The sequence below is a fragment of the Oncorhynchus tshawytscha genome, linkage group LG08, assembly GCF_018296145.1.
Source record: "Oncorhynchus tshawytscha isolate Ot180627B linkage group LG08, Otsh_v2.0, whole genome shotgun sequence".
In the NCBI taxonomy this organism is placed as follows: Eukaryota; Metazoa; Chordata; class Actinopteri; order Salmoniformes; family Salmonidae; genus Oncorhynchus; species Oncorhynchus tshawytscha.
This window is the reverse complement of record NC_056436.1, coordinates 56457367-56518314: the sequence shown is the minus strand read 5'-3', so window position 1 is coordinate 56518314 and position 60948 is coordinate 56457367. Positions and strand designations below refer to the sequence as shown.

Genomic DNA, 60948 nt, shown 5'->3' with positions numbered 1-60948 from the left:
AGCTTGGGTAAGTCAAATAGAGTTGAGTGTTCAGAATAGATAGCCTACCAAGATTTATTGAATTTCAAGCCATTTCATTGGGATTAAACACTACATTATTTATTTGTTTTGGAAATGCAGCAAAGGAATAGCAGTGCCTCCATCCAGAGCCGTCATGCCTATAGGAGGCACAGGAGCACTTGACCCCTCAATTTGTCCTTTAAAAAAACAAGTGTGTTTGTTTGTTCTTTGTAATACTACTTGCCACTTGGCAATTTTATGACGTTGGCTTTAGCTAGCCCAGTTAGACTACCTATTTTGTTTAACTATTTTAGCTGGCATGCCTGCTGGCAAGGTTGGTAGAAAAGCAAGCAATAATTAAATTTACTGAATAAGAAGCATTCCTTTCCATCTTCAAATCAAATGCTATTAGTCACATGCACCGACTCTGAGGCCATTACAGATGCTCTTTAGACCTTACAGTGAAATGCTTACTTACGAGCCCCCAACCAATAGTGCAGTTTAAAAAATATGGACAAGAATAAGAGATTAAAGTAACAAGTAATTAAAGAGCAGCAGTAAAACATATTTTACAACAGCTCTCTGCTTACATCTTTTACTCAGATGTAAGCAGAGATTCAGAGAAGCAGTCTGGTGGGTACAGACCACTCGATGCTTAGATATGCAGAAAAATATACTTTTTTAAAACCTACAATTAAACATAATGATTATGGCTCTAGATTGCAGGAGAACTTACTGGTGTTTCAGGGGAAAATTGCAAAATTCTCCAACTAGCCCCCCTCACGTACTTTGTGCCCCCTCAGATTTTTGGGGTGCATGACGCCCTTGCCTCCATCTGTGTGACAGTAGGTATTGTTGTGCTTGGCCAGCAGAATAAGTAATAGTAAGACTCAACTCGGTCCCTACCCTGGGGCCTAGAGCGGTAGCCTATATTGGCCCCATCTTGACATCACAATGAATAAAGCTGCCCAATTGCGTAAGACATCCTGCCTTCGCACTGTTTAAAACAGAGCCACTCCACCCTTATACACATCTTCTTCATTGGCCAGCTTACTAAGACCACAGGAAGTTGCTTCCTGCCATTTGCACAAAGTCTGGCTTCCCAGCATGACGATTTATTGCAGCCTTCTTTAGTGCTTCCTCCATGAAGGAGCTGAGTGTGCCACCAGCGAGAGCAGACCAAACGGGCACGCTCCAATGCTTCTCGCTCTGTCCCCAGCCCAACACTCCTCCATAATTCAGCAGCCTCGTTTCCTCCACCAGGTCCAGGCGAATTTGATTCCTCATTTCCAGATGTTTATTTTTCTGGAGGGGGAGGCACGAGGGAAGTGGTAGGGTAGAACCGGACTACGATACTGTCATGTAAGGCCCATGTGATACGGCCCCGGCCTCCTTAAATAACTGACTTGTGCAGGAGCTCCTTCCAGAGTGACTCGGAGGCCATTACCGATGCTCTTTAATGGAAACAAGATGTTTGGCTCAGGGGGTTAAAGCCAGGGGGAGACGAGCTCTGTTTTCTCAATCTCCCGGAGGCCTTAGATTTAGTAGTGGTATGGCCTACTACATGTCAGTCCATCTACAGATTTATTGTTGTTTTATTTTTGCATACTTGTACGAACATATTTCCTTTTCTGGAAATAGAGTTGGGTGTTTGTTTTAGACTTCCTTTATTATTATTTGGGTATCTTTCCTTATTCATCCTCCTGTTGTAGAAGGGTGGTCGTAAGGATGTGCGATAGGGACAGTGTGGATAGTTGAACATCCTGTTTTGCTTTTCTTATTTTTGTCCAATTTATTTAGAGACAACAATACATCCCTAAACCAATCTAGTGTAAGTGTTGGTATGCAGTAAAAAAAAAAAATATGTAGATGACTCAAGAGACCTTTCAACATTGGGCTGTCATAACAGTAGATTAGTGTCTGATGCAACAAATCTCTGTAGTGACTCGTGACAGTCCTACTATAACTATGTCATAGGACTGCTATGAGAGTAAATTATTGAATCATTCACTCATCAACAGTAAGTCTAACAGCTGGTAGTAGTTGTCATGGAATGTTATGACACAAGCATTGTTTTTCTTACCACAACATTATTATGTGTATCATGTCAGAGTCAAACCGTACAGCGTGTTAGTTACCAAACATGGTAACATAGTTGTGTCGCGTGACATCACCCTCTCATTCACTAGTAAATACCCAAAACTATACCAAGGGGTTATCCCGTCTCAATCATGTCTATGTCCTCCGCGATGGGTGATTGTCTTAGGAATTTGCCACCCTAATTATGTTTCAAAACAACCCCTTACCTCTGACCTGCATGTAGCAATAGTCTCGCTTTCAAGTCATAAAGACATGACTCTGGTCCCGGTAGAAGACGGTAATGTGTGATTATGAGTTACTCGACCTCTGTACGTCTACTAAGCACAATCACAGGATCAAGCTCATGTTATCCATTCCACTTAAATTTGCTTTTGATATTCATTTGATAGGATTATTTTGGTCTCAGTTAATCATTTTCGTTATGACATGTCATTTAATTTAGTGGAATGTAATTGAATTTGAGAAAATAGAGGGCATTGTTGTGTAAGTCAGGAGAGGATATGCTGATTAGTCACACGCACACAACTCATTCTACTGGCAGGGAGGTCCTAACCCCTGATATATTTAGACAGGCCTCATATCCATTTTGAACTCCAAAGCAATTACCATATCTTTGCATATCTACAGTAGGCCTACTGAAGTGGACAAACTGCTTGTGGGGCTGGGTACATTGGTGTTCCTGAATTCAACAAAGCTCAGTTCAATATTGTTGCCTATCAAAATGCATGGTGGTTATTTCTATTTGAATTGTTCAACATAATGTTTATGAACATAGTCCATTCATAATCGGTTCAAAATGTTTGCACCAGGTGCCAACCGATGTGTCTCTTATCAGTTGCTATTTGCTGAATTCTGGATTGACCATGCGGGTACTACAAGTCTTATCAGTGATTGTGGCTTGTACTACCTGTCAAACAGGCTAGTGAGTAATACAAATCAAATGGAACTCTCTCTTTCACTACTTGAAACAAATATGGATCTTTGCCTTGTGATATAATAGTCCTAAATTGAAAGGTTGATGTCATTATAACATTTATATCTGTCTGTACTAAGGCAAAGATTTTAGTTTGCCAATCAATATTGCTGCTCATGGGTTTAATCGGTAATAACTTCAAGGCATTTTAGTTACACTACATAATATGACATAACAGGTGCAGAGTACTGCCAACACTAAAGATATGGGCAACATAAATAATCTATTTAGCACCTATATACAGGCAAGGCTGAGCCTTATCAATGGGTTTGTGTCCCTCTTTTCCAGCTGTTCATTGAGAGTAACTTAAAACGATGAGCCAAATCTGAATCTAAAAATAGCATTTAAAAGGAACCTGCTTTTGAAACGGGTGAACATTTGTGTATATCACAGTATTGACTGTTTTCCCCTGAGAAAATCAACAACTCCACAAGGTCATTTCTGTTGTAATTTCAATTATAGCCAAGTCACCACTACAAAGGGAAACTTAGGAAAGAATAAATAAATGAAGCCTCCATTGTAATGATTGAATGGTTTGTTACATGGTCCTCCTGGTTTATGGTGTCCTGAGATAGTACACACATCGTTAACTTAGGCTATACAGTTCCTTTGGAAAGTATTCAGACCCCCTTGACTTTTTCCACATTTTGTTACGTTACAGCTTCATTCTAAAATTGATCAATGTACACACAGTAACCCCTAATGACAAAGCAAAAACAGGTTTATAGAAATGTCTGCTAACTTATTACAAATAGAAAACTGAAATGTCACATTTACATAAGTATTCACACCCTTTACTCAGGACTTTGTTGAAGCACTTTTGGCAGCGATTTCAGCATCAAGTCCTCTTGGGTATGACGCTACAAGCTTGGCACACCTGTATTTGGGGAATTCCATTCTCCCATTCTTCTCTGCAGATCCTCTCAAGCTCTGTCAGGTTGGATGGGGAGTGTCATTGCACAGCTATTTTCAGGTCTTTCAAGTCTGGGCTCTGGCTGGGCCACTCAAGGACATTCAGAGACTTGGCCCGAAGCCACTCCTGGGTTATCCTATTGGAAGGTGAACCTTTGCCCCAGTCTGAGGTCCTGAGTGCTCTGGAGCAGGTTTTCATCAAGGATTTCTCTGTACTTTGCTCCGTTCATCTTTTGCTCGATCCTGACTAGTCTCCCTGTCCCTGCCCTTGAAAAACATCCTCACAGCATGATGCTGCCACCACCATACTTCACCGTAGAGATGCTGCCAGGTTTCCTCCAGATGTGACACTTGGCATTCAGGTCAAAGAGTTCAATCTTGGTTTCATTTGATCAGAGAATCTTGTTTTTCATGGTCTGAGAGTCTTTAGGTGCCTTTTGGCAAACTCCAAGTGGGCTGTCATGTGCCTTCTACTGAGGAGTGGCTTCCATCTGGCCACTCACCCATAAAGGCCTGATTGGTGGAGTGCTGCAGAGACAGTTGTCCTTCTGAAAGGTTCTCCCATCAAATCAAATCAAGTTTATTTATATAGCCCTTCGTACATCAGCTGATATCTCAAAGTGCTGTACAGAAACCCAGCCTAAAACAGCAAGCAATGCAGGTGTAGAAGCACAGTGGCTAGGAAGAACTCCCTAGAAAGGCCAAAACCTAGGAAGAAACCTAGAGAGGAACCAGGCTATGTGGGGTGGCCAGTCCTCTGCTGGCTGTGCCGGGTGGAGATTATAACAGAACATGGCCAAGATATTCAAATGTTCATAAATGACCAGCATGGTCCAATAATAATAAGGCAGAACAGTGGAAACTGGAGCAACAGCACGGCCAGGTGGACTGGGGACAGCAAGGCGTCATCATGTCAGGTAGTTTTTTAGTCCTGAGGCATGGTCCTAGGGCTCAGGTCCTCCGAGAGAGAGAAAGAAAGAGAGAATTAGAGAGAGCACACTTAAATTCACACAGGACACCGAATAGGACAGGAGAAGTACTCCAGATATAACAAACTGACCCTAGCCCCCCGACACATAAACTACTGCAGCATAACTACTGGAGGCTGAGACAGGAGGGGTCAGGAGACACTGTGGCCCCATCTGAGGACACCCCCGGACAGGGCCAAACAGGAAGGATATAACCCCACCCACTTTGCCAAACCACCCCCACACCACTAGAGGGATATCTTCAACCACCAACTTACCATCCTGAGACAAGGCTGAGTATAGCCCACAAAGATCTCCGCCACGGCTCTTTCATACCGTCCCTGGGAGGGGGGCGCCAACCCAGACAGGATGATCACATCAGTGACTCAACCCACTCAGGTGACGCACCCCTCCCAGGGACGGTATGAAAGAGCCCCAGTAAGCCAGTGACTCAGCCCCTGTAATAGGGTTAGAGGCAGAGAATCCCGTTGGAAAGAGGGGAACCTCCCATCCTTACAGAGGAACTCTAGAGCTCTGTTAAAGTGACCATCGGGTTCCTGGTCACCTCGCTGACCATGGCCCTTCTCCCCCGATTGCGAAGTTAGGCTGTGCGGCCAGCTCTAGGAAGGGTCTTGGTGGTTCCAAACTTCTTCCGTTTAAGATTGATGGAGGCCACTGTGTTCTTTTGTTGTTTATGTATTTTTTGTCTCTTGGGCCCCCCACGGGCCTGGGCACAGGGGCTTCAGCCCCGGTAATCCCATGCATTAAGCAGGCCCTTTAGATAGGTTACAGGTGCAGCTGGGGCAGCAGCTCCAGCACACAGCATCATGTATTCCTGACATCATCAAGTATATGTTGCATATAATGAGGAGAGACAAGGCTTATCAGCAGTTGAGTTGAGAGAAATAAGCTAAAGGAAGCACTGTGGAAATATCTAAACTTCTGTATGTGTATTCATATATGAGTATGTCAATTTTAAACTTGTTCATACTCCGTGGGGTCAAACTTTCATTGAATTTCATATAGAAGGGGAGTGTTCTGTTAAACGCTCTGAGAGAGCCACTGTTGACAGTAGTAGAGCTTTCACACGGTCGACATTCAGTCAGTGTGACATGCGTTTTTGTTGTTAGTTTTTCAGGGGCTATAATTGCTAAGCGATTGCTGTTGGTCGTTATCTCCAGCATTATTTCCTAGTTGCCACTGGTATTTACTGGCAAACGGACGTCATTTGGATTGGAGCTTATACCACGAAGTGCTATAATTTTGAGCCTATATCATAAAAACGACTTCTGTGGCTGAGAGCTTTTTTGGAGAGGGAACATGGCTTCAAATGGAATGGAAAGTATGCAGTTAGCGGAGGACCAGATTAAAATTCTGGAGGAGAATTTCAACAGAGTCAGCAAGCATCCCGACGAATCGACGCTCATGTTGATCGCAGCTGAAAGCGGACTAACCGAGGAAGAGACAGCGGTGAGTGTTCAATTATGTTCTCGATGTTGTTTCAACAATGAAAATGTTACGCTCTATGGAGAGATTCGTTTTGTATGATGAAAACAATGTTGCGAGGAAATAAACTTTGCTGAGGATGGGGTGAATTGGCTAGAAACGGCCTAAAATGATCCACACGCATTTATTGTCAAAACTCAAATTAGGTTCATGTGTAATGTGTCTGTCTTTTCAATGTGTAATATAATGTCAACAATCAAATGAATGCCTTGTTTATCTTGAAAATGAGCATAATTTAGAGAGTTACACATATTTGGGAACCTATAGGCTATTGGCTACAATGTTGTTGTACATATAACTTAGTATTGATACATATCTGCGCTGGCGCATGCTACCCCAGTGTACTTTTTTCTTATTTTTTCCCACGCACCATTGAACAAATACTATGTAGAAATTTCCAAAGAGAGGCAATTGGTATTTCACTGAATAGGCGTAATGGCGCGCAGATGAGTGGCCAGAAGAAAGATCGTTGTTTTGATGAGATATTATCGACCTCTATTAGGCTACCCAAATGTGTAGCCTAACTATATTTTGTGTTCAGTGGCAACGATGTCAAAAGAGAATAGCGTGATTCGGACAGTGCTGACAGCGCGCGCGTCCAGTGACGGCTCTTTGGTTCGCATGCCATGTCACTGTCCCCAAAATAACGCGAGGCTGATAGTTTTAAAGAGATTATTTACTCATTCCAGAAATTCCAAACATTCTAATAATACATCTGAACACCTGTGGTCCTTACATAACAACGTTGCCAGTTGTTAGTTTTGGATACAGTCACAACATACATTTAATTGAGTCAACGTTTGTTGTTGGACATGACTCTTGACTATGCAATAACCAAGCCCTTGAGTAACCATATAGTATGACATAAACATATGCAAAGTTTCGGGGTAGGGCCTATTCTTTGCTTGAAGGCTGGGTCAGTGATACTCCAAGGTGTTGAGAACATGGTGAAGTTATGCAGACACCTCTATCTGATAGCATTCCACTTATGCAGAGGCTAGTTCTTCTAATTCCGTATTTAGGATGCTTGTTGCAATGCACTCTGTTGTTTGTTTCTCCGTCGACTATGCTAAAGGGACAATAATGTTGAGTTTCAGGGTTCACATACATTCATTTGCTGTTGTTTTGGAGGAAGACGTGAGCTGGGATCATTTTTATACGCACGTTTCAGATACAGTGGTGTGTGGTGACAGAGAAGAACGTAACCAAACCATTGCCTTGAGCAGATTTTGTCCGGCACATTATTTGCATGATCTCTCCTCTGCAAACCGGTTTGGCCTGCTCTCTCCGCTGGTGACTGAGTATTTCCATTGTCTTTCCATTGAGTGCACGAAGTTGGAAGAAGCCCAGCCAACTTGACTAGGCAAATGCGGTTCTGGGTGAGGTTGAGTACTTGGCCCTCTGACTTCATTGACAGCGGATGTTTTGAACCACCTTCTGTTGTCTCATTCAGTTTGAACAAAGCACTGGGATGTTTGATAGGTCTCACAGTACACCTAAGGTAAAGGGCACACCCTGTTACCACTCCCTCTCGTGCATAAAGAGCATTTGCAACATGTTTCTACCTCTTTACAAGGTGTTTCATACAGTACCTCATTATTAGACCTTCTGTGCTTTCTAAAGCACACGGAGGCAATGGGGTCATGTGGAGTTTCTTGCAGTGATTTCTCTGTGTAATCCATCTGGGAGAACAAAAATGAAGCACAATTTAGCTATACAGTGTCAATTAATACTTCTAGCTATCTGTGAATAAACACCCATGACAGGTTTGATATAGGCTATTCTGACCACTTTAGGGCATGGACATTTCAAATGAGAATCATATGTAGTTTTCATTTGGATACCAATTATTCTCAACTGGGGGAATTGCTAAAAAACATTTTTTATATTGGCCCACAATAACAATTTTCACCATCCACGATTTTGCTTAATGATTTGACCATCCATGAAATTCTGTCATTGTTTGGAATTCCAAGTTGTCAAGAGAATCCACAGCAATGATGGCATCATTCAGATAGAGTGGGGAAATCACAGTTGAGAACGCATTTCACAGTCGATGACACAGCCAAACCCTGTTTCCAGACACAACTAATTGTCTTCAACGTTGTCTGCGTGTAGTTGACTTCTCCCCCAATTGCCTAGCTGGAAAAATACTGCTACAGAAATTCCCTCCTAAAAATCAGAGTTTATTTGTTTCAGTTGAACATTTAGATGTAAGCAGCCCTGGGTGTTGCTTTAGGAACCTCATCGCCCTGCATAAATCAAATCAAATTTTATTTGTCACATACACATGGTTAGCAGATGTTAATGCGAGTGTAGCGAAATGCTTGTGCTTCTAGTTCCGACAATGCAGTAATAACCAACAAGTAATCTAACTAACAATTCCAAAACTACTACCTTATAGACACAAGTGTAAGGGGATAAAGAATATGTACATAAAGATATATGAATTAGTGATGGTACAGAGCAGCATAGGCAAGATACAGTAGATGGTATTGAGTACAGTATATACATATGAGATGAGTATGTAAACAAAATGGCATAGTTAAAGTGGCTAGTGATACATGTATTACATAAAGATGCAGTAGATGATATAGAGTACAGTATATATGTATACATATGAGATGAATAATGTAGGGTATGGAAACATTATATTAGGTAGCATTGTTTAAAGTGGCTAGTGATATATTTTACATCATTTCCCATCAATTCCCATTATTAAAGTGGCTGGAGTTGAGTCAGTGTGTTGGCAGCAGCCACTGGCAGTGGCTGTTTAACAGTCTGATGGCCTTAAGGAAAAACTCCTAGGGGAAGAATGTCATTTCTCAGGAATATTCATGTCACAATGACTTAATTGAGTTTGTAACCCGCCATTACCTCACCCAGGTCAGTTCAGGTTTTAAACAAATTGACCAATAATACATGGTATTTGGAACTAATACCCGGTTGAACAATAGTAACAATGCCGTGGTGTGCCGTCATCTGTCTCTGACACCCCCCTTGGGCTCTTTTTGTTTGTTTCAGAAATGGTTTAGGCTACGCAACGCACAGTGGAGACAGGCCGAGGGCCTTCCAGCTCAACTGGGATCAGTGAAAGACTGAGATTGGAATGGCGTAGGAAACCTCCCCCTCATCCCGTTGCTCCTCCGACCCACCCACCACGCCCTTACTGACCAATCCCCACTTCCTTGAATCACTCTCTCTCTTTTGTATCTAAGCTATTTTCATTTACTGAATGTAAAGTGAGTCATTGTTTTTTTGCCAATATAACCGCCATGTTTACATATAATAAATAAACATATATTATATTATACATTATGGTAGCCTGCTTTCATACTTCATGTCATCTGTATAAGGGGGCTGCTGAATGCAATGAGGAAGTAGGGTACAATGACGGGAAGAGTTGGCGGGGGGGGACTTGGTTGTGAGGCTTTGTTTTGTGTGTCTCTCAGCAGGGAGCTGGATGATAACATTAGGCTTTCATGGGACTATAAAAGATGTGAGGCAGCACTCATTTTACGACAGATTCTACAGAATCGGCTAGCCATGTAACAGGGAAGATGGCAAATTTGGAGGGAAAGGCTTTCGACAAGTAAGCTGAGGTTAAGAGCAAACAACCACCAGCAGGTGATGCCACCTACTTGTCGGTTCAGTTGTCCCAGGGAAATAACGTGAAGTAAAGAGAGAAGGGAGTGATATCCTGCCAACAAACTTAGGGTAATGATGGACTGATTGTGGGAACCGCCTACAACAAAAATATGTACTAACTCAGGTACTTCTGGTCTTAATAAAACTCTCCTCTCTGTTTTACAGTGTGTTATAAGAGATAGCTGTGTGGCCTGGCTGCACATACTGCACACACACAGTGGTATATACTGTTCTTCCTGTCCCGGTCTGTTTTGTTTCCCCTGTTCAGCTGACTGTGTAAAAAAAGAGTCACACCCAAAGACGGAAAAACAAGTGTGTTTGTTAAGAGTTGAGCAGCTAACTCACCAATTGCTGAACATTCATCAAGCTCCAGCTGAACGCATATTGTCCCTTCTTGCATGGCACTCTTAAATCATTGCATGCCATCTTATGACTTGTGTTGCAGCTGCAAAACAACTCAAATAAGTAAACAAACCAATAAAGAAATGGATATTTGAAGATCAGAGAAAAAAAGTATACCCCACCTTTATTGATATGTGCTGATACCTGGCAAAGTATATCAGGAAGATAATACCATATCGCTTGTTATGTCATTTCCGAACCACAATTCAGTGGAACGAAAGGCCGTTAGTGCTCTATAAGAGGCCAATGTGGTGTGTATGGAATTTGAATGGGCCCTGCATTGTCTGTTGCTAAGAGGACTTAGCAGGCTTGTGTGGAATCTGTCACCCCAAGACTGGTGAGCGTCAGAGCCTGGTCCAGCTGGCCCCAGGAACTGACTCCAGAAGTGTCCAAACTGCACTCTGTCCAAGACGCACTTTCCAGGACTCAAGAAGCTGCTAGACTAAGAGGATTCAAATGTGCTTCGATGTATGAGCGACAACAGTTCACACAAGGATGACAGTTTCTTGTCGGTTTTCACTTTATTTAAAGTTCAACCAAAAGGGGCAAGTGAGGATGTCTTGGTTTGTTGTTATCCCTGCATTAGGAGGAAGTGCATGTGTGTGGGGGTTGAAGATGTAGGCCGACCACATATTTTAGATTTAATTTGATCAAAGGGTATTTGAGTGCAGCCTTGAATAGTCAAGGATAATATGAGAAGATCAATCAAGGCCGATAAGACACAAAATGGACCATGACATTTGTTTGCATACTTAACTATTTAGGCAGTGAAGAGTTGATAGGAAATAGATGTGTGCAGACAGCTCTTCATAGGGTTTAAGTGGCTAAATGTGAAAGTAGCTAGTTTCACCCAGTAGTTAAAAATGTGATCTTCATTCAGGTGTTTAAAGAGGGGATATATTTACACAAACAGTTTATTACCAATTACTACATCCATAATGAACTGTCTATAAACTAATTACGGACCGTTTAGAAGCCCTTTATAAAAAGTGTAGTTTAATATAGCATTGCAGTTCTCTGCCAAAACCAGATCAGTCTCACTAATACTCTGCAAGCGTCAACATCTCATGTAACTGGCGGGATCCAGACAGTGAGACAGCCACCCCACTCAGAGCCTATCAGTGTCAGCTGGAGCTTGATGAACGTGTCAGAGCTGGCTGCCACACACAGACAGTTAACCAGCAGCATAGATCAGAGCTCCTCTGTAGGAACAGGTGCCCCATGGGAAGTGAGTCAACCAGTGGGAGGCACCAACGGTCATGACACTCCTCCTTCCTCCTCGCCCTCCTCCACCTTCCACTCTATCCCTCTTTATCCTGCAGTCCAAGGTCACGATCATTGCTGGCTTATCCAAGATTAGGTCCCAGTTGGACACTTGGATCTGATTTGAAGTCCAGCCTCCGAGGTCTGTTCGCCTGTCCGCTCGGGCCCTACACTCATGGCGGCTCCACCAAACCTCCCGCACCACTCTAAATCCACAGAGCCCCATTGAAAGCTATTGTGTCCACTTTTAGGTAATGCTCACATGTGCCTGTAGTGTAACCGGGATTACGGTGTATTTCAAACAGAGGTCACGGTGCCTTTTGTAAATTAAACAGTGGTCATATAGACTGGGAGGCTGACATTTAAAGCTCCTGGGGCGAGAATATGGTTTTTGAATCAATCTATGAGATTTCACTATCTCAAGGAAAACACGCGAGGAATCTTTACAACAGGTGGTTTTGATATAAACAGAGAACCCAGAATGATTGAAATGTCGAAACACATGTGGATCCTTTTATCATACCGTTGCTCTCATTTCAAAAGATGAAAACACATTCTTCTGGAAAGAGAGCCTACTGGAGCAAAGCAACAGTTTGGTTTGGCTGTTTGCTAAACACAAATGTAATGTATTGCTTCGATGTCGTCAAAAAGAGCTCCAAGCAACACATCTCAATGCACATGATTGCAAAACCAGTGGGGGACAAAAGCGCCCGGTTTTCCCATCTCGGCTCTGGCGCCAAACAGATTTTTAAAAAGCACAGACGTTGTTTTATGAGAGACCCTTTGAGTACTCTGTACCCATTTATTTTTCTCAGTGGCCATTTTCCTAGTACATTGTGCACCAACATGGACCTTGACGGAGAAGCAAGCTCATAAAGGTGGCAGGTCTCTCAGAGGGATGTAGTCCTTATTAAGTCCCTTAGGAGCTGATAGAGTTTGAAGTCGTGAAGTTGCTGTGGCCTGACGGGCTCTCCTTGACACCTGTTGAGAATGCATGTTTCAGTGAGTTCTCTCCAAGGATCTAAAAAACTTAATTGAAAGCATACTCTTTCTCACGGCGCATCTTTCTTCAAATTATAGAAAAAAAAAAAAAAGTGCACATCACAACAACATTGAGACAATGTTACACATTGGTGCAGAGCATTATTCTAGGTCTATGAATTTAACTGTTTTCCAGCGTGTTGTGTGGGTGACAGTAAAGGCGATGAGCTCACTGGCCAAATGGAGTCCTCTGGATGTCCTCGCTCAAAGAACATTTTACTGTCCCTCAACTTGGGCAGCGAGAGCTGGTCCAGCCTGGGAGTGGTCTGGGCTGTTTTGGCAGCATAGGAAATGTATGTCTCCACTTTCTTCAAAAAAGAAAAAGAAGTAAAAGATGAATCACTGACTTATGTATGGTTTCCCAATCAAACATGCAATTGTGAAAACGACCTCAAGCCTTGAAGGCAACCCCCCCCCCTCCAGTTCTGAATAAGTTATCCAAATGTTATCCAAAAGGTACAGCAAATGTAAACCTTTGATATACACCTTTGGCAACACTTTCAATTACACTGAACTGAATAAATAACTTACCTTTCTTTCTAGGCACTTACCTCCCTGTTGCTTTTGAAGTTGAGGTGGTTCGCTTTGGGATTGGCTAGCTGTAGTAGCCGTGGAGTGGTCTCAGCAGTTTTCACTCTGGGGTCTATGTGCCAGATGGGGCAGCTGTACTCACAACACGACGTGTGAGGAGGACTGTGGAACCACAGAGATTCTAATAGTTCTATATGCAAGATCACCATAAAACAAACACAAACACCCCAACATAGCCCTCTGCCCTGAACTAAAACCTCATCTTTTCAGACCATTCCCAAGGGAGTGTGCTCCACAGAGGCATGAATACAAAGAGGCATATTGTTTTTTACATTCGCTCCAGTGTGCAGGCCTGAGAGTCCTTTCTAGAAGGCTTGAGGCCAAATGTGCGCTGCTGCGCTTTAAGATTTATAAAAGGACTTCCGTGGCCGTCTCTGAATGTCCCAGGGGCCTGACCTTTGGACAATAACCCCTATTATCTCATCATCGTCTCCTCTCTCTCCCAGAGCCACAACTCGCAACTGAAATAACACATGTCAAAATATCAGCTTCTTAGGCCAAGGAGGATCTGGGCCAAGTGGCATGCTTGCGTATACTCTAGTATTTAACAATGTGGACTGGGCACATTTTGTTATAGTCACGTTTTCTTGGGGATTTTACCCCATTTCTTGGGAGCTTCGGGACCTGGTCTTGGGTGTTGACAGGCGGACAACGAGCTCGTACTGGGCTGTCTTGGAGGAAGAACGTAATGTCTTCCTGGAGGAGATCACCTCCTCGTCTTTCCTGCAGGAAAATACAAGCAATTACCGTCCATTTCTTTGGACTAAAAGAAGTCTCATCATGCCAGAGGGTAAGAAACTTAACCTCCTGTCTCAATGGACAATTGAAAGGATTAAATGCATCACTAATGATGCAACGTTTTAGAGGGGTGAATAGACAGATCGGACTGTGTTGAACCTGAACAATTTCATTTCACATTTATGCGAGATATAGATCATGACACATTGTGTGGGTGACATACCACCTCTGTTGCCTGCAGGCAGCACCCAGGCAGCTAAATTCACTTTTCTGTAATCTCATTAGACTTAATGGTTTAGTCATAAACTGAACATTTGAAGAATGCCAAATATCTGTCTCCTATTTCTAGTAGGTTGGTGAGGTTATGTGGTCAAACTACAACCACTTCGAACACTTGGGCATTGTTTCTCTGTCAAAACCACACAAAAAACAAACTGCAGCACATTAAAACATAAATTCAATGAGCACAGAAACAATGATGGCAGCTTGCCTGTGGCCAAACTGGCCATTCATTCTCACTTACTGGCAAATGCTGCCTTCTTCAATTCAACAAATAGCTTACAAGGCAGGGCTTCCTAGGAATAATTTTGATTGAATGATTTGTCTAATGTTGCTTGCACGTTTAGCTTGGCAGCTGAATGATAACCTACTTTCTTTTTTTTGTATTATCTAATACATGTCTGTCTAAATCTGACGAACAGACATTTCTCGATTTCAAATTGACATCTCTGTAGCAGTCACCTCCAATGAGGATGCAGGAAATTGGCAAGTAGCCTTAACATCCCTTTTAACTCTGGAGGACCATTTCCTGCGCTTGAGCTCAGAGCCAAATGCACTGTATATTACGCAAGCTTATGGAGCAGACCAATATAAGACTTAGCAAACATTTTCACTGTTTTGTGGTGACACTGCACAATAAAATGGTAATGTATCGAGTATACCTACTTACAGTGCTTTTTTAGTCAAACTGTTGGCTCATACTTTTTTGAGAGTCATCAATAATGTTCAGCCTGGGTGTAATTATTTTACATACATTACCTCAGGTGGTCCTCCCATGCTGAGAAGTCTCTTTTGTGCTTAGCTAGGTATTGGATTCTCTCTGTTGGAACTGCACCCAGCGCTGAGTAAGACAGAGGCCATATTGACTCCTGATTGCCCCAGGTAAGCTTTGGACTAGATCAATGAGGAAATCAAATAAACATCTCCACTATGAATGCTAACGTATAAACAAAAAAAGTACTTGCTTTAATGTTTTCTTTTTTCAACTGATAGACTTGTCATAGAAACATGTAAAATGTAATGAGCATATAATTATTTGCAAATACCAATACTCAAAAAGTAGCCTACTTACCAAGGTGTTGTGACCCACACTGTTTTGTTTTCTTTGTGTTGTGCAAGTTCCAGAATCCTACAAGAATGTTTCATTTCATTATTCCCTGTTAAAATGTATCTTGACAATACAAAGACAACCAACAACTGGACAGTAGTTGTAGTACCTTACTTTTTTTCGCACATCAGTTTGATCTGAAAGCAAGGAATTCATAAAGAAAAGATGTGCACCTGTTTGATGGACATGATCTGGATTCAAGTCCTACAAAAGAGAGGATTGTTCAGAGAATAATTCGCAATTGGGTTTAGCCCCTTATGATAAAAATGGAAATTCTATTTTTTTTTTAAAAAGACAAAAATTTAAGGATAACATTAAAATGGTGTTCAACATAAGCATTCGGACAACATGGTCCCCACCATATACGTACCTTTTTTCCCAGATACCATATCTGCCTGATGGAAAGTCATTATAAATGTACCCAGTTGAATTCACCTGCTGGGTCACAATGGTCTGTGTTGTTGCTATGGCATTGGGAGTCCCTAGCAACTTATCACATGACAGGAGTGGACTACTTGAGTGTGGCGGGTTGAAACCGGAGTGTACAAGCCCCTTTTGGGAGTGCGTCTATCTTCTTTCTTAAGAGTTCCGATACAGGATTTCAAATGAAAAGTGATATCGGAGGTCAACAATGACATAAATATTTATGGTTAGATGTATTTTAACTCCAAAAATAAACATATAGATATTTATATTGGAGGAGTGAGAACTAAATGTCAGCATAAGCCTATAGAGAACAATTTGAGCCACGCAGGTATTTATAACCAGGTTTTTATTTACATCACCAGGTGAAACAAAACAGAAAAAAGAGTGGGGGAAAAATTAGGTATTTTATGCATAAATGACAGAAACAGTTTGGAGGTCTGTTATAGTCATGCCATAAATAATTGTTCCATTGGTTTTTGAAATTCTGTAGTGCACTTCATACCGGCTTATTACTCAAGATTATACCGGTAGTTTTACAAGTGGTGAACATGAAAATGAGTAGCACATGTTGTGCTCACATGTAGATTTATTCCTTAGTGCATGTAAACACTTCAACCTACTCCAAGGCAAAACATTGTTAGCCAAATGCCCAGACACAAGTGAAAAATGATACTTTGGAATTGTTCAGTTTGCTTTGTTTAATTAAATATCACATCGGTTTTAAGAAAATATAACTATGTAGCAAGGTCCCTTTAAGACAATATAGTCAATACATCACTTTCCTATGCAATATAAACAAAAATAATCCTATGTACAACAAAAGGGTCTTCAACATACTACCTAACAGCCATTTGTCTAAAATGAACCTGCATTATGCTCTGCAAGTTGTACATAACTCTACGAGAATAATATTTGATAACAACAAAGCATTATCAATTCAATCCCTATAGGTAAGGATGTTGAGCCCATCCTTGAATTATTGTGTCTGAAAGTGAAAAACTACAGAGGCAAGTAAATGATAAAACTCTGTGCTATTGTTCATTTGTGCTAATACAATTGCCAGTGAATGAGTTTGACCATAAGAACCTTGTCAGCTTATGGCTTCTTTGGATGTGAATGAGGCCTTTCACTATCATGCAGTCTGTCAGTAGAGATTTTAGCTAGTGCTATCAACAACAAATGAAGGCAAGCCAGGGCGGGGTGAAACTAAACTAACCTATCACCTCTCAGCCAGTGGGACATTCATAGCTGATGACTAGATGGTGAGTCTATCTACCATCCTGCACCATTTGAATGATCAGGTCCCGTGCGTCCTGCACAGCAGAATTCACCTCGGTGTCCCACTTCCTTACATGGGTGCCGATGAGGAAGAGCTTGCGCTGGTCCCCCACCTCCTCCAGGGACAGAGCTTCATGGAGTGTTGTGATACTGCAGGCCCCCTGGTTATCCTGGAGATAAGGGGAATAACGGGAACAAACCAAAGGTGAGACACTGGAGCAGGTGCAGTATCTCACAAGGATGAAAAAGAGGCGACGAGGAAAGGAAACGCCACAAGACTTTTGAAATGCAACTCTTGGCTCGGTCTCACGTCTGTCCTGGGTTCCTCACGTCCTTCCTCATCTCATTCTTAAAATTCTTGAAAAAGATCCAAGGTTACTCCCCTCTGACACTCCCCTTCAACGCGTTTTGAGAAGGAGGCGAGGAGAGAAGACGTGAGGAATCAAGGAAAGACAATTGAGATGCAAGCCCTAAATCAGTATGTCAGTCTCACCTGCTTGTTGGCTAGTACCACTAAGGGAAGGTAGAGGTCGGTTTCGAGCAGCTCGTGGAGATGCTTCTTAGCCAAAGGGAACTGGGCGGCGTTGGAAGAGTCCACCACAAATACGAGCACCATAGCCTTGCACATGTACCTCTTCCAATAGGGCTGCAGATTCTCTGTGCCACCAACTGCAAAAGATGGCATGTTTTTAGTTCATTTCTTCACCATAAGGTATCATCAGAGCAGTAAGTCATTTTTTAACATTTATTAAACACAAGAAAATACTATGAATGCATATCGAGTGATGAACTCATGTTAGTCCTTCATATCCTGGTCATCCAGATAATCAGTAACTGTACTCAATATTTTCATGTGCAAGTTGCATTTACTTTCTAGGAACTCAATCTGCAGGTCCTCTCTATTGATGGAGACGGCATTGAACCCCTGTGTTGGGGTCACATCCTGCTCCAGACTCCCCGAGGCAAAGCAGTGAAGCAAGCTGGTCTTCCCTGCCCCTTCGAGGCCAAGCACCAGGACTTGCTTTCCCGTGGCCTTTGTCTAAGATGGCACATAATAATAAAAGCACATCCAGATACACAAGTTAACACAACCCGGATAATAATATATTTAAACATTGCATATTAATACTTTTCTGTAACTGCGCTCGTTCACCGAGTTGTAAAGGCAAGCAGAGCAGAAACGGGATACTCTTTAGTTGACCGATGTAGCTGGCAAGGTAACTGCGGTTGAACTTTTAACAGGAAAAAAAAACAAGTGTTTTTTTGCAGTGCTGAGCTAGTATTGTAACTGACATGTAACGTTTCATCCCCTCTCAACTGACGTGAATGAATTAGCTACGTTAGCTATTAGCTAGGACAGCCAGGTCAGCTCTAACCTCTAGCTATCTGTCAGATAGCAGATGATCAATATTTAGGCCTATTTCGAGGCAACATAGTACATTTCCTTGGAAAGATAACTGCCCGTGCTTCTCCGCCCATGTATAGGCTATAGCCTACTCTATTTAATTGAGACCACACCTGATCTCACAGGTATGTCTACTGAACTGGATGCAGCAAGAATGATGACAGCGACACGTATTACATTTTTCATAGGCCTGTAGGATATAGCCTAGCTTTTAGGAAGACACTTTGCAGGCAGAGACAAATAAATGGTTAATAAATCATTATTGAAAAGGAAAAGGTGCAACGCTCGCTCTCCATTGTAGCCTAACTAATGTGAGAGTTGTGCCTTTTCTTTTTCAATGATGATTCCATTTTTTGATTGCACGTCGACTCACATTGGTTGAGCACCCTCCTTTACTCCATTATCAAGCCTATTCATTTACAGACAATTTAGTAAACTAGAGTCTAATCATATTTAAGTTAATTTCATATTTAAATTAATTAACTGCCACGTAATTCCCCACCCACGTATGCAGCTTACTCTATTTCAATGAGACCACACATACTAAGCGTACTTGAACTCTCATTATCAACTAGGAGAGGTAGGCCACTTAAGAATGGCAGGACCTTGAAGCAGCGAATTCTGTGTGTGTGAATAATGCGAAAAATGTGATTTTAATACAATAGGTAGGCTAACGCATACAAAGCAGAAAGAGGACCGTTTCCAAATAATCGGTGGATACAAAAATGCTTTCATCCAAAAGTCATCCATCTGACCACCCACAAAATGAAAAATGCAGACCGTGCCACAATGATCTCTGTCGGGGCCCGCAGACCTTGAGTGCACAGTCAGTACACAACACTGCTCACCATGTCTTAGTAGGATCAGATGGTGACAGGGGTCCCAGCAGGGTCACACAGCCAGGGTAGAACAGTCTACAGAGCTCAGGTGAATTCCGCAGTATATTAACAATATCAGTGAATGATACAAAGTTCCATCTTATATTGGATGGGCATAGCTACAAAACAGCAGTTTAAGCTTAAAGCTACAGTCTAGGATCTGGGAATAATGGTAATTTCCATTATTGGATCATTTATTCTATTCTTCGATAATATACTGTATAAATGTACACTAAGGTAATTCTTTGTCATGCTTCATCTTTTATTGATTTATTTTTACCTTTATTTAACTAGGCAAGTCAGTTAAGAGCATGGATCAGATGGTGACAGGGGTCTCAGCAGGGTCAAACAGCCAGGGAAGATCAGTTTGTGATGGAGCAGAGGTGAATTTTAAACCAATAGTCTAACAACCAATACAGACTTTTGATTGTTTTTATTAAGACATCCTCAATATCAAATTTCAGCCAAACCGACCAGCCAGCCCAAGCAGCCTGCACACCCGACCCACACCAGTCTAACTCAACTCTCTCCCAACACAATTTCCTTCCCAGTTCCCACCATTCATTTTTTTCAATTCCCAAGGAAAATGTTTGGAAATAAAATATAAAATATTGACCTAGTTCAGTCTTATCACTTAAACATATTTAATAATGACCTCTCACCTAGCTTGATAACTGTGGGCATTTTTTTAATTACTTTTTGTTCAAATAGAGAAGGCATATTCGATTATGTAAAAATGCAGGAAATTAGCTTTAGACGCCCCAAAAGGTTCCGCCAGGTTATGCCTCCCCCCACTTCTAAAACCAAAGTGGCGCCCTTGTATATAGATATATTGCCTATCTATGGACCCTATTTATATATAAACTGCACAGGATATTTGCCTCTAGTTTACAAGTCTCTAGTTTGAAAAGTCTAACTTGTTTAATATCTTCACAAGTACTTTTCTGTGGCGGTGAGGTAATTTCCAATAGCAACCACAAACATCCGTCAAGTAGGCGTGCCTCAAAATATACATTTTGTAAGCATAATACGAACAAAAAGTACCTCTGTTACGATTGTTGGTGTTTGCTGTGCGGGTTCTGGTGCTTTTTGTGCAGTTTTTTTCCTAGTCTGCTTTCCTATTTTCTCTGGTTCTTGCTTTGGCTTTTCCCCCGAAGACGCATAAGTCCAGATGACATACGCAACTCCTCCGGTTACTGCAAGAGCAAGACCCACGACCGCAGCTTCTCTGACAACAGGCATGTTCGAAACAATGTTAGGAAATCTCGGAGAACTGTTTCACATGTCTTTATACATCGTGATAATCGTTACGTATCAATAAGTTTGCATCCCCTCAGTTACAACAAGTAGATTAAGCTCTCAATGCGATCGATAGGGGATATCCGGGGGCTTAGAGCACACAGGAAGTAACGTTAAGGCGCATACAGAAAATAATGTTTACAGGAGCTAGAATAGATGAATATATAGAGATACAATATAATACATTTTCTAAATAAAAAAACATCAAACGCAAGATATGAACGTTCTACAATGCAGCCAGTCACTGCTACATTACACTCGAACTGCCGAGAAGACTTAATCTTCTCGAGAGTTGTTTCGGCTCATCAGTTTGATTGACATGTAGAGACTTTATACAAGTACCTTCAAGGGGGTGTATGGCTGCGTTTACACAGGCAGCACAATTCTGATATTTGTTCCATCTTTTACATAAGATCTTCTTCAGAGCTGATCTGAACGGTCCAATTAGTGAAACAATAACCGAATTGAGCTGCCTGTCTAAACGCAGTAGTAGCATCACAATTTCAAAGGTAGGACTGAAAAATAACATATAGAAAATCAGCAACGTGAATGATGCAGCTAAATTATTCTTTCTTGTTTGCATTTCCATAGTAAGTCCACCAGGCAGCGCTTGATATCAAAGAGGGCACACTGCGTTCAATGCCGATGAACAATGCTGATGAGATGCTCAATGACCAAAAAACAGGGTAAAAACTAATGACAAATATACACTAGACTGACAGGGAGGGTTGTGTTGAAGCCACCCTGCTTCCATCTTAGCACTCAATTGGTAAAAAAATATGTTAGAAGCTTTAGAAATGCATTTATTAATCTCTACATTTGTTTTTGACATGTTTATTTTAGTACAGACACCTTTAATGCATACTTATATTACATTGTGAGCTAAACATAAAACTATTTCTAAAATCCTTTATGGCCATTTTTTTTAATAAGTACTAATGTTACTGTCCCCACTACAACAATACATGTATTTTTGTCCTTGAAACATTGAATTGAAATACTGTAGAATTCCATTTATTCCTCTGAAGGGCTTCTTCTGAGAGTGCCAATATGTCTGACCAGTGGCTTCAAAGCCTCTCATTGGCCAATAAATACAATAGAAATCCAGGATTTACAGTGCATTCAGAAAGTATTGAGACCCCTGGACCCTTTCCACATTTTGTTACGTTACAGCCTTATTCTAAAATTAATTAAATCGTTTTTTTCCATTATGAATCTACACACAATACCCCTTAATGACATAGCAAAAACAGGTTTAGACATTTTTGCAAAAAACTGAAATATCACATTTACATAAGTATTCAGACCCTTTACTCAGTACTTTGTTGAAGCGCCTTTGCAAGTGATTACAGCCGAGTCTACTTGGGTATGATGCTACAAGCTTGGCACACCTGTATTTGGAGAGTCTCCTATTCTTCTCTGCAGATCATCTCAAGCCCTGTCAGGTTGGATGTGGAGTGTCGCTGCACAACCATTTTCAGGTCTCTCCAGAGATGTTCAATCACGTTCAAGTCCGGGCTCTGGCTGGGCCAATCAAGGACATTGAGACTTGGCCCGAAGCCACTCCTGCGTTGTCCTGTTGGAAGGTGAACCATCGCCCTAGTCTGCTGTCCTGAACAGGTTTTCATCAAGGATTTCTCTGTACTTTGCGCCGTTCATCTTTCCCTCGATCCTGACTAGTCTCCCAGTCCCTGCCACTGAAAAACATCCCCACAGCATGATGCTGCCACCACCATTCTTCACCGTAGAGATACTGCCAGGTTTCCTCCAGACGTGACACTTGGCATTCAGGTCAAAGAGTTCAATCTTGGTTTCATCCGATCAGAGACTCTTGTTTTTCATGGTCAGAGTCCTTTAGGTGCCTTTTGACAAACTCCAAGCGGGCTGTCATATGCCTTTTTTACTAAGGAGTGGCTTCCGTCTGGCTATTCTACCATAAAGGCCTGATTGGTGGAGTGCTGCAGAGATGGTTGTCTTTAAATAAGGTATGCAAAAAATATAAAACTCACGTTTTTGCTTTGTCATTATGGGTTATTGTGTGTCGATTGACAAAACAAATATTTAATACATTTTAGAATAAAGCTGTAACGTAATAAAATGTTGAAAGTCATGGGGTCTGAATACTTTCCATTAGCACTGTATATACACATCATTGATGGGTCGGCAGGTAGCCTAGTGGTTAGAGTGTTGTACTAGTAACCGAGGTTGCAAAATCAAATCCCTGAGCTGACAAGGTAAAAATCTGTCAAAATAAGAATTTGTTCTTAACTGACTTGGCTAGTTAAATAAAAGGTAAAATAAAAATTGAGAACTTTCCAACGACAAAATTAACACAAAGATCCGTTTCAGTTAAGGAAGCCTATTTATTAAGACATAACAATGGGACACACATTTTGGCCAAAATCATTTGCTTTCATCATTTTCCTTAAAACAATACGCAAATGACGTACTGCTACCCAATAATCATAAAAAATTGTCTTTTTACTTTAAACCAATGCAGGAAAGAAATATATACTAACTTTTGCATACAAAGCTTGCCTTTTCAGTGGGCAACTCAAGGAAATTAGTTTACGGTCAAAGAACAGTTTCCAAAAACTCAGGGTCAGAGAACAGAAACAACAGTATATTTCCTCTGCACAGAAGATACAAATTATAACTAGAGAACCCACTTGCCTACAACAAACAAATAAGGTCTCTGGCCATTTAAATTAGTTCTCTGACAATTGTTTCTGTGTAAAAAAATCTAAAAGTGAAAGAACCAGGCAGGGAATTGATGCCCATTACTCAATTCATCGCATCCTATTCAACAACTACAAATTGGACAATGTTTGTGGTCAAAAAAAAAAAAAGAACAGGCTAATCAACTTAAATGACAAAGCACATGATTCTGTGAGTTCCGGGCCGTGTGGTGGTGGTTGCCTATGTGTTGCTCCATATCTGCAGCGTTCTTCCAGTCTACCAGCCACTCTTGCTTCCTTTCTTCTTCTTCTGAGGGGCCTTCTTGCGGGCCCCTGGCCCTGCAGTAGCGGGCTTCTGCTGTCGTGGAGGGACCACGTTGCTGGCAGCAGGGGCCGAGGTGGAGGCAGAGGCTTGGGCTGACCCTGGCCGGGGGGAGGTGGGGGGGCTGCTGGCAGTCTTACTGGCATCCCTGGAAACACAGAAGAATGTGTTACTGACCAAATGCAACAGGGTTAGGGTTAGGGTAAAAAGTAAAGCTGTGACAATACCAGTATTACATTTTTTTTCCATTGAAAAAAATGAAAACACGAAGCAGCCCAAACTCTTTGGTCCTTTAAAAACCTGCTGTAAGTAAAATTGTGTGCCATAGCTAGGAACATAATGACTCTGGATGACAACATAATAATTATGTTTGTTTCCAACATTAGGGCGGTTTAACTATACAGTCGTGGCCTGTCATTGAGAATGACACAAATATTAATTTTCACAAAGTCTGCTGCCTCAGTTTGTATGATGGCAATTTGCATATACTCCAGAATGTTTGAATGATTCTCTCGTTAACACAGGTGTGAGTGTTGACGGGGACAAGGCTGGAGATCACTCTGCCATGCTGATTGAGTTTGAATAACAGACTGGAAGCTTCAAAAGGAGGGTGGTGCTTGGAATCATTGTTCTTCCTCTGTCAACCATGGTTACCTGCAAGGAAACACGTGCCGTCATCATTGCTTTGCACAAAAAGGGCTTCACAGGAAAGGATATTGCTGCCAGTAAGATTGCACCTAAATCAACCATTTATCGGATCATCAAGAACTTCAAGGAGAGCGGTTCAAATGTTGTGAAGAAGGTTTCAGGGCGCCCAAAAAGTTCAGCAAGCGCCAGGACCGTCTCCTAAAGTTGATTTAGCTGTGGGATCGGGGCACCACCAGTACAGAGCTTGCTCAGGTATGGCAGCAGGCAGGTGTGAGTGCATCTGCACGCACAGTGAGGCGAAGACTTTTGGAGGATGGCCTGGTGTCAAGAAGGGAAGCAAAGAAGCCACTTCTCTCCAGGAAAAACATCAGGGACAGACTGATATTCTGCAAAAGGTACAGGGATTGGACTGCTGAGGACTGGGGTAAAGTCATTTTCTCTGAAGAATCCCCTTTCCGATTGTTTGGGACATCCGGAAAAAAGCTTGTTCGGAGAAGACAGGGTGAGTGCTACCATCAGTCCTGTGTCATGCCAACAGTAAAGCATCATGAGACAATTCATGTGTGGGGTTGCTTCTCAGCCAAGGGAGTGGGCTCACTCACAATTTTGCCTAAGAACACAGCCATGAATAAAGAATGGTACCAACACATCCTCCGAGAGCAACTTATCCCAACTATGGTTTGGTAACCAACAATGCCTTTTCCAGCACGATGGAGCACCTTGCCATAAGGCAAAAGTGCTAACTAAGTGGCTCGGGGAACACAAAATATATTTTGGGTCCATCGCCAGGAAACTCCCCAGACCTTAATCCCATTGAGAATTTGTGGTAATCCTCAAGAGGCGGGTGGACAAACAAAAACCCACAAAGTCAGATAAACTCCAAGCATTGATTATGCAAGAATGGGCTGCCATCAGTCAGGATGTGGCCCAGAAGTTAATTGACAGCATGCCAGGGCAGATTGCAGAGGTCTTGAAAAGAAGTGTCAACACTGCAAATATTGACTCTCTGAACCAACTTCATGTAATTGTCAATAAAACATTTGACACTTATGAAATGCTTGAGTATTCCATTGTAACATCTGACAAAATTATCTAAAGACACTGAAGCAGAAAATGTTGAAAATTAATATGTGTGTCATTCAAAACTTTTGGCCACGACTGTATATAAAAAGGTCCCACATGAACAAATCGGGAATCAGACAGGTCTGTGTTGATTTTTCCTGAATTAAACTATTAGACTCATATATATTAAGTGTTAGTGGAAGTGACCAACAATAAGAGACACGGATGCATTACTCACAGGTCGGATGCAGCTCCTGACGTGGCCCCCTGCGTGCCTTTTCCCACTTGTTCCTTCTTCTTGCCCTTCTTCCTGCCCCGGTAGTAGGTGCGCTCTCTCATGGGCAGCCATCTCTCCGGGTCAGGGTTCGCTGTTGGGTCGTAGTTCTTGGGCAGTTTGCCTAAACAGAGGCAGGAGAAAAACAGTGATTCCCCATCCCATTCAGAGATAATGACTATGTAAATCAGATAAAACAATTATTTGGGTCACACAGCATGCAGATATTCACATACAACACAACTTGCAATACCCTTCTTTTTTTTCTTCTTCTTCTTTTTAACATCCCCCTGGCTGTGGAGAGAGATAATATTGATAGTGAGAGAAAGCCTATGTACACAGAATGTGTAGAACAGGTAGTATGCAGCTTAATTAAGTGTTTTAAAAAGCTTCAGGTCTCCTCACCCTTGTTCTTTGGGTGGGTTCTCCCCTGTTACTTTAGCAGCCTTCTTTCTGACATAGTTGGCTCCGTGAGAGTTCTCCAGCTCATCTACGTCCACGTTGAACGACATGCTTTCAGGGGAGGGGAGGTGCTTGCTGAGGCTGGGACAAAGGGCTAAGGATATAACATGCCTTTCCATTTACTAGCCAGTTCTATGTACTTTATGATAACAATGGTTATAAAAATATAAAACATTTAAAAAATGCCTTGACTGAATTTAAAGCTGCACTAATCAGCGATAGTTATTCAAATACTCAGACTCATACTTATGTATAGTTTAAAATACCGAGAGCAAAGAAAGGATACGACTTGGCTTTATCTTGATCCACCAAAGAATAAGCCGAGATAAGTTGTGCCAAAGTGTGGATGTCATTGGTGTTTTGCCTGTGGAGCGGGAAGGGGACTAGTTATTACATTGAATATCAAGACTAGAGCAAGCAAAATATTCACCAGCATCACCACCGCACAACAGAAACAGAACATTGCTCACTTCCACAGTTGTTCCAGGTCACTGATGGCTTCCTTTTTCCGTCCGTACTTCAGCTTGAAATCAGCGGCCTCTCGTACGAGCGCCAGGTGAACAGAGGAACCAGGCTGGGATGGCAGAAGACAACAGTTGACAAGTAAGTGCGCTACTATGGCATCACATTTTCAAAGTTACATCGACTTCGTGATGAATCTAAAAAGGTGCTCGTCTACTTATACCCCTTTCATACATTGGAAGCCACTAGTAACGGGTCGATAGCGACAGTTGATAACCTTTCAGACATTTTTTTAAAAGGGCATCATCAGAAGCATCCAACTTTTCCAAGCAGAATTCTGCTCCTGCATAGGATGTTCAATATTGTTCCCCTGACAACAACAAACATTGCTGATTTATGTTTTTTTATGTTAGGGTACATAGATGTGTTTTCTTTCTACTAAATGTATTGTTAAGTCATTGTATTTAATGAACGTCAAAGTACTTTTCTTAGGAGCGAGTGGTCTGCATGCAGGCAGCAGGGTGGGCACAGGCAGCACAAGATAATTTGATTGACAGTTCTGGTAGCCTAGTGATGGACGTTAGTCCCGCTTCAGAAGTGGAATTCCTTTACTGACAAGTTAAATGTCCGTTCAGTGGCACTTCAAAACTAACTGCAGAGAAGGTTTCGTGGTGGCATTTAAAAAGCCATAGTGTACCCTTTCAGACAAACAAACATGCCATAGACGAGGTGCTTTCAAGACGTCACATTCCATGTCAAAGGGGTATAATACCTGTTCAGATTGGTAGTACTGAATAGCTTGGCTGAAGACATCAATTGCGCTGTCGATGTCCTCTTCGTGGCTGTACATTGATACCAGAGCTGAGATCTGTGAAACAATGTCAATTTCTTAGTCTTATGATCCTTGTAATGTTTGTTCAGAAAATGTTACATCTATGATTAGATTAAGAGCAATAGAAGAGTATAAAAACTAACCATCCCTTGTTTGTGCTTGAAATCTTCGATCGACCTCAAGATGTCACATGCTTTTGTAACGTGACCTTTGGAGAAGACACCGATACATTTATTTATTATGAGGTTAACTTGTAGTCTGTCATATGCGCAAACAACAGAATTAAATGCAGTACCAGGCATCAGTAAAGGCAATGTTTAGCACTAATCTAATCCAATTTATCTTCAATAGGCTTATTTTTGGGGGGTTTTACCCAGTGACAAAAAAAGGGATTTGGAAAGAAGTTTACCTTGAGTCAAATAGAGTTGTGCCATCGTCAATTTGATACCAGATGCACTGTCTGGGTGCTGGTCTGAGAAACGCTTTAAAAACAAAATCACACAGTTAGCATTATACTTGCAGGATAAGGAAGATATTTAGTTTTTGTGTGCGCACTTTTTACCCCCCTCTATCCCTAATTTTGTGATATCCAAATTATTAGTTACAGTCTTGTCCCATCACTGCAACTCCCGCACAGACATCGGGTGAGGTGATGGTCGAGAGCCATGCGTCCTCCGAAACACGACCCTGCAAAGCTGCACTGCTTCTTGACACACTGCTCGCTTAACCCGGAAGCAAGAAGCACCAATGTATCGGAGGAAACACCGTCCAACATGGCCAAACCCTCCCCTGACCCAGACGATGCTGGGCCAATTGTGCACCGCCTCATGGGTCTCCCGTTCGCGGCCAGCTGCGACACAGCCCGGGATCAAACCCGGATCTGTAGTGATGCCTCTAGCACTGCGATGCAGTGCCTTAGATCGCTGCGCCACTCCGAAAGCTTTTCCTTTGCCTCCCATGTCCTATTTATATTCATACATCAACTACACTTATCTCAAGTTAGGATTTGGCCCACAGTGAGTACCTGAAGCAGCTCTATGGCCTTCGAGTGTTGCTTCTCTCTGCACAGCTGAGCCACCTGGATCAAAACTGGCCGCGGGTGGCCTGGGTTCTGGGACTGGAGGCCTGACGTCAGCTTTCTGCACTGGTCTGCCTGTGGGGTATAATGTAACGCACGTCATCAATGACTGTTTGGAATACCAATCTAACCTATTCAGACTGTGTATAACTACGTGTAAAAATACAACTGAAGAGTTAATGTACTCAAATCCGATACCTGGTTAGTGTACATAGCCAACAGGGCTTTGTTGAATTCAATGGCCTGCAGCTGCTTCTTGGCCAGCTTGTACTCAACGCCATCGGCATTTGTCAGTTTCACCTTCTTCTTAGAGTCAAACACGTTTTGGTCCTGCGGGAGAAAAAAGGGATATGAGCAACAAGCTCTGGCCCAGGATCAAAACCATGGGTTCAAACAATAAGAGAACACGGTCAATAACAGCAAAGCCTGTTTCAATGTTTAGTCGTTCCTAGCAGTACAGGGAATATTCATGCATGTACCCACCTTGTTAATCGTAATGATGTTGTTAGCAGTCACAGCTAGAAGTCCCACATCTGACGGCCTAGGATTCAACAAAAACATTAAATGAGACACCTCTTCCGCTATTCTTTTCCTGTGCCTACAATTACACATCAGCTACAATGGAATGTAATGGCTCAATTGATTCCACTTTGGAGGAACACTCACTTGAGCTTGATAACTTGGTTATAGAGCTGCAGCGCCTCCTCTGTCCGACCCTGTAACTGCATAATGTAGGCCATCTGGGAGTGGATGACAGCCAGCTCCGACTCAACGTCCTCCTCAGTTATATCCTGCACGAACCAGACAAGCCAATTATGATTCAAAACATGAAAAAAAAGTTGGTGACATTTCTGTCTGTACGCTCAGCCATGACATTGTGGGCATATATATTTCACAGGCATAGAGCACTCACCGAATCCTCTGAGAAGAAAACCCGACAAAGCTCTGGAAAAAAAATAGAAAATTGTCAACATTAACCACAAAAGGGCTGGACAAAAACCTTAAGTGCTACATTATGTAGCAGGATGAATTGCAGTACGTCTGTGGCCCTGACCTTCTGCTTCCTGTAGTTTGTTCAGAGCCTCCGTGAGCTGGCCTCGACCAATTAGAGTGCAGGCAGCGTTGTAGCTCAGCTCATATGTAGTCTCAGACAGGCCAAGATCATCCTGCAAAAACAGGGTGTAATGACATTTGGGAAGATTAAGGATGCCAGGGCTTCAATAACCAAGTGTCTCAGAGGACCATTGTAAATAGAAGTCTGTTCTAATTGTGTGCAGAAGACCCACCGGAGAAGCCTTCTCCCATGTGCTCATAGCAGCCACCACTGCTGATAGGTTGGTCTTCCTCTCCTCTTCGTATTCATCCTGGGAGTTCCTGATCAGGTCCGTGTAGACAGCCTTGCACTCATCATAGCGCTCCATACGGTACAGCTAAGGTGAGAACAAAAGGGGAGGCCAGGGTTGTCACCACAATTGATTTAATAAGTCTGACACTAAGGATATACTGCTTTCCAGAGAACAGGCTCAAATACCTGTCATTCGTGTGAAGAAAAGGAGGAGAGACCGAGGGAGAAGGTTGGGATGCTTTGTTAGGATTCGTAGGAGAGTAAGTAAATCACCACTACCATCGGGTCTATTGGCAAACGTGCAATCACTGGAAAACAAACTCAAAACCCGGGGCGTGTACTCAGAGCATGCGAAGACCAACTGGCAAGTGTCTTCACTGACATTTTCAACCTCGCTGTGACCGAGTCTGTAATACCCACGTTTCAAGCAGACCACCATAGTCCCTGTGCCCAAGAATGCGAAGGTAACCTGCCTAAATGACTAACACACCGTAGCACTCACATCGGTAGCCATGAAACCCTAGACGCACTCCAACTCGCATACCATCCCAACAGATCCACAGATGATGCAATCTCAATCCATACTGCCTTTTCCCACCTGGACAAAAGGAACACCTGTGAGCATGCTGTTCAATGACTACAGCTCAGCGTTCCAACACCATCGTGCCCACAAAGCTCAACACTAAGCTAAGGACCCTTGGACTAAACATCTCCCACTGCAACTGGATCCTGAACTTCCTGACGGGCTGCCCCCAGGTGGTAAGGGTAGGCAACAACACATCTGTCACACTGATCCTCAATACCAGCTCCCTCAGGGGTGTGTGCTTAGTCCACTCCTGTACTCCCTGTTCACCCACAACTGCGTGGCAAAGCACAACGCCAACACCATCATTAAGTTCTGATGACAACAGTGGTAGGCCCGATCACTGACAACTATGAGACAGCCTATAGGGAAGAGGTCAAAGACCTGTCAGTGTGGTGCCAGGACAACAACCTCTCCCTCAACGTGAGCAAGACAAAGGAGATGACTGTGGACTACACAAAAAGGAGTGCCAAACAGCCCCCCATTTACATAAATGAGATTCAAGTGGAGCGGGTGGAGAGTTTCAAGTTCCTTGGTGTCCACATCACCAACAAACTATCAAGGTCCAAACACACCAAGACAGTTGTGAAGAGGGCATGACAACACCTTTTCCCCCTCAGGAGACAAATTATTTGGCATTGGTCCACAGATCCTCAAAATGTTCTGCACCATCAAGAGCATTATGACCAGTTGCATCACCGCCTGGTATGACAACTGCTCTGTGTCTGACCATAAAGCGCTAGAGGGTAGTGCGTACAGCCCAAAACATCACTGGGGCCAAGCTTCCTGCCATCCAGGACCACTATACCAGGCGGTGTCAGAGGAAGACCCCAAAAATGGTCAAACCCTCCAGTCACACAAGTCAGCTTCTACACCCAAGCCATAAGACTGCTAAACAATTAATCAAATGGCCACCCAGACCATCCCCTTGTTTTACACTGCTGCTACTCTCTGTTTATCATCTATGCATTGTCACTTTACCTCTAACTACATGTACAAATTACCTTGACTAACCTGTACCCCTGCACATCTACTCGGTACCGGGCCCCCTGTATATATAGCCTTATTATTGTTATGTAATTCTACTGTATTACTTTTTATTTTTACTTTATTTTAAATATTTTCTTAACTCTATTTCTTGAACTGCATTGTTGGTTAGGGGCTCGTGAGTGAGCATTTCACAGTGTGACAAATACAATTTGATAATTATTACTTTGTGGCTGAGGTAACTAGTGATGACCTGAGGCCAGTACATTGGGCCAGTTTACAGTGGCTGGCAGGATTATCCACTGAAGGGTAGACAGCCAAGCAGCGCAACAACTCATGTAATGTCTTATTTTCAAAAAGTCTTACCACTTGGCCATAGAGTTCCTTGAGCTTGTCTGTTTGTTCTGAAACACTTTCAATGGTCTTCAGGGCACTTTCAACTCTGTTCAATCGGTACTCACAGTAGGCTTTTTCAAACACAATAAGCTCACTGAGAAAGAACAAAAAAACAAGTGTTCAACATTGTAAAAGGGTACAACCAGGAATTTCTCTGACCAAGTCAAGTATTTATACATTTTGATAATCTTGTAGTAATGCAAAATCTAACAATATGTCATTTATAGTCATTTGTCATATTCAACATACCTGCCAAGTACTTTTGAATAAGTGTTCATGACATTCAGTGCCTCTTTGAAACTGCAATTCTGCACTAGGCAAACTATTTTACAGTGAAGGGCTGTCACGTCTTCCTTGACTTCATGCAAAACTGTGGAAGAAATGCACTTCGGGATTACAATTTACATTCAAATGTATACCTTTTCTTCAGGTCAACGCTAACAAACTAGTTATCTATAACGTAATAAAATCTCAATTTGAAGTGCACATGGAAAAATATTTTTTGCTCAAATCTAGTAATCACAATTTCCTGGTAGATACCGTATGATGGGGCGGCAGGTAGCCTAAGGTTAATGGTCAGAGCGCTGGGACAGCCCGAGCTGGTAAAAATCTGTCGTTCTGCCCCTGAACAACGCAGTTAAGCCACTGTTCCCCGGTAGGCCGTCATTGTAAATAAGATTTATTTCTTAAACTGACTTGCCTAGTTAAATAAAGGTTAAATAAAATAAAGTGATAACTAAGCGTCTAGCACGGTAGTTGCTATAGTGTGGCTAAGCTAATAGTTAGCTAATTGGGACACGTCACAGTGTTGAATAATTAATATTGGTCAAAATGTGATATTACTGTCCTCAACAACATCTACGCTCGACTCCGACTCGTCAGTTGGCAAAATTACTCAAATATAAACAGAAACTAGTTAGCAATTGGCTTGAGTAACGTATAGTTGCATATTTCTGCTATTTCTGTTAACGCTTTAGCTAAGTGCTAACAGCTGTAGCTAGCTGTGTTAGCCAACTGCCTAGCAAACTAGTCAGCCCTTAAACAATAGCTCATAGCTTGACAGTTACAAACATGTGAACAAGAGCAAAATCCTACTTTTGTTGACAGCTTTGAGGGCCCGAGTGAAGTCTCCATTCTGTCCACAGCGATTCACTTCAGTCCACAGCGAAGCAACGGAGCCTCCTCCACTCGACATGTTTCGCTGCATGCGAAACTGTAGCCGGAAGCAAAATGTGCTTCTTCCGGGTTGATAGAATCACAACTGTACCTAAAGAAAACAAAACAAGTGAGGAATCCCCATGCATTTACAAAGACAAACATCACAATACAGCATAATACACTAGCTTATTACATTTTTGTCAATAAAAATGGCATTGATATTAACAAAGTATTAAGAATAAACTCTCAACACAAGGATAATGAGCTAATGTATAGATACTGATACAGGGTGGGGTTTAAGCATACAAATGCATAAGTCAGATGATTTTGTCTGCGATAAATTGATTATTGTCTATTTAGTCAAAGACACATTTCTTGTTTTGGGTGACGGGTTTCGCGCATGCGCGATGCTAGCTACAGACAGCTCTTTGAAATCGTTTGCACGGACTGTTTGATCCAGTAGCAAGGGTGTGTTGTTGTCGTGGACTGTGTGACAACTTTATGTCTTACAGAAATGGCCGGAATTAAAGGTGAGGAAGTTACTATCATACTTTAAGATAATACATTAACTGGATTGCAACAAAAGTAATAAGTCACACACACATATATAAACGCTGAAAGGGTGCATGTGCTGCTAGCTATTAAGCTAACAACTGAGTACTAGCTAGTTAGCCGGCTAAGCTAAAGTCTACTAGCTTTGACAGGCCGACAAATAGTGGTGTAGCTAGCTAACTATCTAAATAAATATTTTGCCGCTCAGCTAGCTACATATCAACGAGAGATGAATCAGTATAGCTATTGTTAGCTAGCTTGGCACCAGGCTAGTTCTGGTAGCGTAGTTTCGAATGGTCAACTAAGCTAGCTAGCTAATGATTGCCATTCTGAATCAATGAAATCCACGTTAGAAACGATATTTGCCTTCCGGCCAAATCTGTATTGTTATTGATTGGTTGTTATGTCAAGCCAGGCAATGACGATAGCGCTAACTAAGAATGCTAGCTTGATAGCATTCTTAGTTAGCGCTAACTATGCAACGATGACTTCAAGCTAAGATTAGCTATACTTCGACAGCAATTGCATTGTCTCTCCTCACCAACTAGCTAGCTATAGCATTGTCTCAATCCTCACCAGCTAGCTAGCTATTAGCTAAATAACATCCTGCATGTTTACAAATCAAACGATAATAATAGCGCATAGCCACCAATTCACATAATAAATGGTAGCTGAAAATAATCAGCATCCCCTCACCCAAGCATTAGGCCAACGGTTAGATGATCAATTATGACCTTAGTCTTACACACACAGCTGCTTAGTTTCTTTACCACTCCTTTCCAGCTCTGATCAGCCTGTCCTTTGGTGGGGCCATTGGACTCATGTTCCTGATGCTAGGATGTGCCCTTCCAGTGTATGAGTAAGTATCCATCATATTCAACCCGACTGTCATGATGCAGGCCTTTGTAATATGATGCCGCCCAAATGTAGTATTCTTCCAGTCATAACTGCTGGGAACTTCTCTCTTCACAGTAAATACTGGCCCTTGTTCCTCCTCTTCTTCTACATCCTCGCCCCAATCCCTTACGGCATCTCCCGGAGAATTGTTGACGACACAGACTCGGCAAGCAACGCCTGCAAAGAGCTGGCTTTATTTCTCACAACAGGCATAGTGGTTTCAGCTTTCGGCCTGCCAATAATTTTCGCCAGAGCCGATGTTGTAAGTACACATTTTTGGGATTTTTGCATGTGTAGGCTAAGTGGTGTTTGGCAACACTTTGCACTTATACCTGTGCAGTTACAACATTGCGTTAGCTTTACTGTTAAAGTAATTGCTTTCTATTTGCATGCATTTTTCTTTTTACACAAATGGAATAAGGACCATTCCTTTTAAATCTTATAGGCTACCATTTGTGTAATAACAATACATGCTCCATTACTAAATAACACTTTAAAAAGGACTTTGTTTTGCTCAGTCCAAACTACAGATTGAAAGTGTGCAATGCAGAATTTTGTAATGTGCGGACTGAATTATTCATGTTTGTTGTTTACAGATTGCCTGGGGAGCATGTGCGCTTGTGTTAACAGGCAATGTAGTGATCTTCGCAACCATTCTGGGATTCTTCTTGGTCTTCGGATCAAACGACGACTTTAGTTGGCAGCAGTGGTAAAATTGGGAGCGTGAGGTGGGGGACTAAGTCTGAACTGTTTATATTACTAGAATTGTTATTATTATTGTCATTATGATTACTATTATTGTTGTTTGTTGTATATTTATGACCGCCCATCCACAGACACATTAAACCAGTGCAATAATTTGATTTAACTGTCATGCGGAACGTCAGACTGACTTCAGGTGGATGTGCTGACTTTCATATGTACTTTTTGTTTGCTCCATGTTTGAGTCTTCTCCATTCATGTACCGTACAGGCTTATCTTTTGAGAATCAAAATCTTTATAATGTTGAAATCTAAAAGTCTATCTTATCTGTAAAAATGTCAAACTTAATGTAAACCTGGACTCAGATTGACCTATGGGAGGGATTGGGATTGTCTGAAAGGTGGAAGCTTTTCCTGTGACAAAGATATCTAACTGACAAATGTTGTTACTCCTTTGGGATTGACGGTGTACAATAGCGTGCTGGTCAGTCTTGAGGAAAGTTTCTCCCTCCAAGTGCAGACAGCACAGGATACTTTGTATGGAGTATGTGTTGTTTTTGAAGAGCATATTGAAAGCTGTGAGCTTTAGTCTCTCAGATTGAAACCTTTCAATACTAACGTACATACAGCGTACATTGATATAATACATTATACAATGCACTGTCACCTATTGCAGTGATCAATTCTAATGACTCAGCTATTCAAATACGTTCATTTGATACTGGCCTCTTGTGCTTTGTTGTTTAGCCTAGTGTAGCATATTCGGTTCCTTTTTGAAAAATGTCTAGAAATCATTGTAACCCAGTGTCGTCTTTTCTCTCTAAAACAAAGTCGGCATCGATTTGTTGGAGCAAGGTTTAGAAATCATCAAAAACCTTCGTTAGACAGCCCAGGATTAGGGCTAGCCGGTGGAATCATGGCCAATTTAAGATCTAGGCTACTTATAACCATGGGTAATACTGCTAGGCCTGGATTTACCAGGTGTTCTATTGGTTTCTATACCTGGAGTAGGAAACAAAGGCTGCACTGTAATTATGGTTCAAAGATAAATGTGGACGAACCCTAGTGTTTACAGAGTCACATCCCGTTTTGGCCTATATTTTGTATAGCTGCACTAAAATGTACTCGCGTCCTCTTGTTGAAGGAAATGAGCTCGCCGTATAGGCCAAAACTAGTTTTGAATGTGTTTTTTGTATGCCTGCATTGGGTGTGCTGATACCATACATTCTCCCAGTGTAGTTTGTCATTAGTTAAAGGTCTCAGTGAACAGTGTGCTGCAGCTTTGGAGTTTGTTACATTTAACTGAATTAGTCCTAGCTAACCAAGGTATTAAGCAGCTGTCACCCCATCTGCACTGGTTTGTTCATCTGGGTGGAAGGATTGAGTGTTTATGATCTATTTCTTTTATTTTGCGGGAGGAGCAGTTATCTTTGTGAAAAGTGGTCTCTGGAGAGACAAATATTCCAGATATAACTGGAAGCGCTCATGAATCGGTTATCTCTTTGTGTCACTCAGTTTGTCCTTGTTATTTCCAGTCTTCCAGAGACCACAACCTCAGTGAAGATAGTGATTGTATTAATTGTATCATAATGAAAACAACCTTTGCACCTTTTTGAGTTTAGCTGAACTTTTAAATAATATTTATTACCTTAATTAACAAAGGTAATGTCACAGCAAATGGCATTTGGCGTTTTTGTTATCCTTTTATGTAAGTCAAATTGAAACTAGAACTTTCCATACATCAAAACAAATAATCAAATATACAGTACAAGTCAAAAGTTTGGACACACCTACTCATTCAAGGGTTTTTCTTTTATTTGTACTGTTTTCTACATTGTAGAATAATAGTGAAGACATCAAAACTATGAAATAACACATGGAATCATGTAGTAACCAAAAAAATGTTAAACAAATAAATATATTTGAGATTCTTCAAAGTATCCACCCTTTGCATTGATGACAGCTTTGCACACTTGGCATTCTCTCAACCAGCTTCACGAGGTAGTCACCTGGAATGCATTTCAATTAACAGGTGTGCCTTATTTGTGGAATTTCTTTCCTTCTTAATGTGTTTGAGCCAAACAGTTGTGTTGTGAAAAGGTAGGGTTGGCATACAGAAGATAGACCTATTTGGTAAAAGACACAAGTCCATATTATGGCAAGACCAGCTCGAATAGGCAAAGAGAAATGACAGTCCGTCATGTCAATCTGAAAAATTTCAAGAACTTTGAATGTTTCTTCAATTGCAGTTGCAAAAAACATCAAGTGCTACAATGAAACTGGAAAGGTAGAATCAGCTACCTCTGCTGTAGAGGATAAGTTCATTCGAGTGACCAGTCTTAGAAATTGCAGCCCAAATAAATTCTTCACATGGTTCAAATAACAGACACATCAAAACATTGACTGTTCAGAGGAGACTGCGTGAATCAGGTCTTCATGGTCGATTTACTGCAAATAAACCACTACTAAAGGACACCAATAAGAAGATGAGATGTGCTTGGCCCAAGAAACATGAGTAATGGACATTAGACCAGTGGAAATCTGTCCATTGGTCTGATGAGTCCAATTTTGAGATTTTTGGTTCCAACCTCTGTGTCTTTGTGAGACACGAGTAGGTGAACGGGTGATCTCCGCATGTGTGGTCCCCACCGTTAAGCACAGTGTAGGAGCGATGGTGTGGGGTTGCTTTGCTTGTGACACTGTCTGCGATTAATTTAGAATTCAAGGCACACTTAACCAGCATTTCTACCACAGCATTCTACAGCGATACGCCATCCCATCTGGTTTGCCCTTTGTGGGACAATAATTTGTTTTTTTTCAGCAGGACAATGACCCAAAACACACCTCCAGGCTGTGTAAGGGCTATTTGACCAAGGAGAGCAATGGAGTGCTGCATCAGATGACCTGGCCTCCACAATCACCCGACCTCAACCCAATTGAGATGATTTGGGATGAGTTGGACCAGAGAGTGAAGGAAAAGCAGCCAACAAGTGCTCAGCATATGTGGGAACTCCATCAAGACTGTTGGAAAAGCATTCCTCATGAAGCTGGATGAGAGAATGCAAGAATGTGCAAACCTGTCATCAAGGCAAGAATCTCAAAGAAACACTTTTTTTGGTTACTTCATGATTCCATATGTGTTATTTTGTAGTTGTGATGTCTTCACTATTATTCTACAGTGTAGAAAATAGTCAAAAATTAAGAAAAACCCTTGAATGAGTAGGTGTGTCCAAACTTTTGACTGATACTGTACATTTATGCCTACAGCAATGCACTGATGGTATATCTACAGTTTTTGGACACCCAAGGTAATCCATACGGTTTTAAATCACAAAATGATTGTAAAAGACCGAGTACTGCATAGTGAAAGTCTGACAAATGTCCAACAAATTCCAATATAATTCAAAACAAACAAACTGCTGAATCAGGTCATTCTAATCATGGGATGGGTTTGTTTCTGATTTCTTTTATGAAAGATATGTTGTTTCACAGACCTGAAATATTTTATTTATTTGTTTTAGCAGACACTGTGTAGATGTCCAATTGCCATTTTCTATCTACGAGTTTTGTGTTCGGAGGCAGAAGTCAGCATGGTGGTTTTCTTTTCTAAATAAATGCAATTTTTGAACATCTTGTCATTGAATTAATTGTTCATCAAACTCAAAATATCAACATGTCCTAGTTGCATTCGGTATGAGACTTTTGAAGAGCCTCAATATTTAATGGTTCTTTCTTGACTACTGAACCTTCCGATGTCACAAGGATCCAACCATTGACTTTAAACAGTTTATTTGATACGTTCCACACATGTGTGATGTAAGGTAGTGATTGACGTTTATTAACCTCACATGGAAGCAGGTAATCAAGTACTAACAAATGAGGATTAGCTGTGCTTTGTCTCCCCCACCTGGCAAGGAACAGACACATGAAACAAAGCAATACATAAGCTGATTCATATATAAACTCAGCATAAAATAAACTTCCTCTCACTGTCAACTGCGTTTATTTAAAGCAAACTTAACATGTGTAAATATTTGTATGAACATAACAAGATTCAACAACTGAAACATTAAACTGAACAAGTTCCACAGACATGTGACTAACAGAAATGGAATAATGTGTCCCTGAACAAAGGGGGGTCAGAATCAAAAGTAACAGTATCTCTTGTGGCCACCAACTGCATTAAGTACTGCAGTGCATCTCCTCCTCATGGACTGCACCAGTTTTGCCAGTTCTTGCTGTGAGATGTTACCCCACTCTTCCACCAAGGCACCTGCAAGTTCCCAGACATCTGGGGGGAATGGCCCTAGCCCTCACCCTCCGATCTAACAGGTTCCAGACATGCAAAATGGGATTGAGATCCGGGCTCTTCGCTGGCCATGGTAGAATACTGACATTACTGTCTTGCAGGAAATCACGCACAGAACTAGCAGTATGGCTGGTGGCATTGTCATGCTGGAGGGTCATGTCAGGATGAGCCTGCAGGAATGGTACCACATGAGGGAGGAGGATGTCTTCCCTGTAACCCACAGCGTTGAGATTGCCTGCAATGACAACAAGCTTAGTCCGATGATGCTGTGACACACCTCCACAGACCATGACGAACCCTCCACCTCCAAATCGATCCCGCTCCAGAGTACAGGCCTCGGTGTAACGCTCATTCCCTTGACGATAAATGAGAATCCGACCATCACCCCTGGTGAGACAAAACCGAGACTCGTCAGTAAAGAGCACTTTTTGCCAGTCCTGTCTGGTCCAGTGACTGCGGGTTTTTGCCCATAGGCGACGTTGTTGCCGGTGATGTCTGGTGAGGACCTGCTTTACCCTGATGAAGACAGCTTGGCTGTCGAAACGTTGGTCATTGAATTTTTGCATCTGAGCTCCTAGAGTGTGCGGCTCTCTTTTATTTTCGAGGACCTGCTTTACAACAGGCCTACAAGCCCTCAGTCCAGCCTCTCAGCCTATTGCTGACAGCCTGAGCACTGATGGAGGGATTGTGCGTTCCTGGTGTACCTCGGGCAGTTGTTGTTGCCATCCTGTACCTGTCCCGCAGGTGTGATGTTCGGATGTACCGATCCTGTATATCCTATCACATTTTACAGTGTTCAAATTCCAAACCTACTGTACAGTGACTGAGAGAATCATTTGAATACGTAAGAGAAAGTTGTCCTCTGATGTGGAGGGATGGTGGTTAAGGGGGAGACAAGAATTCCATTCACAGGGTCGTCTTCTTTCGGTATGGCAGTGCTGGAGGAGGAATGCCTGGTGGCCAGTGAGAGAGAGGAGCCTGCAGAATGAGCCGGAGGCTCTGTCCGGACAGCTCTGCCAACAGGAGCAGATCAACATAGCTAATGTTCAAACATGACCAACTGCTCTACAGGATTTATCATGAACAGGTTCGACATTGTGTACAATTGACGAATAAAGTGATCTTAATTGCATGGATAAGGAATCATTTACTTTTAGTATATCTTTCTAAGGGTCTACCTTCAATTGGCAAAACGTAGAATCTCAATGCAAAAAACAATACATTCCGATGCAATAAAAGCTATACAAAATGCCTTGACACATTCCTGTCAAATCTGAATTATTTTCAACTATCAAGTATGGGCTCGCTAGCCACCTTTATCTATAGGTGTTTATGGAAAATACTCTGGTAACATCTCCAGAATCTCTCTAGTGGATGACGTGAATACTAATGGTGCAATAAAGGGAAATGTCATGAACATTCCTCCCATTTCTGAAAGAGTCTTTACCATAGCATGTGTTGAATACATATCTTTTGTGTTCTTGTCTTTCTGTCTGCGTGGTTTATGTGGCCCTCACCAAGGATCTGGTTGTGTTCTTGCAGCAACGGGTGCATCTTGTGGTGTAAGAGAGCTCCAGAGACGCTGCACTGCTGGGCCTACAGCTGGAACAGGTCCACTCGGAGCTATGGCACTGGCAGAGCTTGAAGGTGCACCTGGAAGGCCTGGTGGAGGAGCTGCATACTGAGGCCCTGCAAAGGGCTGCACTTACGAAGGGGCCTTCAAGCGCAGCTGTACAGGTAGGCCTACACGGCTCTGCACTGTGGGAAATGGCAAGTAAAATGGCTGTGTGTGTGTGTACCCAACCCCCCTGAATGTTTAACACATAAGACATACTATTTTTTTTTTTAAATGGCAGCAGTATTAAGCCAGCTGTACAAATGGACATAATGTAGTGAAGCCAGTCTCAGCAAAGACACATAAAAATGTATGAAACTCCTAACTTTTGATTACCATCTCCTGCAAACACAAAGTGAAGCCGTACCCCACTGTTTTAAAAACATGTCGAACATGTCTCCAGCTAGTCATATTGTCACACGTCAAAGAAAAACATTTGAGTTTGAATTTGTGATTCTAAGTCAGCGAAAACACACACGCCCTTAAGCATGCTGTGCCGTAATTCGCTGACTTTGAATCCCCCGTTTGGAAAGTTGGCTGACGATCAGAATACGTTATCACATCGTGACTCCAGCGGTACTCTGGCACTATGGGGATGATGGAGAGAGGGGAGTGTCACATGAGCTCAGCTCAAAAGCCTTCCTAGAGCTGAAATTCATTTTTTCCCCGTGAAAGATAAACTGGGGAATCATAGTCTTTCTAAAAAAGAATGTTTTCATGATTGATAGTGCAAGAAAATCACGTCAGCAGGGGGGTAACATGTTGGTTGGATATATTGGCTGTTCATGCAACATTCAGGAAGGATGCTGCAAAATGGATTTTTTTTAACACCACATATTAGAAACATCTCTAAATGCAAGTAGCACCGTAATAAATTCACTTTTAACACTTAGAACCACATGCTAATCACTTTAGCCTACGTTAGCTCAACCGTCCGCGGGGGGAGGGGGGGGGAGAAACCGATCCCATAGAGGTTTTAATAAGTTCACTTTTAACACTCTTAATGTGTTTTTGTCCGATAGTAAGATATGGGAGCTGAAAGCGCTTCAGTGCCGCTACGGCGCCAGCACTCAGGAGATGGAGGAGTTGCGCAGCACCCATTAGAGGAAATGTCAGGAACTGCAGCACGACAATGACAAATTGTGCAGCGCCAACTAGAGGAAGGTGCAGGAACTGCAGCGGGAAATCGAGGGCAGCCTGAGGAAGATCCAGTAGGCCGCTGTGAAGTTTGAGTGGCCGTGAACAGCAGCGCTACTGGATGTGCTCCGTCAAGAGGTAGCTATGCTCTACCCATCACTCTGTTGTCATTGGTTATGTAGCACAGACAGACAGATGGACGGACACAGTAAGTACATAACCCCAGATTTGACATCTGAATAAAACCTCCAGACTCCAAGACTGCCTGTCAAAGGAGAAGCAGGTGAACCGGTTGGAGAAGGAGGTAGAGGAGTTGAGGTGGAGCTCACAGGGCTCAGAGAGCCACACCCAGATCCTGTGCTGCCCCCTAGTGGACACTGACAGCCAGCACTGTGACAGGTAACAGCAATTTGTCCTCAATGAGCTCGGGCCTCCTCTTTAACAACTTATCTTTGATCAGTTTATCTTCCTCAGTCATACCATTGACAGTCAGTTCAGTTATGTGACAGCAAAATAGTGCCCATAACAGTTATCTTAGACATAGCTAATGTAATTGGGAACAGCAGTTATAGACACAGGATGTTCTCAGTCACACATGTCCATGTGAACTTGTTTCCTTCCCTTTCCAATTCTGCAGAATTCCCTAATGGTAATCAGATGAGATGGCTGACCTGCAAACCCAGGTCGACAAATGGAGAGGGCTGTATATGACGACTTCCCCAGCCAGTTCACAACCCACCAAGTAAGCATAGCCTACAATGCCTTTGTCCAAACCATGGGCCACGGGTTGCACATTTCTAGTCTTCAGGGGCTGTAGAGAGTTGCGTCTTGCTGTGTATTACTAATTGATGAGTTTGACTGCTAGTTCGCTGGCAAGGTTTAGAATGAATGAGAAGGTACTACTAATATACCCTGACTACAGACAGGAGTTGTGCAGCACTGGTCTAAATGGACATGGCATGAGTAATATGACTGCCTAGCATCTAGGGAATCTTATGTTAAGTGAATTTTGATATTTCTTGGACATGGATCTCTCTGGTTTTCTCAGGCAGTCTGTGCTCTGTATGGCTGTGTCCCAGGCAACGGGCTGCTCTTCTAAACCAATGGAAAGTGACTACTAATGACTGGAGTAAGTGTTTGCTAGTGGTCTCATTGCTTTGTTCCCTTCTGACTGGCCCTAAACTTGACTTATCCAGTTGTGGCCCACTTTTTGGAAGCAAACCACTCTATTTCGTCCCTACGTTATATCGGCATCGAACACGTCACCCTCCCTAGGAGAGGGGATGACCTCGACATTTTATTGTTAAAATGAGAGGTTGCCTAGATCTTTAATTTAAAGACCCTTGCTCCTATATGCAGACTTTGATCTATAGCCATTCTTGTGATTTTGCTATCCATTGTAAATAATGTTTGTAGGCTTATGTAACCAAATTGTATCTATGATCGTATGTTATCATTTATGTTTTTGGTATGTTATTTTTATATCTGAGAATTAACCAATGATATCAGGCCACACCCGGCCATGATTACAGACACCTGTGTGTGTCCTTTGACACCATATAAACTAGTCACCCCGCAGTGTTTGTCATTATACCCTGATGAAGACAGCTTCTCTGTCGAAACGTTGGTTGTTAGGTTATTACACTTTTGCATCTGAGCTCCTAGAGTGTGCCGCTCTCCTTTAGTTTTTCAAGTGTTCTACTCCGCTAGCCAGCGCCTCGCCTAAATGGGTGTACGTTTCTTTCGCCTCTAGTGTAGTCTCTAGTGAGCCTGAGAGAAAAGGAAGTTAGCCGAGCCGCTGGAGATATAGGAAGCGAGACAATCGACCATGCTAAAATCTATTACCATTTTACATGATTTATACGGCCGATTCACACACGGGAGACCGGACTCATGTTGTGACTCTTAAATTTGAGGGAGATAAAAAAATATCATACCGTTACTTATATGAACGTTTGCAGAGAAAGCAGATGTAGAATTTTCCAGAATGCTTTTTCTTCTCACTGTAAATTGTGTAGGTGTGTGTATGTGGTTTATGTTCATTTCCTTTGGCTGGGCTCACCTATAGTTTATTTTGCATTCTCAGAGGGGGCACGCTGTCGACGGATACCAAAAACCTCCACGAGGTTAGAAAACCATGAAATATTTTTTTTCCTCTCTTCAACCCAGCGTAGGCACTCCTCAGTTTTGGTTTGTTGCTTGCTATCCAACTGTTGCGAAGAACCATATAACCTCACCGTTCTATTGTTTTTGTCATTGTTTGTTTACCTGTCTTACATTTGACATTTACGTCATTTTAGCAGATGGTCTTATCCAGAGCAACTTACCGAAGCAATTGAGGTTAAGTGCCTTGTTCAGGGGCACATTGACTGATTTTTCTCTTAGTCGTCTCTGGGATTCGAACCAACAACCTTCTGGTTACTGTCCAAACGCTCTTAACCGCTGGGCTTCCTATCTTGAAAGCACTCCATGACCATGACTGTACTGGAGAGTGATATGCAGCTGTGTCACAGTCTAATGTCTTTTGCATAGTGCTTTCCTGTTTGGCCACACATTCCGGTCATTGTCTATTTCCAGACACACTGGTGGAACATAGTAATCAACAAGGAAAAACATATAAAAACACCTGAGACTGTCTTGTCACTCTACCAATCCTGATGATGACTCGAGCTGACGAGCAGAAAACAACAGGCGCTGATGCACGTTCACTCCTCTCATTCACCAATTCGCCAGGGGTTTGTTTCGAAGATGTGGTCTAGTTCCTTTCTATGTCACCCACAAGAGGATTCCGTGTCACCGCCAGGTGTAAAGTCACATGACCTTAAGGTGTTCTGGAAGGCAAAGGTGTAGCCAAGGATTGACTATGTGTGGCAGCTGGAAACTCGTTGAATTTGCACACAATAAAAAGTTATAAACCCGACCATGCAGAACCCAACCTCCTAAGAGCACTCTTTATAGGGTTTATTAATGGCACCATTATAAGTATGACAAGAATAGCATTTTTATGTTTAACCTTAGTCGCAGCCAGGGAAAACACATGTACATTTACACCAGGATAAACCCCCCCCAAAAAAGTGAGACCCAGAGACTTGTATTTTGCTGTGTGTGTGTGTGTAATGTGCGTTTGTCTATTCGGCTGCTTGTCTAAGCGTGAAGTCCACACCTAGCGGTTGTAAATAGAAGTAGCTGGGAGTTGTTTGATTGTTTGTAAATGTTCCACTTTATGGGGGACACAGGGTTCATGTTAAGGAATGCCTCTACGTGTCTCCTCAGAAAACACTTCACTTCTCAACTCGTTCCTGACCTCTGGTTCTAACAAGCGACAGACATATGGCTTCTGGCAGAGGTTTCTTGCTCATTAAAGAGAAAATATCGCCAGAACGTTGAGACCTGTCTGGTTCCTCACGATCTCACAGATGAGGTTTCACCCTAAACGAGGTGAAAGTTGTTTACTGAAAGGTCTCACTTTTTGGTTAGACCAGATTCATTATTGTGGATGTTTTGGGGGGCTTTTTCTGTCTCTCTCGGAGGAAAAGACAAAGTCGTCGTCTGTATGTTAATGCACAACAGAGTGGAATGATGTGGTTGTTTGACACCGTGTTTAGAGGGATATATAAATGTTTAACCCTGGAGTGCGTAAACACACACAAGGGGTTAGGAGTTGGGATTTGGAGAGGGGCCGCCCGGCCAAACTGTGACACCCACGCGGCGCTATGCTTCCACATGAACATCCCTGTGGCACCAACACTACCGAAAGCAAGATGTTATTCTTAGTCTTAAACTCTTAAACTCACAATGACATCACCCGCAGAACAGTTGCTCCGTAAAAACAAGTGAGTGGTTCTGTCAAGTGAGGATAGTAGTGGCGTTGATATCCAGTGTGCTAGTAAGCACCCACAGCCCCTCCACCTCAGCGGCTCCCTTTTGTCCAGCTTCAATGAGCGCTCTCCAAACAAAGAGGATAGCGCTCTCCAAACAAAGAGGATAGGGGCTCCTTCAGAGCTCGGGGTGCAAACAGAGAAGGGGTTGGTGAGGACTCATGGCTCGATGGAGAATTGTTGACACATCGTTGACCCCCCACTGTTGGCGAGCGGGAGCAGCTTATTTTACAGCTGGCGGGGTGACCGGGGGGTGACCGGGGGTGACTGGGGGGTGACTAGGTGGGTTTGGGGGGGCGGGGGGGGGACGCCCGCCACGGGCCTGCTAGTCAGGCAGCCAGGCAACAGGGTGAAGTGACGTAGGCTGGGTCATTACAACCTTCAGCTGGTGGGGAGAAACGACTCAGTTTACTGCTGTATAAGACGTATGTCAGCGCACCTCCAACTCTTAGTGTGTCTAGAAGACAGATGGGTTTTTTACGTGTTATGCAGAGGACCGTAGGCCTAGTTTTAGCAAAATTGGCTATTTACCCTGGCAAGAAGTAGTGCTTGATTTTACGCCTTACATGTTTCATTGTTAATTAAGTTGTAAAAATCGCCAATATTCTTGCAAATGGTCAGTAAATCACAAGAGAATGTGATGATTTTTTATGACTTTGAGATCCCAACAAAAATCTCAGAGGTTTAAAGTTAAAGTATAAAGTATATGACCCTCAGGAATGCATGATACATTCCCTTACTTTTGCATTTCTAGTCCTCTCATTTTGGCTTGTTATAATCCTTTTGGATTTGCTATGGAATTGTGTGCAATAGAGTTGTACCCATCCCTCCATATGTCATTCCAGGTGTTGAGTAACATATACCTCTGAGTCACTTTTGGAACCCTGTCTACTACAATGACTTGCTATGAGTAGAATTTGCGTTTGAACGTGAAAACAGCAAGGTATCATTCCATCTGGCTGGCACCCATAAGGGATACAAGGTGCACCAGACTGGAGATATTTTGCCCTGCAACTTTAGGAGCCATCTGTAATCTATTTTCTCACAGGGTCTAAATACCTTAGTGCCAGGCAGGTTCTGAAGCATCATTTCTGCTCAGCGGTGTTTCTTTTCTTTTCATCTTCCCGAGCCTCCCACTCCTGATACCCAACTGGAATTTTTTTCAACAATAAAAGAAGGAATGAGGGAAGAGCCTGCTAAGTATCCTGGGGGGAAAAAAATCTGGAGGTTCTGTCAGCCATCACTAAAGGGGGGGATGTCTTATAGCTCTTGTCCTTTCCCTTTTTTCCCTCCCTCTCCCTCCTCCTGTCCATTAAAAACGAGCTCCCGCCCTTACCGCCCCCTCCACTCTTTGGGGAAATCTATCATGGTGCATAGTAAGGCCTCTTCTCAGGCCAGTTGACGTTTTATTCTCATGAATCTTGCCCAAGAGGCAGAATTGAGCGATTTCCGCTAGATGGACCAGCTGCAAAGCTCTTCTCAGGACCCCTTAAATCACGATGATAGTCCACCAACTTGTAGAGTGTTGATAAAAGCAGGAGGATTCTGGGTATCAGGATACTGGGTATCAACGCTTCATAAGCATTGCATAACCTTTTTTTAACACTGCTTTGTTACACACAACAAATGTAATGTTGACATAAGGTGTGCCGTCATAAACAAGATTGCAAATGTTGGCATGTTTAGTTACTTAAAACCCCTTGAACGTTATGGCAAAATGTAGATTTCCCGCTAAATAGACGTAATTATTTTTCACGTGATGGCCATAAACAACAACTAGTAAGGGAGCGGTCGAAATTTACACAATTGTTACCCAGAGGAAAATGGGGGAGGGTTATGCTTTTTCAATTTCAGTGAGTATTTTTTTTTAAATTGTCCAGGGGTGGGTCATGTAATTTGTAATCGATTTAAATGTCATATTGCTCAGTGTTTGAGAATTAGTTGCTTATTATATCTCTGTGTGCCCGATGCTGCTGCTCATCCCTGATTCTCTGATAGACGCGCAGTATGAGTTGCGCCGAGTGTGGTCTCAATCAAATGACCCATAGCATATTCCCTCAAACTCAACTCTGGACCTCGTTTTTTCATTTGCTTCCCTCTAATCAGGGACTGATTTTAGACTTGGGACACTAGGTGGGTGTAACTAATAATCATGGAAGAACAGAAAACCAGCAGGCTCTGGACGTCATAGGGTACGAGTTGAGTAGCCCTGGCCTATACTATAGGCCTAGCCTTATAAGGGTATGCTCGGAGAAGCGCATGGCAAAGTTATATTTCTAAGAAAATGTCATTCCTGAGTTTTTGCGCTGCTGGGATGGATATAAAACTACACTGCATTACACACTGCAATGGATAGGCTAGCCCAATCATGAGCCCCGGCCTGCCCTGCTCTTGCTGATGTAAACCCTTTTGTGCTGCCTAACCAATGGCTGTGCTGTGTACGGTGACACTTCAGCGGGGGAGTCAAAGGTTTCTTCTGAAAATATTTGTTTATTTGTCCAAAGAATTAAATAATTGTGTGCGCGGACTAGGCCTACTGATGTCCTGATCAGTTCGAGAGAGAGCGCAAAGATGAGGAGGAGGACCGGAGGTAAGCTTGCTACTGCTATAGTTGACAGATGGATGAAGCTATTTATCAGAGTTATTGACCTCACAATAAGCCATATTCAATTAATATGCATAACTTACATTACTCTGAAGCGGCAGCTGCGAAGATGGACAGCGCACGGGTGCTGAAAGTAGGATCATTCGAGAAGGCCTAATTAATTTAAATAGTCTTTCGTTTTTATTTTGACTTTAGGCTACTTACAGCAAGAAAGGCTTTGTGTTGGAACCTATTTCTTCCTATCCAAGAAAGAACAGGTAGGTCTACCTGTTTGACAGATGAAATCATAGTTTTACTTTCCGTAGATTTTGTCAGCCAAGTCCTCCAGACACCATGGACTCCTTAAATATCTCAGTGTCAGTGAAAAAAAATGTATGGACCTGATTATATAAAGCGATCTATAACCAGTTAACAATGCTTTAGTCATCAATGCTTTATGCTAAAAACAAGCTGTAAAACACCGGGGAAAGACGTGCCTCCGGTGCATATGGAATTTGTCTTTATGACATTTGGAGGCTGCACTTCATCCTATTAAAAAAAAAAAAGACTTTGCTCGGGAAGTAATGTGTGATTCAGTCACTTTCAATTGACCATCAACTTTTAAACAGGCTATTAAACTGCATGCTAACTCTAAATCAGTTGGGAGCAACTAAGAAGGAACGAAAATGAATTATTTAGGATATATTATTATTATTTCAAGGCTATAGCCTGCCATTTAAGAAACCAATTGTGAAGCATTTGTGACACGTTACAGGCAAGTCTTTGATTTGAGGATCATGCGGTGAGCTATGCATGCCTAGTTTGTTCATTTAGTCTAGCAGATGCTCTTACTGTATATTCCCATGCCCTAATCACAGTCAACACATGTTTTGTAACGACAATATCATCGAATAAAATAGAATAAGTTAGAAAATGCTAGTTTCCCAAATGAAAAAAAAAAAGTTAAGTTAAGTGCATATAGACCCACCTAATTAATATGCGGCTGCCATGCTTTTTTTTTCTCAAATTGATTGATGATCAGATACTTCAGTTGTAACTGGTTCTGTTCCGCTCAATTGTTACACTTGATAGACAACTTTAGCACTTGTCCAAACTTAGACTGTCCTCTTTTTTAACAATGACCTGTATAGAAATCAAACGCCGCTGGTATTGCAACATGCGCTCATTTGTTGTCATGCTCTGTTGCGGTATTAAAAAAGATTCTGCTTCTCTCCAGTCATGTAAAATGAGGTAGAATTGCATGAAATGTGTTCATAAAAGCAAATTTTTTTCTTCCGGACCGCAAATAAGATGATCGATTCATGCAGTGCTTTTATGATGATGGAGATATTTTTACCCTTTACCCTACCCTGTGAATCCACAACCTTCTGGCTACTTTGCCATGTAGGCATGTTCTCTGCTATCCAGTTTATGTTTTCATTATTATTTGGCGTTTAAGGTAGGGTCACTTTTTTTTTAAAGCATTCAGGGAGGGTCGGGTAAAAATATTTATTTTACTATTTTATTTCAGAGAGGTCCAATATTCTTGCTGAGATGTACTCACTTTTGAGGACACAAGCTCAAGTACATGGTACAAATGTGTAAATACAGGGGACTTTTAAAGCCTCTGACTGCCATAGGGCATAAGCCCTCACGTATGTGTTACTAAATGTAGAAGAGAGCCATGACAATAGTTGTCACAATGAGAATATGGTCAGCCAGGTCGTAAACCTTTAAAGGGGTTCCTTTGATTGGCATGTATCTGGCATCAACTCAATCTCGCTATCAGGTTCAATCGGCACAGAAACAACATGAGGGTCTGTACAACAAAAAAAAAAGAATAAAAGGCTCAAGCCAGTAGAGGTCCCTCTTTCACCAGTGTTGCTGTCTGTGGAGCCCTTTGGCAGCTGTTGAGACCTCTCTCAAATGTGTCTTCAGTTAGAGCTCCACTCCACACCGTCCACTGAATCAGAATATCAGTTGAATTCAAGATAACCCCCCTCTTTTTTCCCCCCTTCTCCCTCATAAAAATCCTACAGGCGCATATTCTATTTGGACATCTTGACGTATTTTGTAAAGCAGATTCAAACCTATAGATAAAGGCACTTAAAAACACTTTTCACTTCAGTGTGCTGAAGTAAAACATACGAGTTATTTCCTATACATAAATATGCTTTGACAGAATAGAGAACCTTCTCTTCCCTGTGCACAGCTGCCTGATAACCTCTTAATGACGCTGAAGAGAAAATGAACTCAGTACTTTGAGTGAGATTCTTCAGCAGCAGGGAGCTCAGATGAAAGAAGGGTATGCCAGAACACACAAACAGGGAAGTGTGCACGCCCACATGCACACGCGGACACACACACACAAACATGGAAGTGTGCACACTCCCAAGCGTGCGCACGCACAAATGGACACACACACACACCTCAAACCCCCATCTCCGATGTTATTACAATGTTTCCCACCTGTCTACCCCTGTCAGCAGGGTTTTCTCTCTATGGATACCTTGTCTGTCTGCTCTGCTGCTCTGCTCAACACACAGTAGTCTACTCCCCAGCAGAAGAGTGGGCCTTGACTATTCCGATGACCGTCTCCTCCACCACAGGAATGCAGCCTCCCCTTTCACCCAAAATTAGGTATGACAACAAACTCTAAAACATTTGCAAAACAATCGGAAAACTTGAGCCTCCCCGAGTCCCTGCATACTAACACGACACAGCCCATCCTCTCCCAGAAAGGCCTTCAAGGGAAGGCAAGGGAGCCCATTGCTTTTTTTGGTCTCCAAAAAACATGATTAAGAAAACCTCACTCCCATGCCTTCACACGGTTTTCAAGAAGTATGTTTTGAATAACGCAAATTAGGGGTGCAAAATATGGTGCATGGCACAGTGACCGTAGTAGCAATGTGAAAAATATCCATGGCATTACAGGGGCAGAGAAGTGGGGGCGGTAGGAACGAATGGTTTTCCTGTTGCCCCTGTGTCTCTGCCACGCAGACGGGTGACATGAGAATTGAACCGTCTGCATCTACCGGTCTGTCTGTCGGCCTGTGGTCAAGCAGTCTGTAACCCAGCCCAGCTGTCTGGGATGGAAAAGATGCTCCAAGCAAATGGCAAGAGAGGTACAAAAGAAGAAAGATAAGTAAGAAAAGAAAAATGAGTCAAGATGCAGATGTTACTTTCTTTAAGCTACCATCTTAACTCTGGCTGGATCTTTTCCATCATCTCTTCTGTCCGTTGTTGTCTTTGACGTGTTGACACCTAATTGTTGACACTTATCAGGTCGTCAATAGCTGAAGAACATAAAAGAACATATACCCCTCCCCACTTGCTTCTAAACAGTTTTTTTGTATCAGGGTGTTGGCTAGCTAATGTGTCCATACGTTGAGGGCCTAGATTCCTAAAAATAGCATTTGAGAAATGATGGAATTGGTGTCAGCGAAGTAACTGATGGATAGGCAACTGGTGCCAGTTTGTGGAGGGATGGGGGTGGGGTTTCAGAAACACCGATCTACGACATAAAAATGTGTCAGACACTGAAAACACATTGAATAAATGGACACTAAAAAGGGACTACCTTGCTACTGTAAATCCTATATGGTTCTGTCACAGAGCTAAGGCCCAACTCGACAAAGCCCACACGCTTCCCAAAGAGAAACAACAATTATAGAACTGTGTATAAAGAATATCCATTCATCTAAAGGCCTGTGTATTTTCTTTGTGGCATACCCTGATTTTTAAATCCTCCCTGTTTAGGCTTACAATTTTATTTATGAAAGGGTATTTTCTTTTCAGGTATTTTCATTATCAATGAACCTTTATGGATTGGAGTCATGGGGTAGCGGTTGACGTTTGCCACCCCCTGAGTAACAGACATTTTGAGACTTTTTGGCAGTAAAAAGCGGGAAGAGTCCACTGGATGTTGAACAGAGGGATGTAGTTGGCTCTGGACTCTGGTGTAGAACAACATATATTATTCCAAGGTCCAACCATGATGACTTCAAACCTTCTGCTTCTATACACAGACAGAGAAATTGGGCATGCTGCTGGGGAGGGTCAACACTAGGAAATCTGTCAGAACAAGACCCTTTCCACGAGAAGACTAGTGAGTCGTTCCATGACATTTCAGCAAGCTATAACACCCATCATCTCAGATTGTTCTGAAGTTGTAGTTAGAAACAGGTACGATTGGCATTCCCGGAACATTATTTTGTATACATAAAATGTTATCTCTGAGAAATGAAGTTAATTTATTGCACCCAAATTGGCCATTTTAATTTACAGGATGTAGATTATTTCAATAAATATAGTACCCAACATCCAATTTGGACCAAACGTTTTCCTACCAATGAGTAAGACATGGGGAATCCAAATAAATTGTCCAAAGCCATCCACGGACCTCCCACACCCCATGCCAATAACCAACAAACAGTAGCAATTTTCTATGTTTTTGTAGAATGAAGCTGTGACTTGGAGTATTACTTCTCCATATGATGTAATGTATTCCCTGTGAATCTGGTTAGGTTTTTTTCACTGTGTTCAGAGAAATTAGTAATTGAAGTCACTTGCATTATTTACCAGAAAGGAGTGTGAAAGTACCAAGTTTTGACCACTAGATGCCGCTGTTCCTGCTTTACCCCCCCACTCTTTTCGATTTTGCTGGTCTATTGTGTTTATTAAATAGATCACAGCATTTTCTTTGCAGCTTTGGGTAGAAAACCAATAGATTTGGCTCATGATGAAATCAATTGTGTGGTCTTCCTCACAATTCAAGCTAGTCCATAAAAGCAAATCAGTTTACTAATTTCTCTTAACAGGGGAAAAAACATCACTAGATTCACAGGGGTACACATGACATAGTATGGAGCAGCAATACTCCAAAGCCACAGCTTCATACTACTTGTCAAACCAAGATAACTTATACTGTATACTGGTTGTTGGGGTGGGATTGGCATGGGGGTCTGTGGGTGGATTTTGACAATTGGTATGTTTGGTCCAAATTGGATGTTGGGTACTATAGTTATTCAATATTATCTGAATCCTATAAATAAAATTACACATTTGAGTGCAATCAATTAGCTAAATATCTCAGAGACCAAATTATATTTAAACAAAATAATGATTCTGCAATGCTAATCATATCTGTTACTAACTACAAAAAATAATTTCAGAACAATCTGAGATAGTGGATGTCGAACACCTCTTTCTGGTGCTTTTTCAGGTGGAAAGACCCTGGTGTAACAGATTAGGGTTGCAGGTAGCCTAGCGCGTAAGAGTTTTGGGTCAGTAACCAAAAGGTCGCTGGTTCGAATCCCCAAACCGACTAGGTGAAAAATCTGCCGATGTGCAGTTAGCTCAACTATAATTGCTCTTGTAAAGGAAAAAACGGAGGTCTGTTTCAAATCAAATCACATTGTATTTGTCAGAGACCTCCCGAGTGGTGCATTGGTCTAAGGCACTGCATCTCAGTGCTAGAGATGTCACTACTGACCCTGGTTTGAGTCCAGGCTGTATAACAACCGGCCATGATTGGGAGTCACATAGGGCGGCGCACAATTAGCCCAGCGTCGTCCGGGTTAGAGTTTGGCTGGGGTAGGCCGTCATTGTAAATAAGAATTTGTTCTTAACTGACTGGCCTAGTTAAATAAAAAAATGAAAAATGCTTTGTAAACAACAGTGTCTGCTAAATGACTAAAAATGAAAAAAATTACGTTAACAATGTCTCTGCTGCATAGCTATTGTATGTGAATCTGTGATTGTTAACTGAAGCCTTTATGGTGTTAAAGTGGCAATATGTATGTTTTTGTGCGAACCAATCAAATTCATATCGAAATGTGAGTTATAGATATGTAATTCTCATTGAAAGCCAGTCTAAGAAGCGGCATATGTTCTCTATTCTAGGAAGCGTTCTCAGTCTAAGAAGCGGCATATGTTCTCTATTCTAGGAAGCGTTCTCAGTCTAAGAAGTGGCATATGTGCTCTCTTTCTATGCTTCCAGTTCTTAACTTTAGTTTTTGCGTCTTTTACTTTCTTTTACTTACTTTACTTTTTTGTACACCAGCCTCAAACAGCTGAAAATACAATATTTTTGGTTATGGAAAATATATTTCACAGCGGTTTAGATGATACATTGATTCTCTACACTATACTAGCTTGTTTTGTCACATAAACTAAAATTAGACGAAGTATTAGAATTTTTTAGCAACCAGGAAATGGCAGAGCGATTTCTGCATAGTGCAACTTTAACTAAGTAGTAGATTATTGTTAACTTGGTTAACATGGATAAAATATTATTCATTTCTAATAGACTGCAATAAAGTGACAGTATCCAGGTTGCATAGAAAATTGTATGGGGTCATGCCATTCCAAATCTGAGCACTCTACAACAGTAACTCCTTTATTTTATTGTCATTATTGTCATGCACATCGAAATAGTTACCAAAGAAACAAGTGTTTTCCCCCAAAACAATCACACTCTCCCAAATCTAATTCTTGACTATGGAAGCAATCACGATTTGAGTGAGGGCCAGAATGTAACATATTGAGAGCTGGTGAAGGATGGAGTGCATAGCCCGAGGAGGCTTTGAAGTTGCATGTATTGGAATCGGACTAAGGTGGCTGCGTTCCCACTGTAAGCTGTGACCTCTGTGAAGGTGGAAGGTTCAGATGGATCCAGAGCTCTCACAGCGGTCCACTGTCTGTCCTTCCAGCCTCTGTCTGTCCTCCATTTGGGAGGCAGTGGACCCCTCACTCACAAGAACCCAACCTCACACCCCCCTATCAGCTGTCAATTGTCCTGCCGAGAATGTGTTTGACATGACAGGACGATTATCTCGCATATAGGCATGCATGCACGCACGCACACACACACACACACACATGCTCTGACAACTCGCAATGCTCCATCATAATTACATACACACTTGGCCGGCGAAACATCTCTGGACATTCTGGAGTGTGCAATTCAAAATCCTCTCAGTGATGTAGCCAAAAAGCCTGTTAATAAAAGTCTCCCTGGACAAAGGCCTGAGTGTGGAAACAATGAAATTATCACACAGAAGACTAATGAGAAAAACGGCCTCATACCCAATAATAACACTAATTGAGATCTGCTGTAAACCTGTAATCAGCATGACTGCTGTGTTTTTGGGCGCCAGGTGAAAGTGAGAGGTGCGTTTGCAAATCCTGGGTGGGCCTTTCCTCTCTTCAACCTTTCCGTCGGAGACAACGTGTGAATCCAAAGGAAAAGTCTCACATGTGTGTAACACTGGGATCTCTGAGAACATATGCATTTCAGTGTTATTATAGTATAGACTGGAGGTTGGAAGATCTGGAATGACCCAACGGATATATCGGGCCATAAGTTCTGCAGAAAGAAAGACAAACAACACCCCATCTTTCAGTAGGTTTGTCGAAAAAATAGAAAAAGAAACCTTTGAAATGGACTGCCGCGTGCTTTTACCGCCCTCCTCCTTGGAGGCAAATGGCTTGATTTGTCCATTGGAACGGACTGATGCTGGAAACCAAAATTGGGTCTTAGGATTCTTGGCGGACTCTTGCTTCGGGAAGACTGCAGAGTTGCAGTCCTAATGTGAGGGCAAACACCATTGGCTGTGCTAATGCTGGCTTAGACATGGCAGTTGAAGGGGAAAGAACAACATGGCCATAATAATGAGCATACATTGTCCCCACACAACCTGTGTTTATCTGACATAAACCTGCACTCGCCTTTATAGTCCTAAATTATTTATGGCAGCAGAATCTGGATTTGAACCAACAGCTGCTGTTTTCTTACCAGGAAACATTTTCTTGAGCTTCTAAGATAATAAACAACACAGCTCAATATTAACAATATTAACCAGAAGAACCTAGAATATGGAAACAATTATTGCAGAGAAAAGATGTCTATACTCTCAATGCAATATTGGCCTGAAGTGTGAGCAATAAGAGTATAAAATCCTATATAACACAATACCCAAAGCCAATAGGCTCGGCCCAGTCCATGCTATTCAAACAAGCACAGATGTGTCTGATCATTGTTCTGTGCTGCAGAATATCCAAGATAGATTGATGTCACACCTTGAAGCCTTTGTCAAACACTGTAACAGCATATTAGAATCAGGCCTCTTCGAGTTCAAACTCAGACACTTGGTCATTGAGGAACTGACACATTAAGAGAAGTAAAAAGTGAATGGCCTCTCCTGTTTCATACATGTGGCATTGCTCTGGACTGTGAAACATCAAATTCAATGTCCATCTTCAAGATCGGCTTTCAGCCGTTTATCAGTACTTCAAAACGGGAAACAAGTCTAATCAAAACCTTTCATTTTGGAGAACACGTGTGAGGCATGAGAACTGGAAGAATAAGGAAGAATAGGCACTCTCTCATCCAACATGTAATTTTGTAGGTAGACCATTCAGAGAAAAAAAGTTGCCAGAGGATTTGGGCTTGGAAAAGCGTTTCGGATATGCCTACCATGCATAGTTTATGATGTGTATTTGTTTAATGGATGATTTGGGATTCTGTATGGTAGAGGCCACCTAAGATAACATAAACAGTAGTGCAATAAAAAGGCCTCTGTTTTCCTGTCAAAATTGGCATTGGTGGTTGAATAAAAAACACCATTGTCTTGTTCTGTTAATGTTTTATTTTGACCACCAACAACCATCATTACTCCTTGCACCTATTATTAAGCATAAACGCTCCCTTTAGAAATCTCTTGTGTGTGCAAATATTCACATTAGCTGGAAAGCAAGATAATTTCCCTATATTGTGTCTATGGCAACAGACAACAGTGACCTTTGAACCCGGGCAGGAAAAGGGCCATGGCTGATATATAGCTTTGGAAACTCAGCAGGTCCTGTTCAGCAAAGCCTCCCAAAACAAATAGCTCAAGACCCATGTTCTTTGAACCGGACTGCTCCCCAGACCTCCAAGGTTAACTCCGCTCTTATTGTGGATCGTGATCTATAGTTTCACATCTGTCGTTTTTGTAGAGCCTTTTGCTCTATGGGTTACGAGGGGTCATTTCAGAGGGGGACAACATGAAACATACAGTGTCATTTAGCCTATTTTGTTCTCAATTACATTTACTTTTACGGTAATGTGTTCATTTGAAAGTGTCATTATCCATGGACTCTTGCCTATTATGGTCTTCCACTTGAGACGAAAAGCACTACCTACACATGTTTTTACATAGTACTTCTGTACTAAATACAAACATTTTTAGACCAATTTAAGTCATAATTCCTGAAATATGGTGGACTTGAATGACGGTGTATTTACTTATTACTAGTTTGTTACAGGGTAATTATGTCACAGGCTTACAGGTGTGACTAATTACTTTGTTAATGCAGGAAGCAATCTGATTGATTAATTTTATGTTCCCTACTTGTATTTAAACCCCCTTGTGGTTGTGTTCCAGGCAGCCGCCCACAGGAAGGGATTCAGTCCAGAGGCACAGTGGAGCCCTGTTTTGCAGAGAGCATGTGGCAAGCGTTTGGTGGCTACTGATGGTTGTGACACAGATAGAACCATGAGACAGATATTTCACTGGATGTATAAATGTGAAGCATCCGATTGGAGTTTTCACTCACTACCAGACATGGTAGTGAGAGGAAGCCTACTGCCGGGCAGTTGGAGAAGATGATATGTGAGGGATTTTTGACGACATTCTGCACATTTTCTCATCAATTAAACATTTGATCTCAATACAGTTTTTTGTTCCCAAAACTATAATTTGTTATGAACAGAGTGGACTAAGTTTTGTAGACTTCACCCTTTGTAAAGGTTTTTAAAAATTGCGCTGTTTAGAAGGAGTGCAAAGGCGAATTGAGTTATTGCATACCCGCACTTCACAGAGTAAGCGTTCCCTAACGGAAATATGTAAACGTATACTAGAACGCGCCAATAGGATATCACTAGCACGTGCTTGGCTTTGCCCACTATGACCAATTTGTTCCTATTGGAAACGACAAGCTGTGGTTTATCTTGGTTTAGTTATAAAAATCTTTGGACTGTTTGAAGAAAATGGCCTCCTGGGCTGCACCTCTTCCTACGCCCCTGTTGGTTTGTCTTTTTGGTTGGTTTGTGTATTCATTTTCTAATGTATTCTTTTTATAATGTGTTCTTCAGCCAGAGAATGGCTGTAACTGACATGAGCAAAAGTACATTTTGAAACTGTTGGAAACCATGCCTTATATGTATTTATTAAATCTTTGAAAATGGCTTTTGTTGTCTGCCTCCTCACTCTGCCTGCTCGACCCAGACCCAAACGAACCTGTCACTTTTCCACCTCGTGACAATTACACTGGTTATTACACTGGTATAACACCTATATTATGTTAAGTGTGGCCCTATTCCATGACATGTCGTAACCCAGGCAAACACAGTCCTCATTTACGACATCATTAATGCCACAGTGTACAGACTATGGCAAAAGGCCCCTGTAATGTGTGTGGGAGAGCAGCAGTAGTCCATGGAAAAAGTGTGAGTCATGAATTTATGTGAAATGTTTAGAGGAGGAGTTGAACCACAGCGTCGTGTTAAGAGTATGCAAGGAAATAAATGCTCTGAGGAGGCTTCCTAATAGTGATTGGTGATGTCATTACTCCGCTGCTTGCTATCAACGCTGATGTACTACACTTGGATTGGAAAGTTATTGGGGAGACATCTTGGCTTTCTCAAAGCACGAGATAGCATAGTACAGCATGGGGAGTTTTTGGTGGGAAGGTGCTCTTAGATATAACAAATAGCTCAATAACTTTGAACATGTACTTATGGTGAAGTAGTGCTGCTGCAGTCAGGGAGCTTGGGGTTATTACCCCGGGGCCTATTGACGGCCACTCAATCTTGCCATTGTTTGCTATGAGGATGCAACGCAGGTGCTCTTCAGTACAATAAAGAATCTATCCGGACTTGAACCAACTCGAGGTCCGGCGGGAGAGAGAACTAGACTGCAGCTGCAATTGATGGTCATTTTCAAACTACGGTACATGTGTATATACCTGCATCCTGTCTGAATAGAGATAGAAAATGATTGATAATAGTGGTAACAATAATAAACACAATGATGATGTACGCTAGGATTATGAAAGAGACACTTTTTTTTTTTTACACATTTTGGCCTCAAAATGATCCTAGCTGCCAAATCAGGGCCTCTGCTCCTGTTGTGTGGGCAAAAAAACCTGGAAAGAGGCTGATTTCTCTGTGCCTGGTTCAGGATGAGAGCGGAGCTGCTGTCATAGCTCAATGCATCCCATATGGCAAAGACGTGAGGGCTGGGGAATGAGTTTAATGACTGCGGGGCTGAGACTGTATCCATCCATTCGGGTTACAAGGAAGTGTAGTGCACATTGCATGATGCTACCAGAAGGTTATCACAAGTCATCCTGTGAGGTCCTTTGACTGCCAGAACAATTGGTATTTGGCATTTAATATACTCTTTTAGTCTTGTTCAAAAGGCTCGAGAGTTAGGTTATTCTCTGTCGAGTGATGGCATACATTGCCAGGGATCTTCTTTCTGTTTTCCTGGTTCATGTCCCATTTGAATGGAGGCAAGCAAGGAATCCCGCAAGCCGTTTGTATAGGCAAACGTTTCTGAGGCAATAAATCAAAAAGAATAAGGGGTTTCTTATAGCAGTGAGGAGGGGAACTCTGATCCGTTGCAGCTGGTGTTATCCGATGTTTTTCCTCCCCCTCCGCTCACTGCACAGAGAAGCACAAACTTCCCTGATTCTTTGGGGAAAATTCCTCTCCGACTATACATTTTGCCTGGGAATTGTTTGTAGGAAGAGCTAAATGAGCCATAGCATTATCATAGGGCAGCTATTGGTGTAATTACCTCATTCACACGTGGAATCCACAGCTCCGTTGAGATTGACGGTACTGTGCGTTTGTGATGTGTGCAGCCGTTAATGACTCTGCCTCCAGGCCTGATTTCCACAAGCGGAGAGGCTTTTGGCACTGCAACAAGTTGGTCTGGGGCGGAAGAGAAAATGAATCCACATATGATGATCATCCAGTAAGTCCCGAGTTCATCTCTCTGGCTTCAAGTATTGCTCTCCAGATTTCTCCTTTGGAATAATATTTGGATATTGTTGCGTCTATTGATAGTAAAGACCAGATTGAATTAACATATTGGACCGTGAGATACAGTATTTGCCATAAC

At 42.2% G+C, this 60948-nt stretch overlaps 5 protein-coding genes across 5 annotated transcripts; 2 read left to right on the top strand and 3 right to left on the bottom strand.

Annotated features, from left to right (window-relative positions):
• Positions 1 to 5880: 5880 nt before the first annotated feature.
• On the top strand, positions 5881 to 9772 carry hopx (HOP homeobox). The gene is made up of 2 exons (XM_024429437.2): positions 5881 to 6423; positions 9484 to 9772. Exons 1-2 carry the CDS (start codon positions 6274 to 6276, stop codon positions 9559 to 9561), a joined length of 228 nt encoding a protein of 75 aa, XP_024285205.1. The 5' UTR covers positions 5881 to 6273; the 3' UTR covers positions 9562 to 9772.
• A 1686-nt stretch (positions 9773 to 11458) lies between these two features.
• On the bottom strand, positions 11459 to 15729 carry LOC121846910. Its single transcript, XM_042325655.1, has 7 exons — positions 15703 to 15729; positions 15494 to 15550; positions 15181 to 15315; positions 14005 to 14127; positions 13365 to 13506; positions 12987 to 13121; positions 11459 to 12753 (listed from the first exon to the last, which is right to left on the bottom strand). The coding sequence occupies exons 4-7, from the start codon at positions 14007 to 14009 to the stop codon at positions 12643 to 12645; spliced, it is 393 nt and encodes a 130-aa protein (XP_042181589.1). The 5' UTR covers positions 14010 to 14127; positions 15181 to 15315; positions 15494 to 15550; positions 15703 to 15729; the 3' UTR covers positions 11459 to 12642.
• Positions 15730 to 16284: 555 nt separating this feature from the next.
• Positions 16285 to 21092, bottom strand: LOC112256290 (ADP-ribosylation factor-like protein 9). The gene is made up of 4 exons (XM_024429438.2): positions 20561 to 21092; positions 18104 to 18272; positions 17727 to 17902; positions 16285 to 17403 (listed from the first exon to the last, which is right to left on the bottom strand). Exons 1-4 carry the CDS (start codon positions 20756 to 20758, stop codon positions 17224 to 17226), a joined length of 723 nt encoding a protein of 240 aa, XP_024285206.1. The 5' UTR covers positions 20759 to 21092; the 3' UTR covers positions 16285 to 17223.
• A 2066-nt stretch (positions 21093 to 23158) lies between these two features.
• LOC112256291 (signal recognition particle subunit SRP72) lies at positions 23159 to 33191 on the bottom strand. The gene is made up of 19 exons (XM_024429439.2): positions 33040 to 33191; positions 32194 to 32314; positions 31915 to 32038; positions 29920 to 30063; positions 29688 to 29799; positions 29547 to 29578; positions 29300 to 29424; positions 29117 to 29174; positions 28832 to 28963; positions 28580 to 28708; positions 27965 to 28037; positions 27699 to 27763; positions 27496 to 27591; positions 26732 to 26835; positions 26548 to 26625; positions 26205 to 26342; positions 26053 to 26093; positions 25764 to 25923; positions 23159 to 23963 (listed from the first exon to the last, which is right to left on the bottom strand). Exons 1-19 carry the CDS (start codon positions 33149 to 33151, stop codon positions 23771 to 23773), a joined length of 2037 nt encoding a protein of 678 aa, XP_024285207.1. The 5' UTR covers positions 33152 to 33191; the 3' UTR covers positions 23159 to 23770.
• A 278-nt stretch (positions 33192 to 33469) lies between these two features.
• On the top strand, positions 33470 to 35414 carry LOC112256293 (leptin receptor overlapping transcript-like 1). Its single transcript, XM_024429440.2, has 4 exons — positions 33470 to 33632; positions 34438 to 34513; positions 34627 to 34813; positions 35148 to 35414. The coding sequence occupies exons 1-4, from the start codon at positions 33617 to 33619 to the stop codon at positions 35262 to 35264; spliced, it is 396 nt and encodes a 131-aa protein (XP_024285208.1). The 5' UTR covers positions 33470 to 33616; the 3' UTR covers positions 35265 to 35414.
• The last annotated feature ends 25534 nt before the right edge of the window (positions 35415 to 60948 follow it).

What these genes read in the sequence shown, in the direction of transcription:
- hopx (XM_024429437.2), top strand. Translation starts at nt 6,274, where the DNA reads ATGGCTTCAAATGGAATGGAAAGTATGCAGTTAGCGGAGGACCAGATT. An exon ending in TAACCGAGGAAGAGACAGCG is followed by an intron (nt 6,424 to 9,483) that starts GTGAGTGTTCAA and finishes TGTTTGTTTCAG; the next exon opens with AAATGGTTTAGGCTACGCAA.
- LOC112256290 (XM_024429438.2), bottom strand. Translation starts at nt 20,758, where the DNA reads ATGCCTGTTGTCAGAGAAGCTGCGGTCGTGGGTCTTGCTCTTGCAGTA. An exon ending in GCAGATTGAGTTCCTAGAAA is followed by an intron (nt 17,903 to 18,103) that starts GTAAATGCAACT and finishes CATCTTTTGCAG; the next exon opens with TTGGTGGCACAGAGAATCTG. An exon ending in TGGTACTAGCCAACAAGCAG is followed by an intron (nt 17,404 to 17,726) that starts GTGAGACTGACA and finishes CCTTATCTCCAG; the next exon opens with GATAACCAGGGGGCCTGCAG.
- LOC112256291 (XM_024429439.2), bottom strand. Translation starts at nt 33,151, where the DNA reads ATGCAGCGAAACATGTCGAGTGGAGGAGGCTCCGTTGCTTCGCTGTGG. An exon ending in CCTCAAAGCTGTCAACAAAA is followed by an intron (nt 32,315 to 33,039) that starts GTAGGATTTTGC and finishes TTTCTTCCACAG; the next exon opens with TTTTGCATGAAGTCAAGGAA. An exon ending in GACCTGGAACAACTGTGGAA is followed by an intron (nt 26,626 to 26,731) that starts GTGAGCAATGTT and finishes CCCGCTCCACAG; the next exon opens with GCAAAACACCAATGACATCC.
- LOC112256293 (XM_024429440.2), top strand. An exon ending in TGTGCCCTTCCAGTGTATGA is followed by an intron (nt 34,514 to 34,626) that starts GTAAGTATCCAT and finishes CTCTCTTCACAG; the next exon opens with TAAATACTGGCCCTTGTTCC. An exon ending in TTTTCGCCAGAGCCGATGTT is followed by an intron (nt 34,814 to 35,147) that starts GTAAGTACACAT and finishes TGTTGTTTACAG; the next exon opens with ATTGCCTGGGGAGCATGTGC.
- LOC121846910 (XM_042325655.1), bottom strand. An exon ending in ACTTCAAAAGCAACAGGGAG is followed by an intron (nt 13,122 to 13,364) that starts GTAAGTGCCTAG and finishes TCTTTTTTGAAG; the next exon opens with AAAGTGGAGACATACATTTC. An exon ending in CAGAGGACTCCATTTGGCCA is followed by an intron (nt 12,754 to 12,986) that starts GTGAGCTCATCG and finishes CATTCTCAACAG; the next exon opens with GTGTCAAGGAGAGCCCGTCA.